Source organism: Mus caroli, unplaced genomic scaffold (genome assembly GCF_978045245.1).
Source record: "Mus caroli unplaced genomic scaffold, Mus_caroli_1 scaffold_19, whole genome shotgun sequence".
Lineage (NCBI taxonomy): Eukaryota > Metazoa > Chordata > Mammalia > Rodentia > Muridae > Mus > Mus caroli.
The window spans coordinates 17,622,160-17,694,248 of record NW_028227274.1 but is presented as its reverse complement, the minus strand read 5'-3'; the positions used below and the strand labels follow the sequence as shown (position 1 = coordinate 17,694,248).

At 40.2% G+C, this 72,089-nt stretch overlaps 1 protein-coding gene across 1 annotated transcript; it reads right to left on the bottom strand.

Moving 5' to 3' along the window:
- Positions 1 to 11,957: 11,957 nt before the first annotated feature.
- Positions 11,958 to 65,382, bottom strand: Dsg4 (desmoglein 4). The gene is made up of 17 exons (XM_085833725.1): positions 65,185 to 65,382; positions 43,659 to 43,721; positions 37,245 to 37,280; positions 36,578 to 36,709; positions 34,246 to 34,401; positions 33,785 to 33,929; positions 31,772 to 31,938; positions 30,628 to 30,762; positions 28,681 to 28,866; positions 26,476 to 26,747; positions 24,936 to 25,075; positions 22,095 to 22,313; positions 20,876 to 21,181; positions 18,575 to 18,714; positions 18,357 to 18,420; positions 16,847 to 17,055; positions 11,958 to 12,728 (listed from the first exon to the last, which is right to left on the bottom strand). The coding sequence occupies exons 1-17, from the start codon at positions 65,380 to 65,382 to the stop codon at positions 11,958 to 11,960; spliced, it is 3,339 nt and encodes a 1,112-aa protein (XP_085689851.1).
- Positions 65,383 to 72,089: the final 6,707 nt, after the last annotated feature.

Genomic DNA, 72,089 nt, shown 5'->3' with positions numbered 1-72,089 from the left:
CAGTGGAGGATGTGGGTAGGGGTAGGGATATGTGCTGGCATTGACTGAGAAAGCTGTCTTAAGCATTTAGACATTTCTAGACGCTGGGATATGATGTACACTTTATCCTTAAGTGTCTTAGCTTTCTATAATAAGCACACATTGTACAAGTAGAATGATTAACCAGAGAGAAAAATAGACCAAAGTCTCATCAATGTTTTCTCTTAACTTCTGTGGTGGTTTGAATGAAAATGGCCTCCTAGGCTCATATATTTGGATACTTCGTCCCCCAAACTATCAGCTTCAAAAGAAAGTCTGCACAAATAGCTAACTGTGGTGCCTATTAGCATACCAAAGCACATGCTAGTCTCCAGGCTCCCTCAGCATCATATATACCTGTTATAGAGCCCTTGCTGGGGTCCTGGCTCTTCTCACCCTGTCCTCTTCCCTAAACTTCTTCAGCTCATGGGATTCCCTTCCCCCCAGCTTTTCATTCCAATATACCCTGTCACTCTGGCCATGTGCTCTCTTGCCTCCCACCCCACCCCCTCTTGGTCCTCTCTTTTGTCTTCCTTCCTTCCTTTCTCCCTGCCCCCCATGCTCTCATGGCCATATTCAATCTAGTACTTTCTCTTCCTGCTCTGGACTCTTCCAGATTCCTCTGACTGTTCTTTCCCTTATATCTATAATTAAGATCTTCTCCTCAACCTCACCTTGGAGCTTCACAATCTCACTTTACAGAGGGAGGTGTGGCCTGGAACGGTTGCCCTTGTTATCTTTCTCTGCCTGCTGTTAAAAGGTGTGAGCTCTTAGCAGTTCCTTGCTTCTGCATCATGGATTCGTGGACTCTTAAGGCTTTGAAAACAAGTTCAACTGAACACTTTTCTTTAATAAGTTGCCACTGTCATGGTGTTTTGTCACAGCTGTGGAAAAGTAACTAATAGGAAAGTTAGTACCAGGAAATGGGATATTGCTGTGACAGATTTGATCATGCTGTTTTTGTTTTTTTTCTTTTTTTGGATTGTAGTTTTTGGGACTTTGGACAAGAAAATGGTCGAACACTGTAAGCAGAACTTAATGGGCCATCCAAGTCGGTCCAGCCTTCGAGAGATTTCATAGGGAAGCAATGATGGCAATTGAGCTGGACTCAGTTCTTGTGATGTTTGGCCTTTTCCCTTGCCCTGACAATTTTGCCCATGGCTGAATTAAAAAATACTAGACTAATTTCTTCAGCAGAGGTGATTTAAAGACAGCCTAATACTGACTGGGTCACATGGTTGTTAATAATCATTTCTCTGCAAGTTGACAATGGAAAAGAGCAAGCCAAGCAAATAGAAATATAGAATGTATACTTTAGAGAAGAAAAGAGAACCAGGAAATTTAGTGTTGGAGTCCAGACTTGTGCTGAAATTGATATGGAGATGAAGGAGAGGTCTGATTCATATTGAAATTGCACCATCAGGGCAAGACTCATCTAGCTAATCTTGCAACCTGTAGGAAAAAAGCCCAAGGAATTTTCTACTCCCCCAAATCAAAGAAAAAAAGGCCTAAGGAAGTTTTTACTCCCCCAAATCAACAACAAACAAAGCCTGCTGCAAATGTGATTTAAAGGGTGTAGGATCTACCACAAGTTGGTAGCCAAACTTGGCAGTGTAATTTAAGTGAATCTGGTTTTAAAGTTATTATGAAGAAGATAAGAATAGAAGTGTTGCAGGACCTCCTTCCTGGTTAAGGGAAGCCACTGAGGTCAGGGGTGTGGCAGGGGAGCCCATTATGTAAAAGCATAAAAGTGAAGACTGGATTGTGTTGGAGACCCTGAGATATAAGAGGTGCCAGAGTTGTGGGTATCTGCCAAGGAGAGCTGTACAAAAGGACTGGAACCAGACCAAGGATGAGGAGTCTATTGCATGGGCAAAGCCAGAAGTGTAGAGATGTCTAATCTCACTGATATCAGACATGGGGCTATAGGAACTGGAGTTTTCCCTGGTATGTTTCAGTCATGCTTTGGTTTGGTCCACTAGCCCAGGCTCTTAACTTTTGTAATGTGAAGGTACATTCTGTACCATTCTATGTTGGAAGTATGTAATTTGCATTTTATTTTACAGGTGGTTGTCAAAGCAATTAGCAGATTGCCTTGAGGGTGTACTCCTCCACTGCTGGTGGCAGTACAAACTTGCATAGCCACTTTAGAAGTCAATATGACAATTTCTTAGAAAATTGGGAAGCAATTTATCTTAATATCTTTATATCACTCCTGGGCATATGCTCAAAGGACAACTCTATCCTATCACAGGGACACTTGCTCAACTATGCTCGTAGCAGCTTTATTTGTAATAGCCAGAAACTGGGAACAACCTAGATATCCCACACCCTAAGAATGGATAAAGAAAATGTGGTTCATTTACACTGCGGAGTCAGTCATTAAAAACAATGAAATTTCAGGCAAATGGATTGTATTAGTCAGGGTTTTACTGCTGTGAACAGACACCATGACCAAGGCAAGTCTTATAAAAAGCAACATTTAATTAGGGCTGGCTTATAGGTTCAGAGGTTCAGTTCATTATCATCAAGGTGGGAGTATGGCAGCATCCAGCCAGAGCTGAGAGTTCTACATCTTCATCCAAAGGCTGCTAGTGGAAGACTGACTTCCAGGCAACTAGGGTGAGGGTCTTAAACCCGCACCCACAGTGACATAGCTATTCCATCAAGGCCACACCTCCAAATGGTGCCACTCCCTGGTCCAAGAATATACAAACCACCACATGGATGGAACTAAAAAAATCATCCTGAGTGAGGTAAACCAGATCCAGAAAGATATGCATGTTTGTCCTGTTTGCAGAGTGTTTTGAGACTAGCAGGATCATCATTGAAGAGACCAGAGAGACTTCATCTAGCAACTGATGGGAGTAGATGCAAAGTACCATAGCCAAACATTGTATAGCTCTCCATGTAGTCTTGCTGAGTAGGGTGAGGAAGGATCAGAGAAACCAGAGGTGTCAGGGACAATATGAGAACATGAGAATAAGGCCCATAGAATCAAATGACCAGGAGCCTCATGGGGGCTCTCAGAGATTAGGGAAGCATATGGTGATCTGACCTAGGACCTCTGCATATATGTTATAGCTGAGTAGCTTGGTGTTCTTGTAAGAATCCTAACAGTGGGAGTGGGGACTTTCCTTGACTCTTTTGTCTACTTGTGAGACCTTTTCTTCCTACAGGCTAGAATTCACCAGCTTTGGTGTGCTGGTATGTGACTGGTCTTATTGGAGCTTGTTATTTGGTATTTGGTTGCTGTCTCCAGAAGCTCTGCTCTTTTCTGAGGGGAGGTGGAAGTAGAGGAAATATGGGGGAAACGGAAGGTGGAAGGAAGAGACTGGGGAGAGAGATGGGAGGGGAAACTGGAGTTGGAATGTAATATATGAGAGAATAATAATAATAGTAATAATAATAAATAGTAAAAGGTTGTAGATTAAGCTAGGGCTATTTGGATTTTCAGCTCATAGCCTTGCCTATTTTTAAATCTTGGTTGTCCAGGAATACAAATTTTGTATAGTCATTAACAAAAAAGGGAAGAGATTGTCTTGTGTCTCAGAAGAGATGTTAGACTTTTAAATGGTATTGAGAATGAAAGACAATGGGGACTTCTGACGTTGGAGTAAAAACATTTTGCATTATGGTAAGACCACAAGACTGTGAGCACCAGGAGTGGAAAACAGGGAGTGGAATGTGATCGTTCAAATGAGATCAACCTGCATAGGCTCACCTGTCTGAATACTTGTCTTCAATTGGTTAAATGGCTTTGGAAGGATTATGAGGAAGCCTTGTTAGAGGAAGTGTGTTATTGATGGTGGGCTTTGAGATATCAAAAGATCTGTACCATTTACCTCCTACTGATGGATCAATATGTGAGTTCTCAGCTGTCCCTGGTGCCATGCCTTTGCTTCACCGTCAAGGACTCTAACTAACCCTCTGCAAGTGTAGTCCCAATTACATCCTTTCTTTAGAGGTTCCTTCAATTACAGTGTGTTCTCACAGCAGTGTAAAAGACAACTTCTATTCGTTCTTGCAGAATTCATCATTATAATTCATTCATTATCATTCTTTCATCACATTATTCTTAGGATAAAATTCTGGGCCTTGGTTTCTCTTTTCTTCTCATTCAGCTCACAGACCTGAAGGGAGAGTCCTACAGTGTGAGTGATTCCCTGGGCTCTGGAATTTTAGGCTGCAGTGCCATCTTTGGGACACAGGCATCTTAACTTGATGCACAATTGTAATCTGGTGCTATGAATGGCAGTCGGTTAGCCAGCGAGTGATCCTGAGGACTGAGATGCAGATGGAGTCCCAATAATTCTCTTGCTGCTTTGTTTATTCAACCATCCTTGATGGCCTCACCTGCCTTGTATTTGTGATGTAGCAGACATTAGAAGTGATTTCAAATTTACTGTTCTCCATCAAGTATTTCAGCAACTATTTTCAAATTTTTATTAGCATGTATTAATTGTATAAAATAATACATTATGAAAACATTTTTTAAAAAATATTAATATATTTTGATTGCATTCATTTCCCCAATTACCCTTCCTCGTTCCCCTTTTCTTCTACTGGTCACCTGTTTCTTGCCATGTAGTCACCTTAATAGGTCACTTATATGGTAGAAAATATGCAAATTACTTTGAGTTTAGCTGACTTTCCTTAATTTGATGAAACCAAACTGTATCCATTTTTTTTCTGAATATGACATTACTTTGTTTTTCAAAGCTAAATAATACCCCATTGCGTCTAAATAATAGCTTTTTATAAAATCTACTCATTTGTTGCTGGACACATAAGTTCATTCCACACTGTAACTGTTGTAGATACTGCTGTAATAAACATGTGTGTGCAGGTATACTGTTTTATGTTGGTTTTGACCCCTTTAGGTAAGTACCAAGAGTAGTATAGCTGGATCACATGGTTGGTCTATCCTTACCTTTTTGGTCAATCACTACCCAGATGTTCATAGTGGTGACACTAAGACAGAGATTTACCAAGGGTGTGAAAGGATTCTTTTCCAGAATTTGTTTTTTTCAGCAGCTATCCTTCAATTTCAGGTTAATATAGATTTATTCTGATATTTTTGTCTATTTTATTTTTTAAGACAATGTTTCATGTAGTCCAGCCTGGCCTCAAATTTGCTCTTCAGTCAAGGGTGACCTTGAATTTCTGACCATCTTGCTTCTACCTTTTGAACAATGGGGTTAGAGATATGCACTAGGGCAATTGGTTTTATGCAGTGCTGGATATTGAACATGGGACTTCTTTTGAATGCTAGGCAAGTGCTCTACCAACTTAGCTGCAACCCAAGCCTTCCTTGTGGTCTGACTGCATCATGTACTCATCAGTCTTACCAACCACGTTCACTTCAGAGAATCTGTCTCATCTATATTTGAACTTTTCCTGTTTCTCCATCTTTCTCCTCTTTTGTTTTATTGACTTGAAATGTCTTTTCTATTTTTCCTTTGGCTGTTTGTTGCTCATTCACTATTATGACTTGATTCTAAAAGTGCCTTGAAAACTCATGCATTAAAGACTTAGTTTCTACTATGGGCCTTTGAAAATTGGTCACTGAGGTTCTAATGTATCAGTACTTACCCTTGATGGATGTGTAGCTGAATGGACATTAGTGGAGCCCGCTGGAGTAAGCTTTTCTCTAGGATATGCCCCTAGGACATGTCCTATGTATAGTCTCTTCTCTGTCTGCTTCCTGACTACTGTGAGCTGAGCATCTCTGGTGTGCTTCAACACGATGTTCTGTTTTACCATGAAGCCATGTGACTACGAGTCAAAGTCACTCTTTCCTTCTTTTAAATTGCTTGTGACAGGTGTTATGTGGCTATGCTGAAAAACCGACTAACACACTTTCAACTGGGGTCAGAGGTCTTTCTGTCTTTCTCAAGTGCACTGGGCTGCGTATGAGTGGATTCAAATCCTTTATTTCCTCCTGAATCTGACAGTGAGGGTGTGCCAGATGTCTACCCTGATTTATTTTTTCTATCTTTAGCAATTTGTTCACACACAAATAAAGAAAATAATAAAAGTTATTCCAACCAAACCACACAGAAACCACGATTATGGGGGTTCCTTATGGTTATAGTACTTCATATACCATTTTTATTTTTCTTAATCTAAAATAGAAATTTTATTTTTGTAATCTATAAAAAGAAAATTATGAGATTTAATGAGGAAAAACTCTGAGAATCAGTCAGCATAGTATAAGATAGCAAATTCTTGGTTTTGTTACTCTTTGCTTTTTTATAATTTCACTTCCACCTAGTTTCGTGTTTCTCACGCCTGGTGGCTCACACCTTACTGATACCAAAGTCCCCACCCAGGTAGTACCTCCCTCTTAAACTCATAATGAAGTTGTCCTAGTCAATATGTATTTGATGATCACATGCCTTCCCTGTGGCCTTTGCCCTAGCACTCACCATGACTCACCACAGACACATACTGCTTCCCAGTCAAACACACACTCAGCATCTCTCACCTAGAAATCAGTCTCCTGGGCACTCACAGGGAAGCCCAGTCTATGGATTTCAAGCCAAAGTCTAATTTTAATTTTTAAAACCCTTTTATTTTAAAAATATCTAGTTTTAAAATTAAGTATATTCTTGTGTGTCTGTGTGTGGGCATATGCACATGAGTTCAGTGTCTATGAAGACTAGAAGGGAGCATCAGATCCCTTAGAGCTGAGGTTACAGGTAGTTGTTAGCTGTTGGAGACAGGTCCTAGCAACTGAAATTGCCTTCTCTATGAGGGCAACAGACATTCTTAACCATTTGTCCAGCCCACAGCAACTGTTTTTCAATTCCTTGGTTGACGTTTTATGGCAATAGCAACATATACAGATAGTCTTCAAGTTTCATTTAGCTAGCCTTAGTCATGTAACTTGTTGGCATTTCCATGTTACCTGCTATAATTTGGATATAAAATGTTCCCTATGTGTTTGATGTGTTTCAGATTCAGGAGGAAAAAAATGGCCTCATATGTTTGAATAACTGGTTCCTAGCTGGAAGTACTCTTTTGGGATGTTGTGGAATTTTTAGGAGGTACAATTTAGCTGGAACTGGTTTTCTGGAATGTGGGGCAGAGAAGCTTGAGATATATAGCTTGGCACCACTGTTTAAAATGATATATTCTACAGTAACTTCATGTACAAATACAATGAATGTAGATCATGCTTACTTTCCAACATTCTGACTGCTCCTTCCAGTTACCTTCTGACCTCCTCCTCCAAATTTCATGTCTCCTCCTCTTTCTTCTTTCATAACTCATGAAGCACAATTAGTGGTACCCATATATGCGTGGGTATAGGGGCCATGCACTGGGTAACCTACTAGGGCCCACACCATTGAGGAAAACTGGCTCCTCCGACCCCCTATAGCCATTAACTGCCAGAAGTTCATCAATCAGGGCAGGGTCTGGTCTACCTTATTCATGCTGCCCTGTTGAGTGGCTTGGTCTTGAACAGATCATTGAATTTTAATGTGTTGGAGGAGTTCTGCATCTCTGACTCGCATTCTCTGTCATATTTTATTCAAATATACCCTAAACTCCTTTAAAAGTAATTAGAAGTTATCTTTCATAACTTTATCCCAGTATCTTTTGGCAAAAGGTCAATTTCTCCTGAAGTATAGTCAACTTTATGAGCTAGGTATGGATCTGCATCTTCTTGCTAAGGGTGATTCTGATAGAGTCTTTGGGAAGATCATTCCATAGGGTGCTCTCTAGAGGCAGCACCTATGAACTGCACATACTTGCTTTTAGGGAGAATTAGACTATGTTCTAAGGTTAAGGACTGCATGCTGTATACTAGACATACCACACTGGAGATCCAGAAAAGAAGAGGAGCACTGTCTTTGTTTTCTATGAAGACACAGGCTAAAATACACAAGAAAGGCACTGTGTTCAGGAGAGCCAGCTAAGCAAAAGGCAGTGGAACAATGTCATAATTACAGTTAAAATGGCTGCGTATGTGATACGTTTTTTGATTCTGACTTTAATTTTGTTTTCGTCTTTGGGCATATTCTGTAGTTCTGGCTCATATATGTTCTTGATCCTTGTCATGCAGAATTCTACAAGCCATCACCATATTTTAACATGTTTATGGAGCCTTTCTCAATAGACAAAATGAAATTATTCTTTCCTAGTCTACTACAGAAATAATAGTGGTAATTTTGTTTCATTTTCAAAAGAGGATGTGAAGAGATGTACTTAACTGTAATCTCAATGTCGACAGTGATTTCTGATGTTTATTCAGTTGGTTGGTAATCTTGTACTGGGCATTCACAAACAAACAGTGATTCTATTGATGTTAATTATTCAGAATTTAAGTTTACAAATGAATCCATGTCCTGAATGGAACATGTAAGAATAAAGAGAAGCACTGCTTACTGACAAAATAATAACGATTTTTCAGGGTGAGCGTGTCTGCAGTCATGCATGAAATGCTACCTCCACCAAGAGGCAAATGAAGAACCTTCATTCTCAGCGCATGCACTTTTATTGAAGAAACATATATAACATGATCACATTTAGTACTATGCTGCAATGAAAATATTCAATCCCAAAGAGAAAAAAACTGAAACAGCAGTTTTTGAATAAATTTACAAATACTGTCATATCCTAAATGCTTTCCTTTCTCTACACCCAAGGCTTTTCCAAAACAGTCTGTTTATTCGTTAATAATTGTCTTCTCAAGAAATTTCACATGTCAGTCAAATATATGCTATTATGCTTACTTATCACAATGTATTGCCTAGGTTTTAAGGTTTCTTTATGAAGCCTTTAATGCAAATGGCATTTCAAGTTTACTTCCTAACCTAATAGTACAACTTTTGATTTTCCCTTTATTTGTTTGAGAAGATCTTCAAAATCAAGTCAATTTTGGAAACTCGAGTTGTGTATGATAAGACTTGACCACCCAGCATATTAAAAGGCTTTCTGCTGACTCTAGTGTAGAAAGAGAAAGTGAAGTGCTGTTGATCTGGAATCCACAGACAGTGTGCAGCGGAGGAAGGGCCCGGCATGGCACGAATGGCCTCTTTTGGAAGCACAGTGATAATGGGAAAGAAGAAAACATTCACAGAGATGTTTCCTTCTCTTCTCACGATTGGGTCTATTTTATTCTTTATTTCTTAAATCTCATAGTTCAGTGAAAAAGGAATTAAAAAAGAAGAGCATCATTGCTTCTAGGTATGGTGGAGGAGAACGTTTACTGTAGATAAAAGGGAGAGCATAGCCAGAAATAGGGACATCAGAGAGAGAGAGAGAGAGAGAGAGAGAGAGAGTTCAGAACAGACATGACCAGCAGACCAAGGTAGAGCATGTGAGGGGGTCGGGGAGCAGGAGACCAAGAGGCCAAAAGTGCAAAAAGAGTAAGGAGCATAATAAAAATGGTTGGATTATATTGGGAAGAACAGCTAGGGAAAGGACAGCCCAGCCCTGGGCTGCAGTGTTCAGGGAAGGGGATAGAGTTTGGCAGCCATACCCTGTAACAGCTAAGGACAGAGGGATGCTGGGAGAACTTGGTATCTGCTGTGATATGTTAAAAAGACAGGTACCTCAGCGATTTGTCCTGGGTTTGAGACCTAACAATAGTGTTTTGAGTTTTGACTGACTGGTGTTTTAGTGATTCACCAGCTGTTTCCTGATTTCTAGAATGACTGGCCCAGTGGCTCATAAAACTTAAGAGAGAAATGTCCATGTCCATATGCCTCAAAGCTGAGTGCCTAGGAGCCCCTCTGTGGTCAACTAATGCCTGGGCATTGTCCGTAAGATGACTTCAGAAGCAAAGCTGTGGGATTCTTCCATGAATCTCACCAAATTATAAAGTAGAGAAATGTAGCTGAATCGTTGATAGGAATAGCTCAAGATGTCTATCCCAGTATGTGAGATTTGAAAACTATTACTAAGTAGTTTGGGTACATAATTACCTGGTGATGGGGAAAGAGTCTTCAGCTGTCAGTGTCTTAGCTATTCTGCACTTCCACTTCATGAAGTCAGCTTTTTAAGAGACTTCTTTTCTGTTCTAATTCACAAACAGCACAGTTCACACAATAGGCAAAACTGGTTTTTCTCCATTCTTTTCAGGGTAACACTCAGGAGCTGGGACCACGTGGGTTCTGGAGATCAGACTCAGGTTATCAGGTTTGGTGGCAAGTATTTTCACCTCCTGAGCCAGCTCGCCAGCCCCTAGCTCCTCTCCATTCTGATACAGTTATAGTATCAGAACACTGGCCAGAGGGTTTGAACAAGGGTTCAAGGTTTGGTACCAAAACTAACATGCTATGGTTACTCTATCTTTCTATTTCTTTTCTTTACAAAATCAAATGAAAGCTCATGTCAGAGGCCTCCAATGCAAAAGCTTTTAAATAAGTGAACAGCAAAAAACGAAAACAAACAAACAAACAAACAACAACAACAACAACAAAAACCCAACCAACCAACCAAATAAAAAACTTCTCACACTATTTCCTTCTAAAAGGAATCAGCCCTGAAAAGATATTTATTTCATTTACATTGTCTTTCCAGTCATATTACAGTTTGTACTGAATAGTTTACATATTTTACAGAATTAAATAGTTTCTGTTTCTTGAGCCAGGCGTATGCCTACTGAAAACAGGGAATTCGTGTTACTGTTTGCATTCCACTCACCCAGGATCACACTCAGTTTCCAAGTAAATATTGTTTAAAAATATAATAACTATATATGTGTATCTGGGAAACTTCTGATGGCCAAGTGAAACCTTCATGACTCAGGCCAAGGAAACCGATTAAACAATATGTCATATTTTTGACATAATTAGCAAAAGTAAGGAAAACATTCCTTGCAATAGGGAAAATACTAATACATCTCCCAAGATCTGTTTCTTTTTTGTGATTTTAAATTAATATAAATCAATAAAGTACAATTATATATATTTATGTATATATCCTCTCAAGTAAGTTATTTCTAGCTAACAAACTTCTCTTTCTCTCTCTCTTCCTCTCTCTCTCTCTCTCTCTCCCCCCCCCCTCCTCTCTCTCTCTTGTAAATTTATTTTATGTGCCGAGTGTTTGGACTGCATGTATGTATATATACCATGTTCATGCTTAGTGCCCAACAGGACTAGAAGAGGGCATCAGATCCCCTAGAGTTGGAGTTACATATGGTTGAGAGCCACAGTGTGGATGGCAGGAAATGAACCTGAGTCCCCTGCAAGAGCAGTAAGTACTCTTGACACTCAGCTATCTCTCTAGCCTGCCCACCCCCAACTCTTTTCTCATATAAGGCATGCTTAGTGTTATAATAATGCTTAATGTTGCATGTCTTGAAAAGTTCTTGGAAAATACAATTCATATGAACTGACAAATGTGCCACCTTCCTTTCAGAAATTTGCATTTCACTTGTTTCAGTTATTTTTTTCTGGTGCTGGGGATTTAGCATAGGGCTTCAGGCATGCTGGCCAAACACTACCATTGGGCTACACATGCAGTCCTGAAGTAATTGATTTTATTTTCTTGAGACAGGGTTTCACTATGTAGCATTAGCCCAAATTAAAAAAAAAAACATCAAAATATTTCTTTAAAGAAAAATATGGGTAGAAGATGCAGATAAAAGTTCATTTGCAACTTTGGTGTGCTCCATCTTTCCCAGGTTGTTGATTCAGCCTGGGAACTTTCAGGATTGGCACCATGACTGGTGTGCTACTTGGTAGACAACACCTTTAACTCTATGGTGTATTTTTGGCCCATTATTGAGAAACAGAAAGAACTAAAAAGAGGTTTATCTAAAGTGCGTAGTCGTATTTATCCTCCCAAAGCTGTCATCAAAGAGCCCTGTTGAACTTAGAATGTGTGAATGTTTGCTGAGTGTTAAAACGTGGACTACAGCACATTATATGTCTTTGATGGGATGTTGGTGGGCATTAGAATACAGAGTTTCCATGGAGAACTTACTGTCGGGAGTAGTGTATATTGCTGTATCTGGTTACTCGGTGTTGAGAAGTCATTGGGGAGGTGGAGCCCGTGGTTTGACTTATGTGAATGTCTGGGCTCATCATTTGAGTCACTTGAATTTCTGGCCCTACCAAAATACCACCACTCATCACTGGTCCTATACATGCATCACTCATGTTACTGTTGCCCATGTCAGGTATACCAGGGCTAGCCACCACTCTCTCAGCATAGTATACATTGTGTGTGTTGGCTATCTCAGCAGGCACACAAATGTTCCCTTGAACATCATACACAGGTGCCATTACGGTTTCGGTCACGACTACGTTTGGTGGAATCTGAGAGTCAAAAACAATCGTTGTGGGTTGGACACATGGGTCAGAAGTAGTGTAGGTCTCAGTCACTATGATGTCCCCATGAATCATTGGTTCAGAGGCTGCTGCCATTTCTGCTTGGAATTCAGCCTCTGAGAGAGTCATTCCTGAAGACTCATTGACAAAGTAATTAGGCCCCAGCAGAGGGAGGTCAGTGCTGATGGGTATACAGGCCTGGTGTGAAGGGAAGGGTTCAATCTCTGTGTCCAAGCAGATTTCAGCTAGAGTCCTGAACTTTGGATCCAAAGTCTCTATGTAGCTTTCATCTAAGTCATCCACAATCCAACTGCAGCAGCCAATGGAGCCCACGGGTGACCCAGTTCCTTCGTGATCATAAATGAGCAGGCAGTCATTGGCTGGTCGGCCTTCATCTTCATCTGCATATGCATACGCTTTCTAAGATGGGAGGAAAGGCAGGAAATTAAGTTTCTTTTTCTTTACATCAACCAGTGAGAAGTAATAATTGTGCTTCAGTGACTTCTGACCTAAAGATTTTGTGGATTAAATTAAGAAATAAAACAATACTTGGATGTATTACTAAATTATTGTGTTTTAAAATAGAGATCATTGTGTGAGTTAATGGGGTATAGAACTTGAGGAATATGTGTTAGTTCCCCTAATTTGAAAAGTAATAAATGATAATGTATTTCCTTGTATTTTGAATCAGATAATATCCAATTCTTTTGGGTTTATGATTTTTTGTTTCTGAGATCACTTAGAAATAAAATGTGGCCGGGCAGTGGTGGGGCATGCCTTTAATCCCAGCACTTGGGAGGCAGAGGCAGGCGGATTTCTGAGTTCGAGGCCAGCCTGGTCTACAAAGTGAGTTCCAGGACAGCCAGGGCTACGTAGAGAAACCCTGTCTGGAAAAAAACCAAAAAAAAAATGTGTTTAGTTATGTTCAAAATATTTATTTAAAAAAGTTTCTTACACTTATGCATTTATTTATTTGTTTGCATGTGTGCAGATATGTGTGCACTATAGACCACATATGGAGGTCAGGTGATAACTTTCAGGTTGGGTCTTTCCTACTGACAGGTAGATCCTAAACATGCTGGGTCATCTTGCTAGTCTCCAAATATTTCTGTAATGAGATACATTAGACCCATTTGGAACAAACACATACGTAAAACTGAAAATTCTCTGACAGTCAGAGACTTTCCTTCGAATTTCCTTGAAGACCTCTGTGGCTTTAGCTATTCAAAGATGATGCCAGGGATAAGTTTAAATATGGAAAGGTCTGAAAGATGAGTCCTTATGATCTTTTACAAATTACTATTATGGAGACAGTCTCACTTTTGAGCTCAGACAGGCTTCAAACACACAATCCTCCTGCCTAAAGCTTCCAAAGGTGGGATTAAAGGCGTGTATCATCATGCCTTGCTTCAAATTATTTTTCAAAATTGACTTTTAAGACTAAACTCTTAGGAGGAGCCCAGGGCTGGAAGCAGGAACCAGTCAGATCCGCCTTCCTGTTCTGGCCCATAAAGGGTTCCACACATTTTATTTCAATCTCAGTCCCAACATATTTCTTCTTTTTAAATTTATTTTTATTGTTAGATACGTCATATATGCATGTAATGTGTTTTGATCAACTTCCCCTCCTTCCCTCCTCCCCAACACCCCCTCCTTCCTCCTCTACCACTTTTCTCTCTCAGCCCCCCCCCAACCGCCGTGTGTCCTCAGTGCTGCCTGCATATTCATGGCTGTAGGACCATCTACTGGACCAAGAGTAGTCTCTCAGGGGCTACATCATCCCTGGAGCAAACTGACTCCCTCCTCTAGTGGCCATCAATTGCCAATAGCTTTTCAGCTAATGATGAGATTTCACAACCCTCTGTCCATGATTTTGTGTTTTGGCTTGATGTTATTTTTGAGGGAGGGTTTTGTTATGTAATCTGGGCTGGCTTCAAATTTTCTTACATGTGTGGGATTACAGATGTGTGCCACCATGCATGTCATTCCACAGAATCCTAGAGGTCTGCAGGATGTCACTGACATTTTATGTTATAAGATAACTAAAGAAAGGGAGTAAGGGAGAGAGGGAGGAAGGAAGAAGGGAGGAAGGGAGGGACAGAGAGACAGAGAGAAAGAGAAACAGAGAGATAGAGAGAGAGAATGTGATGATTTGTATATGCTCAGCCCAGGGAATGGCACTATTAGAAGGCGTGGTCATGTTGGAGTAGGTGTGGCCTTGTTGGAGTAGATATGTCACTGTGGGTGTGGGCTATATGACTCTCATCCTAACTGCCTGGAAATGAGTACTCTGCTTGTAGCCTTCAGATGAATATGTAGAACTCTCAGCTCCTGCACCATGCTTGCCTGGATGCTGCCATGTTCCCACCTTGATGATACTGGACTGAAACTCTGAACCTGTAAGCGTCAGAGTTACCAATTAAATGTTGTCCTGTATAAGACTTGCCTTGGTCATGGTGTCTGCTCACAGCAGTAAAACCCTAACTAAGACAGAGTGGTTGTATGCTCAAGTCCCAAACAGTTGAAGAATAAAGTCTCAAAGTGAATCCTATCTTTCGTCCTGAACCCTGTTGCTTTTCATTTGCTCTGCATTCCACATTTGCCCACCAGAAATGAGTGAGTGCATATTATGATGTCAAAACCAAATCACGGTGACATTTCATAGTCTGAATGACCTCTTAGATACTCCCTCAGATTCTTGCATGGAACACCAGGTAGTGGATGGAGTGGAATGTCTTTAGTGTATAAAGTGTATAATTAATATATACATATATAATATTTATATAGTTATAATTCTTGGAATGATTTAATAATATTTCTTGGGTACATATAATTTGAGTCTACTTGTTGACTAAACTAGTAGTATTGATCCAATATTAAATAATTGATGTTATTCATATGTTTTGCAATAATTTTTAACTGCTATTTTTGCTTATTTTTGATAATTTCATACATGTACCTAATATTGTGATTATGTTTGCCTTCCTTCATTACTCTCTCTAATCTTCTACACTGCCTCTGAACCCCCTTTTCTTCCTCTCTAGTTTTCTTGCTGCTTTCATGACTTTAATCTTTTTTTTTTTTTTAATGTACTGAGTTGGGGTTGCTTGCTTAAGCACAGGTAAGGGGGGAAATCACTGGAGCCTGAGCTACTCATTAGTGAGTACATAACTGAAGAAAATGTCCATTCCCACCTCTGATAGCAACCATTAACTGCCAATAGCTTGTCACAGAGGGCGGGGCCTCATGGGGACCTCCCTATCCATGATGGAATGTTGAACAGACTGGTCTTGTGTGGTTACAGCATGCTCAGACTTTTTCTTTTTTCCAAAGAGCAATGGTGAAATTTATGTACTACTAGCATTTGAGGAATAAGTCTAATGGAGACAGAGAAAAATATATTGCTGATTAAACAAAATAAAGGTTTTCAATATGAGGAATTATTTACTCTTTTAAAAAATTATCTTATTTTTATGTCTATGGGTATTTTGCCTGTATGCATATTTGTGTACCATGTGTATGCATGGTGTTAGAAGATGGTGTTGGATCCCCTGGAACTGGAGTTACTAATGGTTATGAGTCACCGTGTGAGTGCTGGGAATTGAACCTAGGTCCTCTGAAGAGCATCCAGTGGTCTTAATTGCTAATATATCCTTATAGTCTACGCTTATTTACTGTTTATGATACTATTAAACAAACACAGTATATTGGAACATTTCTTTGGCATGCTAACAGAACCTTGACACTTTTTCCTTGGGATACAAAAGTTTGGGCACTAAACTGAGAAAAGTGAACCTAGATCCTAGGTTCTTGCCTGTCAGCAAGTTGTGCTAATGCATGGTCCAGCTTTAAATCCTGTGTTCCCAGCCCTGTCATACTAATAATACTAATAATGATAACCATAACTATCACATCATCATCATCATCATCATCGTTATCCTGAGACAGATTCTCATGTATCCATCCCATCCATCTCTCACAGTTCTAAGCAATCACAGGATGGCTATGTAGCTGGGAATGACCTCAAACTTCTGATCCTCCTGTCTCCATCTCCCAAATGTAGGGATTATAGGTGTGTGCCACCAAGTATGGTTTGTGATGGGGACTGAACCCAGGGTCTTGTATATACTTGGACAGTACTTTACCAACTGAGCCACATCATTGTCCTGTCCTGTCTTTTATGTTTTCTCTTCATTGGTTCTACCTGGAGAACAAGAGTGGTGTCCTAGAGGATATGAATGAAGTTTTGATTATTTATCAACATCCATTTGCTCTGTTGTTACTATGGGAACTAAAGGGGAAAACCAGAAGAAAAGATGTTAAAAAAAGGGAAGCAGGGGATGATGGGAGATGTTGGTCTTGTCATAGTAGTGAAATGTGAAACACTGCTATATATTGGCTTTATGTCTTTTAAGAGCTGAAAAAACATTAAAAAATGTTTTATATGAGATTGGGATAGGGTTAAAAGCAACCAAATATATTTCCACCCCTCCAGCTATTCTTTCCAAGTCTGTGTGTGTAAGCTGTTAGAGGCTTACCTCGGAGAAGTAGCTGTCCAGGAAGGCCATGTTCATGCCAGTGTCTTGGTATTCCCGAAGAGTCCCTATAGTTGAACTCCTCTTCCTTAGGGTCCCTGTCGCTCCTGCAGCCACCATGCCTGTGGCTGTCCCAACACCTGTATTGAGCTCCACTCCTGACACGCCACCTTCCACTGTTCCTCCACCAGCGTAAGTATTGGTGTAGATTTCTGGAAAGACAGGGTTTTTCCATGACAATGCTCAAATTACCTGGCTTATGCACACAGAATACTGTCAGCCCTTGCTCCATCACCAACACAACACAGGAGTGATTTAAGAAAGCTGGGCAGTGAGCCACTGGGATCATAAATAGTTTTCTAACTTGACAAAAGTTAGGTGTTACAGAGGGAGACGGCTACCGGACAGGGCTCATTCTCATGCATACAACATTTGCCTGGGTATTTAAAGATACAGAATGTAGAGGTAGGCACTAGGTCTGTTCAGGCCCATCAATTGCTATGACCTAGGCCCCTTAATGGGGTTCAACCTATTCCCTTCCCCCCCAAGCAAGGACCAGCCTGCTTCCAGCAGCCAATTCTCCAGTCCTCATTTGCACGTGCACTGGAGATCTGGCTTACTTGGGAATCATACACACTCTTTATATGGAAAGTGTCAAGCTTTAGGTACTAAGAAATCAACACTGGAATATTTCATGTCTGCTCTAGAACTGGACAATCTCTGCTTGGATCAGTCATTCCCAATTGCGTGGTACTTTTAAGTTTTTTTGTGCTATGTGGGACTGGTTAAGTTTAGCAGAGTGTATGACACTGGTTCAGGAAAAGTACATGTGAGTTTAAAGAATGTTCAAAAAACACATCTGATTCCCTTTTCTGTCAATAACTTAACTTTTGTTATAGATACTCATTACAATAAATAGGTACTACTCTAATTATGTACATTGTAGCACACAGGAAAACCCACCCATCCATCCATCCATCCATCCATCCATCCATCATCTACCCACTCACCCATCCATCAGCCATCCATCCATTCACCCATCAATCCATCCATCATACCTAATACCTGCTGCATGGTTATACATTCTATATAACATATATGTCATTAAAAAATCTTTACATCAATGCTGTGTAAAGAATTTTTTAAACATCACATTATATAGAATTACAACACTGATTACATAAGTGCCATGTAGCCTTCCTTTCAAGGAGAAGGGCTACAACCAGGGAGGCTGGGTCTTCTAGGAACTTCTTACTAATAAGTGGCAGAGGTAGAAACAAAACCCCAGTTATGGCTTCAGAATGTGCCTGTTAAATCATTGCATTATATTTTGCTTGACTGTAACTTCAGATAGAAAAATTGGTGGCCACCTCAAGCAGAGTGTAACTCTGTATGCACTCTCAAGCAATGACATACACACATATGCTAATTTATAAACTATTTAACTTGAGATTGTTTGATAGAATACTTTCATAAACCTTAGAAAAGGAAACAGAACTGAATGGCAACTGACCAGATGAATCAATGCGATCTTGGGTATTAGATGCTGTCATGGGTACACAAATATTTGATACATCCTGGAAGAAAAAGAAATATTTCAAAGTAAATGTTTCACATTCTCCCCTTAAAAGCTAAGACCTATTTACTTTGCCTGCATGGAATTGTCAAGGCCGGCTGAGTTTCCACCGAAACCACGCATTTCTGTGGAAAGCGGCGGTCCACTCCACTCACCCTGTCTTCCGGATGAGCCCCCTCTATTCTCCAGGGCTGCATCACTCCTTCGCCTCCCTCAGGCACAGGGGCAAACCTTGTTCCCAGGCCTTCTGGCTGTCTTCGCTTGCAGCAACACATGAGCAGTAAAAGGGGTGACACTGGCCAAGAAAGTGAAGAGAGTTAATCTCAACTGCCCACCATAATTGGAACCAAAGGGATAAATACACAGGTAATGTCTGCTCTAGATGTATCAGATCTAGAGAGCTCTCCTCCCCAGAGAATGAAGTATCAAAATGTGACCATCCATCTTTAGAAACACAAACACCAAATCACATGGGACCTGAGAGCTGGAAGCAGAGAGGTGTGAGGCTCTGTAATCCAGACTCTCTACTAACTGATTTGAAAGGAGGACCCCTGTACTGGCTGTTTTGTGTGTCAACTTGACACACGCTAGGGGCATCAGAGAGAAAAGGAGTCTCAGTTGAGAAAAATGCCTCCATGAGATCCAGCTGCAAGGCATTTTCTCAATTAGTGATCAATGGGGGAAGGCCCAGACTATTTTGGCTGATGACTGGTTGGTCTCATTTCTGTAAGAAGGTAGGCTGAGCAAGCTAGGGGAAGCAAGCCAGTAAGCAGCACCCTCTCCATGGCTTTTGCATCAGCTACTGCCCTGTTTGAGTTTCCTGACCAGACTTGTGATGAGCAGCAATGTAGAAGTGTAAGCAAATAAACCTTTTCCATCCCAACTTGCGTTTGCTCATGGTGTTTCCTTGCAGCAACAGAAACTCTAATCAAGATAGCCCCATTCCCCCCGAATTTCAGGACTTCTAAGGCAACTGATGACATATTCAGGAATCTAACTCAGTTCTCTGACTCCAAGTCCTTTATTTCCATGCTTAAAAACTTGTATATGTCTATTGAAATATGCAACTCCTGACCTACCAGTCAGTCGATCCTCCACTCTGGATGGTTTTCCATGTGACACCCCAACTTTAGAAGACTGAAGGAAAGGTGTATAGACAATAGAAACTGCATTTCGAAATTTGAGCTTTGACCTTTCCCCAAGATACCTAGTCTGATGAAAATGGTATTGACCCTGCGTTTTAAAGCCTAGGTCAGGAGGACTTAAGGTGCTAATGCTTAGGTTCCGTCAGGTATGAATCATTGTAAAGACATCTCAAAAATTTTTATGCGTGTCTAGGGTTGAGAACTACTGACTTAAAGTTGTTTATCATGACTGCTAACATGCCATAGGACAGGTTCTGGGAAATTTCCAAAGACATTTCCAGAATCATTCATGATTTTTTTTATAACCTTGCAAAAACATAGGTCATTTTAAGGAAGTCTGTTAAACAACAGATAACTATTTTCTTATCTCTCAAAACAACAACGTTTTAATTTTTGCTCATTCACAAACATATATCAACAGTACAGTTTAATTGTTTTGATTAAGAACCCAGTATTGGACTCCCCATGAAGTCTAAATATTTTAGGGGCAATCTAAAGTACGTAATTGAACTCTCTTTTGAAGATCCATATGCTTGAAAATAAAGCACAGGGAAGGCAGGCCTCCTTCTGAGAGTTTTGCTCAGGGCTTTGACATTCCTAGGACCAGGGTCTTAGAGTAGAGTCTGGGGCTTCTCGAAACCACTTTCCCTGGATCCTGCTCTATCAGAGGGAGCAGCTCACCCAAGAGCCCAGTAATCATTGATCCCTCATTGCCTGGAATCAAAGCCCAGATCACTTATTGCTCCAGGCATGTTACCTAAGAGCCTCCATGCAGGGTTTACTGCTTCTACTTTTTGACTTCTACTTCCTCCATGTGCTCAGCCCTTCAATCTCTCTCTCCAGCCTGTCTGTTATTTTGTTGGTGCTCAAGACTTAGCCCAGGGGCCTCACTGACTAGTGGTTTGCAGTATCCCACCTGGCTATAGCTCCAGGCTGCTCTTTGCCCTAGATTGCCTTTTAGATCACCACTATGAGAAAATCCTCAAGTTTTAGGGCCTCTTTTAAATCCAGGTCTGTAAACAATTCTACAACTTACCTCCTTTGGGTCTTTTGTTCTTGCCTTTCTACTTTGAATCATTTTTATAAAGCTTCTATTATAGGATCTATTTTATATGCACCTATGTTACTCTTAATGATTTGCACATGTTTCCCATCTTTAGGAAGATCACAAACTCTTGATCTTTGTAGTTATCAGTATAAAAAGGCATGATCCCTTGTCAGCCCCAAGATGGCTATAGATACCAGAAAGAAATGGTCAAATGTATTTAGCAATCCTGATGCATCTAAGAAGAGACTCTATGTAGTACTTACAGAGCAGTAGCAAGAGCCCCAAAATAATCATGCCAATCCCTGCTGGGCCAAGTCCGACGTTTGACTGCCTAACTCCATCATCAGTGACAGTCCCATACATGTCATCGGTCACCCAGGTGGTGTCCCCAGTGTAGATGCCTGTGGTACTGGAGTGCAAGCACACATGGTGGTCATCACAAAAGCAGGCATCTAACAGCACGGTCTGTGGCAATTCACATGCTCGGTTGTGACTGTCCTTCACGAGGATGGGGATTTGGTAGGGTCCTGGAGACAAAGTCTGCTCAGTCATAAGGATTGCAGAGGTTCCTGGAGAACAAGGAAGATAGAGGGAAGAGGTTAAAGTTCCCTGGCAGTAACCCTTCCTGATGCTCTAGGCAGACTCAGCTCCTCTCTCCAAGTTCTGTGTCTTTAAGACCAGAGTTGAAGGATCTGTATATGGAGAGGGCCATACCCCATACTTGTCTCCCTTTCTATTAGGTACCCTTGTCATTGGCTCTAGCATGTACTGCCACATTCAAGAGTACCACATCTAAGTGACATATTCCATGGTTTGTTCAACTATTTCTGTAATATTTGACAATTTGGATTTAAATTTTTACCCTTATTGATAAGAATGAACAAATAGCTCATTATAGAAACAGTTTCATTGGTGAGAAGAAAGTGAATGAATATCTTCAGGATAGGAGGATTTAAGAGACATTTGTGTATTTGACTGGAATTATTTAAAGTGGGGAAATGTGACCTTTAGTGTTAGTCAAATTATCTGTATATTTCAAGGAATTAAACATTGGATTACTGCCCACATGTATAAAATAATGAATTAGCTGGTATTTACATACTATAGTTTTCAACTGTAGTATTGAAATATTTTGACTTTTTTTCCAGACTGATTTTTCCCCCACCCCGAAAAAATGTCTAGTATAGTATACCTGAGATGTGTGTGTATAAATTTTTTTTGAGACAAGATTTCTCTTTGTAGCCCTGGCTGTCCTGGAACTCAAGTCCAGCAACTAGGATGGTTTTGAACTCACAGATATCTACCTGCCTCTGCCTCCCAAGCAGTGGGATCAAAGGTGTGTGTCACTGCTGCCTGGCTAATTTTTATTTAATGTAGCTATGTCATAGAAAAAGGCATAAGATTATGTTTGAGTATTGGACTATATTTGGTCATTGCTTTGCTTTGGACCTTCAAGTGTGAGCACCTTTCCAGTCTACTTACCATTGATGGACCTGATATCCCATATATTAGCTATGTCTGGTGACTCATCAACTACACAAAAGGTAAAGGGGGACCCGAAAGAATGATCGTTGACATAGATCCTGACAGACGAAGCATGGGTGCAGACACTTCTGCTTTCAGCATAAATGACGGGACAGTAATCGTTGGCATCAGGAATCTCAATGCATATGGTTCCTGTAGCTGTTCTCCCAGAGCCATCTGAAAAGGAAAGCATCATGGGAGTTCGGGTAAGCAAGGTCAGGGAGAAGATTCCAATTTCTATCCCACATCGATGCCATAGGAAGTGTGAGTAGTGTGAGTGATGTGGGAGGTGTGATGGTTTCTGGCTGGCTGGGTTGCATCAGTTACTGCGGCTTCCCTAGCATTCTCTCAGCCTTTCTTCTCTTGTGAATGCTGCTCACTTTTCTGCAGATGCATTTTCTCTTCCTCTCATTCTCTTGATCTCAATGAACATGGAGATGGAAGATGGATGCACTTCAAAGAATGTTCATCCTTTGCTCTTCTCATCCTGTCCTAATGGGGTGGACCCCGCAGCAGCTGTCAACCACCCCATTCAGGGTCAGACAGGCTCTGTGAGTGGTGCAGTATTCATAACTCTGGTGTGTGTGTGGGTTGTTACAATTGCTTGCATATTTTATTGTTCTTTTTGTTGATAAGAAATTTTGTTTATTTCTCTCTCTAATGGCTTTTCTAGGAAAAATATCAAGTTTCCCCTAATCTACTTGAAAGAAAGTATTGGTCAGTATAGTTTATTAGAAAAGGCAGAAGATAAAAATGAATAAAATGATAAAAATGAGAGAAGTCCACTTCCTACTTTATGCTGTGTTATAATGAATAAAGTATTGTTGTTATTACCCTGCAAGGAGCCTTGATTTTCTCATTTGGAAACTCACTATTTTAAGGGTAATATATTTTGTATTTTTAATTTATTTGTGTGTGGATTTGTGTGTCTGTGTGTGCTTGTATATGTGTGTTTGTGTGTGTCTGTGTGTATGTGTTTGTATGTTCACACCTGTGTATTTGTGTGTGTGTGTCTGTGTGTGCACACCACAGCAAGTACGTGAAGGTCAAAGGACACCTTGCAGTAGTTGATTCTCTGCTTCCATCATGTGAGTCCTAGAAACAGAACTCAGTTCATCAGGCTTGGCAGCAAGGACCTTTACTCACTGAACCATCTTGTTTACCCAAAGATGCTTTTGGATACCGAAGTGATAATAAGCCAAGAGCCTGTCTTTATTACATGTGATTCTGTTCCCATAGTTTATCATCACGAGACTTTCTAAAGTGTCTGTTTGCTTACTCTTTTATTAGAGACACAGCACATTGTTCCATTGTTGGTTCTATTTCTCATTTTTGGCTCCCTGTAGCTGACTTGTGGCCTTGTGATTTGATTTGTTAACCAAAGCAGAAGTTGTTGTTATAAAGCTTGCTTTCCAGGGCTCCTCCTTGCTTGCTTGCTGTGTACACATTCTGGTTCAAAGAGAACCACCCAGATGATGATGCTCTCTGCCCACATAGATCCTGTGCTTAGGTAAGCAACACCCTTTTTAATCTTTTAGTGCATTTTGGTAACACTTTTTCTTTTCTCTCTTGAGCCATAATTATGTTTTTGTTCTACTTATTGCAGATTTTCACATATGATCAAGGTATGTTAGACTCTGTTTTGAAAAAAAAAAACAAACCTTCCAGAATGCTGACAATAAGAAAGAAAATGTTAGATATATATAACTGACCTGAACATTGAAAGAGGCACTCTGTATGAAGACAAAAACACATGGCTCAGTTCTTGGACTTTATTGTGCTTTTAGTTTCTTTTTTTCTTTTTCTTTTTGAGCCTTGCATTTAGTAATTCACCTTTAAAGTGTCCAGATAGAGCCTCACCTTTCTCTCCGAACCCTTTAAAGGCCAGCTAGAGCCGTTCATTAACTAGTACCTCTGACTTCCCTTAGGCATAAATTGAGTCATTTGCCTTTGTCCCCGTATATGGTAAAGGCCAGATAGAGCTGTTCACTTCCCAACCTCCTCAGACTTCCTTTAGGGATACAGTTGAGACATTTATCTCTTTTCTTTCTTTCTGACTTCACTTCATTTGCTCTGTAGCAGCTGGCTTCCTAGGTACTGATCTGGAGAATCATTGATTATCTGCAAATAAACTAATTCCTATTGCTATTCTCCAGAAGGAATATGACATCAATTTTTTTTCCATGAAGGAAGTTGATCAATCTTTGCTTAAAGATGGTAGAATTTGAATCATCTGAAACTTTCTGGACCAAGAGCATCTTACAACAGACAGTGTTGTTTACTTAAGCAACAGGCAGGTTTCTCATCATATCTAAGTTTTGGTGGCTAAAGTAAGCGTGCTCTCAGGCTCACTGCCTCCCACCAAGGTGACCCTGTAATAAACTTTGGGCACAGTTTGTAATCCTGACGGTGAGGAAGCATTCCTCACATACTCTACAAGTGAGATTAGCCATACTCAAGCAATGCGGCCATAAATAGAAACAAACTTTTATTTACACAATATCTAACTTTTCAGTTCCATCCTATAGACCACTGATTTGAAACTAAGTGAGATAAGTTTTGGCTTGAGTATAATTTATGGTTATGCATATAGTTAAATTCTTTCTATTTTTTAAGTTCGATAAGTTTAGTTCTTAATCTAACATACTAAAAACTTTCAGTTTTATGTTTCATTTATACCACTAAGTAATACATTTTCAGTGATACAACTATCGACAGTAGAATAGTTGAATTAATAGTAGTTCATGTAATTATATTCATATATTAATCATGTTAGAATATTAAAAAGAAGTTTCTTACCATCTATAGCCAGGATCTGTGCTGCATACATCCCATCCGTAATATATTTTGACTTCATGTCAAATTCCCTAGAAAACTGTATCTCACCAGTCCTTGAATCAACTTTTAACCAGCTGCCTGCATCATGCCCTATGACATACCTGTTTTTAAATAAACAAGTTCATTATTATGCTTTTCGTGCAAGTTAGACTTTTAAATCACATCAGAACTATAATACAATGAACCCATACTTGTGTTCATTGATTCATCATAACAATTGTCTTAGTTTACAAAATGTACGTGTGTGTGTCCCAGTGAGAATCCAGGATTAAATGTATTGTGTTAGGTTGACAACAATACCTCATCATTCCTCTTTTCAATTTTAATTATATAGTAAAATGTGTGGATATATCTCAGGTCTATTAATTAATATTAAGCAATAACAAATATTCTTCATGTAGTTTGATTTTGTTTTTTGTTTTTGTTTTTTCGAGACAGGGTTTCTCTCTGTAGCCCTGGCTGTCCTGGAACTCATTCTGTAGACCAGGCTGGTCTCGAACTCAGAAATCTGCCTGCCTCTGCCTCCCAAGTGCTGGGATTAAAGGTGTGCGCCACCACCGCCCTGCCCTTTATGTAGTTTGAAAACCAAATATTTATTTTTATGCATGGCAGGTTCTGCTAGCTGGTTGTGGGTGTGAGGCAGGCTGGTTTTAGAGTGCCAGACTGCTGGCTTGCTTAGGGGTTGGTGGTAGCCCTTAGCCACCTTTCTGTCTGGGTCTTGTTATGGATAAGGATCTAAAGGATAAGCTGATTGGAAAAATCTGGGGTTCTCCAGCAGGTGAGGTCAAGCACCCGCGCTTCCTGTCTGATCCTCTCTGTCATTTCCTCATGGGAGTTACCTTCAGAAGTTGTCCTCAAAGCCAATTAGATTATTACACTTATAGACTTTGTTCACTCCACAAGTACTGAGAAGAAAGAGGAGGAGACAGATGGAAAGGGTAAAGAGAAGACCATTTTAGAGATTTCTAGCACCTTTTGTGTATAGCCTCTATGCCCCGTGCCCCAAATGTGTACTGTTCTCTTTTTCTGTTTTGGCTCTTTATGTTCACATATTTCTGAAGCACTGATGTCTCAGCCTCTTTCACTCTTTCTTTTTTTTTCCCTTTTAGGTCAAGCAGAGAGTTGAAAGTCATCTCAGATAGCCACAGCTTTTATGAAAACAGGTAGTGAGTCATTCTTTATGGTGTGCCACTGGCTACAATATAACCTATTCAGGCTAAGTTCAGGGTAGTACAGCTGAGCTCAGAGGATCAAAAAGACTCTCATGGAAACAGTACTTTAATGTTGCAATCATTTCAGGTGCGCTGACTCCATAACCAGAGCTCCCAGTAGCATGTTACTAAATTCCAAGAAAATGCCAAATACTGTCATAGTCTCCTAAAACAAGCAACAAGAGAAAGACGTCCCTTTCCCCAAACACTACACAAATTTTGTAGCATGTACCACATAAATGAACAGTGGCTAGAACTACCACACAAGTATGAACAAGTGCTCACCATACCTGACATTGGTTGCAGGGTTTCCTGTGTCCATATCTATGGCTGTGTATGTGCCAAGCACATAGTTCATTAAGGAGTCTCCCCTCATTCCTCCTCGTAGAGTGAACGTCATGGAACTTGGGCTAAAGGTCGGTCCTTCCTGCACGTTAACAACCTGGATTCTCACAGGGGTAGAGTGCATTTGGAATTGAGATGCTACTGAATGGTGAAACTCGGCTTGGTTTCTAACTCCAATGCTGAGGTAAATGTTAGGTTCCTGTTCATAATCCAGCATCTGAAACGACAGACAGACGCAAACAGGCTTGCACTAGTAAACGGTTCTTTCTTTGGGAGGAGGATGAGGGTGTGACGTATATAGATGTGTTTAAGTATGTTTTCATGAGTGTCATAGATGTGTGTGTGTGTGTGTGTATATGTGTGTGTGCACGTGCGCATGTGTATGGAGGCCTGAGGCTGATGCTGGGTGTCTTTCTCAGTGGTGCTCCACCTTATATATTGAGGTAGAGTCTCCCTCTGAAATTGAAATGTTTGGCTGGTCTAGCTAGTGAGCTTGCCTTGAGGGCTCCCCCCCCCCCCCCCCCGCCTGCCCCGGGCCTCTGTTTCCTGTGCTCTTGCTTGTGCTCTTCCTCAGGCCCAAATGACTTTTTACTGGGTTCCGAGGATTTGAATGAACTTTGGTCCTCATGTTTTATGGCAAGTGCATTATCAACTGTGCCATCTCCCCAGACCAGTGCTCCTTTTAGATAGAAGAAGAAACATGATGAGGAGGCTATATACTAGAGCAAAATTGTGCAATTCTGATTCTTAAATTGAGGTAATTTTAGTTTCACAAGGTTTCCTTATGCACGTGATCACTTATGATCACTTATGAAACATTTTGTGCATGTGTCGATGAGTTAACTTTATAGTTTCATTTGTTATTTTTTTATCTTTGTTTGTTATGATGGTGTGAATAGAACCTAGGACCTTGAACATGCTAGATGGGCCCTGGGCTAAAATTGAGACTATTTTAGAATTTTCATCTGTTTATATAAAAAAACTTTAAAATAAAAAAAGGACTTCTTTCTATAAAAAATAAAAAGTAAATCTAGAATTGATCAAAAATCACTATAATTATTGACTGAGTAATTAGAGCTCAGACCTCCTTTTGTAGAATTTACATTTGAGACTCTCTTTAAAGGAGTAATGACAGAATAAATAGACAATATCTAGGATGTTGGCAAACATATAATCATTATTGAGATGATGCAAACAATTCTAAGAAATCATGCTCTTACCATCTGCCCAATACTGTAACTTAGTTGCAATGGGTCTGGTTGACAAGATGGCTCCTTTTTTAGGCACACTCAAGTAAACGCCACACCCTGAGAAACAGTCACCTTTGAACTGAGTTTCCCAGATGAAAGGTGAATTCAGTCTTTTGATCTAGAGTGACTTATGTGGGGACATGAAAGGTCACAGGTGGAAAGGCTGTGGTGGAAACAAGGTGTGCTGGGCACTGCCTGTGAGACACTGCTCTGGAAGCTAACGTAAGCAACACTGGCTCTTTGTTGAATCCTGGTTTACCATCTCCAGACTGGGATCTCACAGACCTGGTGGATCCCATCTTTAACATTTGCCACTCAGGAGAACTGAAGCAATTCATTTTTTGATTTTGTCTCATTTTCTATAAAAAGGAATCACAGCTTTTCTTCCCAGAGTGGTGTGAGTTAGAGGAGGGTCTGTGTGCAGAACCTTCCTACAGATGGACTTTATTGCATGATAGCTAGTGTAGAATATTGCAATTGCTTAGTAAAGACTAGTGTTTTCTCCTTTTGGTATTACATCAATAACCCCAATGAGTGGGTCTCCAGTTACTCTGCTTGCTGCATGAAGCCTTTTCTGGTTCAGAAAGATCTCACCTTCTCCTATCCCACCAATATTTCACTCCTTGATGGGTTTTACGTCATACGCTGGCATCACTATTTGCTGTAACAGACATACTACTTACTTTGAGGGTATTTTCCTAGTGAAATGTTGACCACTACAAGAACAATATAGCTTTAGCTTTCTTGCTAATAAAGACTGTGCTGCTGGTCAGGAAGACTTCTTCATCCCAGTCCAGGAAACTCATGAATATGGAGGGGATTCAGGCTCTGAAGTACTTTCTGAAGGCACACTCTCAACCTAAGAATCACTTGGATCTTCTTTATGGATCCCATGCTTACCTTGACCAATTTCAAAATGCCTTCATTGGTTTTTGGATCTGTTTGGATTTCAAACCAGTTCCCATCATTGCCAGAGAGGATGGAGTATTGTGCCAACCAGTTATCAGTGCCTTCTTCATCCAGATCGATTGCTTGTAGTCGTATCAGTTCTGAGCTCAAACAATTTTCTTCAATACTTGCTGAGTACTGAAATAAACAGGTCAAGCCCATGTCATGGATTTGCAAAGGAAGAAAGACATTTACTATCATATGATTATCTCTAAAATACAACCAACTATGCCAGCAATTTTTGTATCATTTTAAAATGGCATCTAGACAGTCACAAATATAATAATAAGATTGTAAGATAATAAGATTGTTTTCATATGCTACATGTGAAATCGATATTCCATTGCTGCTTCATTTTTTCATATTCATTTTTGATTTATTTTTATCTTTTTTTTTTTTTTTTTGGTTTTTCGAGACAGGGTTTCTCTGTATAGCCCTGGCTGTTCTGGAACTCACTTTGTAGACCAGGCTGGCCTCGAACTCAGAAATCCGCCTGCCTCTGCCTCCCAAGTGCTGGGATTAAAGGCGTGCGCCACCACCGCCCGGCCTATTTTTATCTTTTAAATAAATAATGACATATTTTTAAATAATCTGTTAATGGCCAAGTAGTAAACATTGGACTTTGTGGGCCACAAACTCTTCACAGGCACTGCTTATCATGTCACTGTTCCAGCACAAGGTAGTGAGAGACAACATGGGAGAAGAATGAAGAAGAAAGAAGAGGAAGAGGAAGGGGGAGGAGCAAGGGGAGGAGGAGGAAGAGAAGGAGGAGGAGAAGGAGAAGGAGAAGAGGAGGAGGAGGAGAAGGAAATATTTTTATTAAAACAGGTGACAAGCCATTCTTGGCTCTGTTATTTGGATTTTGTAATTTTTTTCTAACTTAAGGCTAGTCTTGACTTTGTTATGTAGCTGAGAATGACCTTGAACTTGTGCTCCTTTTGCTTTTACCTCCCAAGAGCATTGACTACAGGTATGCCCGGCAGCACTGTTTCTGGAGATCAAACTCAGGGCTCCAATCATGCTAGGCAACCATTCTGCCAACTATACTACATCCCTAGTCACAGATTTATGATACTTTGTGATGAAGGTGAGAATGGGAGTTGAGGATGTCTGGGACTCTAGTATAATTAACTCAGCAATGCTTATACAAAAGCGCTACTATTGTTTCATTGGATCAGAAAACTACCCACATTTCTGTGTGTAGAGTATGTGGAAGGGACTGGTTTTACAGAGGAGGTTTGCTTGGAACGATGAGTCAAAGATAAATATATAGGGGCAGGAAAGATGGCTCAGTGGGTTAAGACACCTCCTGCCAAGACTTATAACCAGAGTTTGAACCTTGGGACCTACATGGCCTAAGGAGAGAACCAACTCCTGCAAGTTGTCCTCTGACTTCTATATGTGTACCATGGCACATGTGTGCTGACACATCACACACATCTCTCTCTCTCTCACACACACATACAGTAAATAAATGTAAATAAAAATAAAAAGATATGGGTAGAGAAGTGGCTCAGCAGTTAAGAGCACTGGCTGCTCTTCTGGAGGACCCAGTTTCAATTCCCAGCATCCACATGGCAGCTCACAATTGTCTGTAACTTCAGTTCCTGGGAATCTGACACCCCAACACAGACATACATGTAGGCAAAACACCAATACAGACAGAAATAAAAATAAAAATTAAAAGTTGTTAAAAATAAAACAAAATATTCTAAAGTAAAATATCAAATGTTAAAAAATAAAAAGACAAACATATAGATGTGTTACCATTCATAAGAAATGCTAAAGTTTATATAATAAAGCTGAGTTCTCCCACGCTATAACAGCCAGGCTTCTGAATAAACATAAAGACAAACTGATCATTAACAGGGGAGAAAAATAATTAGAATAATGACTTACTGAGGTCTTCTCCAAGATGGGGAAATTATCATTGACATCCAAAATCTTGATTCTGCAGTCACATTCAGAGGACAGCCCATCTGTGGCTCCATCCCGATCTGAGCCTCTCACCAGTAGATTGTACATACTGTGTTGCTTAATTAGAATGAAAAAGAATTAGAAGGCTTAGCAATTTTTTAGTGGCTATTCCTGGTTGTCAACTTGACTATATCTGGAACTCAAGCAAGCCAGTAAGTAACATCCCTCCATGACCTTTATATCAGCTCCTACTTCCTGACCTGATTGAATTCCTGTCTTGACTTCCTTTGGTAATGAACAGCAATGTAGAAATGTAAGCTGAGGACCATCTAGAGACTGCCATACCTGGGGATCCATCTCATAATCAGCCTCCAAACCCTGACACCATTGCATACACTAGCAAGTTTTTGCTGAAAGGACCCTGATATAGATGTCTCTTGTGAGACTATGCCGGGGCCTAGCAAACACAGAAGTGGATGCTCACAGTCAGCTATTGGATGGATCACAGGGCCCCCAATGGAGGAGCTAGAGAAAGTACCCAATGAGCTGGGGGGATCTACAGTCCTATAGGTGGAACAACAATATGAACTAACCAGTAACCCCCCAGAGCTCATATCTCTAGCTGCATATGTATCAGAAGATGGCCTAGTCGGCCATCAGTGGAAAGAGAGGCCCATTGGTCGTGCAAACTTTATATGCCTCAGTACAGGGGAACGCCAGGGCCAAGCAGTGGGAGTGGGTGGGTGGGGGAGTGTGTGTGAGAGGGTATGGGGGACTTTTGGGATAGCATTGGAAATGTAAATGAAATAAATACCTAATAAAAGCAAACAAACAAACAAAAAAGAAGTGTAAGCTGAATAAATCCTTTCCTCCCCAACTTGCTTTTTGGTCATGATGTTTGTGAAGGAATAGAAACCCTGACTAAGACAATGACCCAGTGCCATTATTTGTTTTTTAATAGGTGCATAAAACAAAATCTATCACTGACCATTTAATTTTCATTAAAAATGACTAGAGTATTTTTTCTTTCCTCCTGAGCACTGGACTAAGGTCACACACAAATTATCTCATCTTTGTCTTTACAAAACCAAATTCATTGTTACCATTCATTCATAGAAGGCTTTACCTCTCTGTCAAGGAAATTGGACATCGTGCGGACTTCTCCAGTGTACCTGTTCACCATGAACATGGGTGCACCAGCAGGCTCCTGGGAGATGATCTTGTATGCAATTTTAGAATTCAAGTGATTGTCTTCATCTGCATCTGTGGCACTTAACTTTACCACCAGTGCATCTATAAGTAAGGATGGAGGTAGAAAATGGTTGAAATTCTATTAGATTCAATCCCTCCAGGCATTAGGTATAAAAAGAGTGGCTGGTCTTTCCTTGGATTTTCCTTACTTCCTTGAGAGTATGCCACTGTAGCTTACAGCAGGGAGTTGCATCACCCACATCAGTAGTTACAAAAATGAAAGTAGCTAACATGTGAAATTCTTGGCAGTTTATTCTTTCATTCTGTTAATGATAAGTTAGGAGCAAACTGGTATCCTTTAATAAGTGAAAAAGTTCAGTAGAGTGTCATAAAGCCAACAGAAGTGATTTGATCAGATTTGTTTTTACCATGGACTTGTGAAATTATTTTCTGTTGTTTAATTAAGAAGCTGATAACTTAGTTGAATTTAACATTGCAATCATTTATTGCTTATCTTTTTTGAGACAGGGTATCTCTGTAGAGCAGGTGTGCCCATGCTACCACAACTGGTAAATATGTATATTGCTAATTGTTACTTATAGCAGAATTATTACTGTTTGCAGTAGAAGATAATTTGTCAAAGTAAAAGTTATATAGTTATCAAAATGAGTAATTTATTAGAGAAATATAAAAAGTTCTAATTTTTTTATGCAGAGAAAGGCAGGCCCTGTGGACCATGCCTACTGGCAACATCCATCTACAGGGTTAATTTTCCAGAATTGGCCAATATTCCATCTCACAGACCTCAAAGTGAAGACCCTACTGCAGAGAATCTTAGTGCCATTAAACAGAAAAAGCATGGGCACCAGGAGTTTGGAGTTTATGAAGGTGTGTCCTGGTCCTGAAGGTGATTGTGTTCAAGCTGTGCTCACAGGAGGAGGAGGAGGAAGAGGAGGAGGAGGAGGAGGAGAAAATAGCACTGAAATAGCACTGGTGTGTTTTTCTCCTTTTCCCTCACCAGGGCTGCTCTGAGGAATGTCAGCAAGAAGCTAAGGCCAGAGTCATCCCCTGCTCCCAACCACCTCTCTTGTGTCCCTTACACAAAACCTTTCTGCCTTTCCATGCTTTCTTACTCTGTATGTTCAAAATGTATGTGTTTTTCTGTCTTTCTATTCAATTTTGCTATTATTGCCTCTGGAATGTCTTTCAAGGTATAATGTGAGATGCAGAACTGAAAGGTAAAGAAGTATCTGAGGATCAGAAAGAGATGGAAGTAGGTAGAGAGGGAGGAGAGCGAGGGGAAGTTAGTAGCAGCAGCAAAGAAGCATAAAAGTAAGAAGGGAAAAAAGTAAGACAAAGAGAACACAGGGAGGCACTAGGCTTGGGTTTGGAATGAAGCAGGATGGAGAGAAATGGGAGAAAAGGCAGAGAGAGAGAGAGAGAGAGAGAGAGAGAGAGAGAGAGAGAGAGAGAGAGAGAGAGAGAGAGAGAGAGAGAGAGAGAGAGAGAGAGACCCAGAAAGAATAGAGAGAGGGAGAGAGAGAAGAAAATGTCTCTTGCTGTCTGAAGACGTGATGGCTCTCAGTGGTGGCTCTGATGGAGAGACTGCCTTCTGCACCTTTTCTCTCTCTTATGGTTTAGCTATGACTTTTCAAGCCATAGATCGGAATGGAATCTGTTGTGGTTTTCTGTTTTCTCAGTTTACTTTTTCAGAGTAAGTCAACTCACCCATTTCCGAGAATGATGCTGAACACTGGCTCAACTGCATGTATAAGAGTCATCTAGCATTTTAACTGTATATTTTCTATTTCTAAACACTAGAATGTTTGTTTTATTCCATAGGGAGCTTGGCTTTTGCTGATAGTTGAGTAAGCTGGCATGCCAGTCTTCCCAGGCTTCTGAGGAGGAGGTGAGCAGACAGTGCCATAAAGGGGTGGTGCATACTTACTGGCGTCACTGTTCTCTTCAATATTGGCTGTGTACACATTCTGAGTGAAGACTGGGGGGTTGTCGTTCACATCCATGACTTTCACTCTGAGCTCCAGTGGTCTCTCCAAGTCTTCTCCTCGGGAGTTGAGAGCACGGCAATGGATCTGGGCAAAGTAGAGCAAAGCTGTCTTTCTCCACTAAATTAGCAATACTCTTGAAATAATATTTCTCAGAATATGAAAATACAATTCAGATTATACTGGAACCTAGCTATTGAAATGTTATTGGAACTTGTTCATAAACAGGTGTATTATATGGGACACCAACTTGGCTCCTTCAGACTTTTCTTACTCTTTCAAATCTTTTAATTGTTTCAATCTACTATATTATTTTTACTCTACCGACTTTTTAATTTTCTTTTTTCAAAAGGAGGGAAACATTTTTTAAAAATATTAATAAAAATCCATGGCCAGGACTTACCAGGAACAGTGGGGTTATCTCTCTGTCCACCACTGAGGTAATGTTGATTTCTCCAGTCCGAGGGTTGATGGTGAACACTCCGTAAGGTGGCCGATCAATGCCCGCTCCAGAGATTCGATAGGTTATCCTCTGGCTTACTTCACAGTCTGATCTAATCTACAAGAGAGATGGCTGGGGTTGGGACCTAACACAACTGAGCCTCTCCAAGCTTCAAACTATGATGGGAAAAATGACATTAGCTCATAAGCTTATTGTAGGATTATACAACAGTGTGTGTGTGTGTGTATGCGTGCACATGTGCATGCATGTGCAATTTCTGTCTGATGGATATGTGCATGAAGTACACATATAGTTGATATTTACTGTTAATTCTCTGATTTTGTTTGCATAGAAAGCCTGAAAAAAGAAACCAAATCTCTAGTGGTTTTATTTTACTTCATTTAGTTTTTAAATAAAAGTGTGTGTGTGGGTGGGTGTGCATGTGTGTGTTTATATGAATACAGGTGCCCTTGGAGGCCATAGGCATCGGTCTCTCCTGGAGCTGGAATTCTGACCCTTTTTCCTCCACTCCCTCCAGAGCTGGAAGCACAGGCATGAGACAGCATGCCTGGTTTCATGTAGGTCTAGGGACAGAACCCAAAAATGTATGCATGGTAGGCAAGCACTCTACCAACTTGTCTACATCCCTAGTGTCTTTTAGATTTTTAGATTTTTTAAAAGAATTTGTTTTATATTAGTATTATTCTGTTTAGAAGCTTATAATGATATAACATGATATAAAATTATATATATATATATATATATATATATATATATATATATATATATATATATATACCATGAGGGTTTTGCTTTAATAGTTGCTTTAATAGTTTTATTTCCATTGATCACAAATTTAAACCATTAACATTTTGGAATCTTACTTTACCTATATATTTCAGAAGAGACTATGTGTTAAATTCCTAAGATTTGCTACCTAAACATCACAATTCAAAGAAGCTGGGAATACATCATAGGTTATCTCAGTTCTAAAGATCTTTTCTACATAGGAGAAAACCTAGCAAATCCCCCAAGGAAAATACAACCGGGGCAACAGCTCTATAACTTGTGAAGAGTTAAGTGGAAACAATATCTTAAAGTTTTCTTCAAATCTGGATGTTGATGAGGATGCATCTCATTCTTGAACACAGTGCAACACCCTTGAGGACACTTGCTCTGTTTTCAGTCTAAAGCTGTAAAGAAGGAATTTGGTGGACAACCTTCCTTGATTTCATTGAGGGTCCAGGGTCAAGATGCTCAGAATTAAGTGGCCTCCAATTTTTCATGGATGGAATAAGTGCATGTTCTTCTTATAGTATTTCTTTCTCATTGCTAGCTTTTGCTTGTAGCTTTCATGACCAGTGAGATTGCTCCCTGGGTAAATGTATTTACTGGCAAGCCTGACGGGCTGAATTTTTGCCTCAAAACCCACCTGATGGAAGGAGAGAGTCCTACAAGTTGTTTTTTGTTATATTCCCCCTCCCCCTCCCCCTCCCCCTCTCCCTCCCCCTCCCCCTCCCCCTCCCCCTCCCCTCCCCCTCCCCCTCCCCCTCTCCCAAAGACACACATTCTTTCTATCATACTGTCTTTCCTATCCCTGCCTCTCATACAAATGTAATTGAAATTTTCTTTATAAAAACACTCTTAGTTTCAGGGCTTAGAGATTTGGTTTTCATTTGCAGCATCATCTGTACTTTATACACTTGTTTTGGAGTCGGTCTCCCACTGTCATAAACTTGTGACATGTGCAGGGAACCAAGAGCAGAGTGCAGGAGACAGGTCCATCCACTCATGCTGGAGATCCAAGTCTGTCTTTCAGAATAACTTATTGATAAGGTTGGGATATTTAATAGTGTCCAAGGCTTGGGAATATGTCTCGGTCAGTCAAGTGCTTGCCCCATAAACATGAGGACCAGTGTTTGATCCCCAGAACCCACATTAAAGAAGCCTGGGCATGGTGGTGTGTGTTGTCCAGGTACGTGGCAAGTTGAGACAGGCATATCCAGGCCTAATTGGTGAGCTCCAGGTCAGTGAGAACAAGGTGAGAATACAGCTCTGAGGGACTCAGCTGAGGTCATTGACTGTCCTCCACAGATACTTTCTCACAGATGCATGTGTGCACACACATTGAAAAAATAACATCTGATCAGCACTGGCCAATGACAGCAAGCCTTCCTTTTAAAAATCTCTGTGGGCTGCTGAAGGTTGCAAGTCCTTGAGATATTCTAGAGCTTTCCAAATGCAAATGTGTCTGCTATGAGCTCAGGCTACCCCTGCTTCCTCCATCACTCACTCTGGCAATTGGGTTCCTCTTGGAGTTGTCCTCGCCCTCCCGACAGGCTGCCGCAAACTTGATCCACTCCCGCTTTTGTCTTCTGACAGTCTGCCAGGTTGTTGTGCCATTTTCAATGTCTAATTCTTTTACCTAAAGCAAAAATGAATCATGTTTCTCATAGTGTTAGGGGACCGTGTTCTTAGACAATTGCTTAACATTGTAAGATGTGTCCAGAGGAAATGATAAAATTGAGGAATAAAGGAATTGATTTTTCTAATTTATAATTCTGGACAGACTTAACCTCTCCACCCCTAACTGTGTTGGGATGGTCTCATGTCTCTAGAAGATCCCATTCATGCATTTTTAACTTTGCATTTTTTGTTCATTTACAGAGTATCAGTGGTATCTTTCATATGCTCTGCTGTAGGTTGAGAAACTGGTAAATAGGCTACTACCATGTTTGAAGAGAAGAAGTTGCTAAGACAAGCTCTGGAAACCATGCCTGACAGGTATAGAAAGCTGGACGTACAGCCTTCCTCTTGCTCTTTCAGTTAGGCCCAGGTTCTGTCTTATACTTTTGTCAGGATAACTACAGCTTCTAATATTTCAATTTGTAATACACAATGAGCTTTACCATCTAATTTTCTTCTCATTTTCAATAGAGATGATAGTTGTTATACATTACCTCAACGATAAATTCACTGTTTACTCCCAGTACCACCTGTAAGAGAAGATAAAACATTAGCATACATTTGCGTAATCCAATAGAAGCAGAATTATAGAATTATGATATTCCTTTATTATTTAAGTATATATACAACTAATAATGTAAAATACAATTGGTAGTAGAAAATAAGCAATACAAATCTGTTTATTTTTTGTCCTTAAAAGCCTTTTGAACTTTAAAATAATACAAAAAGACAACTCTTGGGTTGAGGCTATGGCTCAGTGGGTAAAATGCTTTCCATGCAAGGATGAAGCCCTGCCCACACTTCCTGTAAAAGCTAAGCACCGTGGTATGTACCTGTAACACTTGACCTAGGGTGGTAGATCCAGATTCCTGGGCCTGTTGGCCAACCAACTTAGACAAAAAGAAAGCTCCAGGTTCAGTGAAAGATTCTAACTTGAAAAAAAAATAGGAATTTTAACCTCTGATCTCCATACATGCATGCATACACACACACACACACACACACACACACACACACACACACACACACAGATAGAGATAGAGATAGAGATAGAGAGAGAGAGAGAGAGAGAGAGAGAGAGAGAGAGAATGAATCAGAAATAAAACCACTATTCCATAGCTGATGAAGAGTCTATAGACATGTTGGGATGGGAAAACCAGAATGAGCAGTTCTTTTGTGTTTTGTCCAGAAGAACTTGGCAAGCTGAGGGTGCTGGGAAGACTTGGGGCTATGGTAAGATGCTATCATGAACTTCAGCTAGAAGAGGATTTCAAGAACTGGGAGAATGTTACCTGATATGGACACAGAGTGGATTCTGATGGTTGAGAGTGAGTGCAGGGGGAAATAGGGCAAAATGGGGCTCGAAATGGCAGATGAATCAGGAATGGCAACAGAGAATTAGAAATCCACCAGTGGGCATTGAGTCTCCTCCTCTTTCCCTGTCTCCTGCACATGGAATCTCATTAGACATTAATAAAGTGTCTAAGTCTGTGAAGGAAGATCAGTATTTAGTGGAAGACACTATGTTTTGGTTGCACAGAATGTTCTGTTTTATAATATGGTCTTGATTCAAGGTTAGAGTTTTATTAGAAAAGCAAACAGAATCTTACTATTCAGAGAACAAAATTTCTCTTTAATTTTTTTTGCAAACACTTAAGTGTATAATTGTAGTTGTTTTTGTTGGAAGAAACTACACATATAATTTTACAACTTGCTGTTTGTACTCGGTGATTGTTGTTGTAAAGTTCTGTGTCAGTGAATACTGTAGACATCCGTTTTGGTGGCTGCCTTACAGATCACATTAGTAGCTATTTGTTCGTTGTGGTTAGTGGGAAATTAGAGTAAGTAAGAACCACACAGACCCCAGAATGAAGACTACAGACTAAATCTAACATCCAGTTCCCACCTCAGCAATATTGGGTCAATGAGCATGTGAAATCACTACCCAGAAAAATTTGGAAAGATGACTCTGTGGCTAAGTCTTTTGCCTCCCAAGTATGAGAACCCGTGCTCAATTCCATGTCAAAACCTATGTTACAAGCCAGCTATCGTGGTTTAGGCTTGTAATTCCATGGGTGGTGATGTGGATAGTAGAGGCAGGTGGAAACTGACACACTGACACACTTTTTTGGTGAATTCCAGGCCAACAAGAGAGCTTGTCTCTTAAAAAGTTGCAGGAATCAAAGAAACAATACCTAGAGTTGTCCTCTGACTTTCATGTTTGCTTGCACACACACACACACACACACAAAACGTTGAATACAAACACACATATGTGAGCATACACATGTAGCCTGCTTCATGAGCTCAGACATATGTGGATCTCCTCACCCCATTAGAAAACTCCTATTCTTACCCTCAGCATCACACTCTTTTCTCTGTTCTCTTATTCCCCCTTTGCTCTGTTCTCAGAAGTTGCCCTGCTTTGTTTCTGACACCATCTCAGACAGAACCACAGAAGCATCATTGCCTTGCATCCCCACCCACCTTTGGTGAAGACAAGCGGAGCTGGGAGCTTCAGAGCTATAATCAACCAATAGTCTAATTTAACTTGAAAGCAGAGAGAGTGAGTCTTAGCTGGGTCCTGCTTATAAATCAAGTAGAGATTTGCCAGGTAATTTTCACTTCGCAGTTAGAACGATCTCACCTGGTTTCTGCCTGCCTCCAAACCTGCTAGGCTGACATGGCATATATTCAGTGTTAGGACAGCAAGTGAATGTGGCCCTGTTCTGCTGATTATGATTTTTTATTGAACACCTTAAGATGTTTTCAGTCATCTGTATCATTTTTATCAAGTTGCTTTAAATTTGTCTGAATTTTGGTAACATATTTGTGCGCCATGCTCTCAGTGTATGTGATGACTGTTTGCATTAACTTACAGCTGCCCTTCACAGTTTTTATACATGATCCTTGGCAATAGTTGAAATGAAGGATGTGCTCCCTGGGTTCTTACTATAATGACTAAGAGCTAAAGTTGTTCATTGTAAGGTCAGGGTTGGGAAAGAAAAATTCTAAATGCCTCAGTCACTTGACATATGTTGCCCTCCATTAGAGAAACAACAGATAACTAAGTGCTTTTGAGTTGGAATTTGTTTAGTTTCTATTTTCTCCTGAACTCCAGTAACCTGTTTCTACTGGTGAACCAACTGATTGGACTAGCTTTACAATTATAAAAAGCAGTGTGACTGATAGACAATATGTGAATATGGAGATGTTGATTTGAAAGAACTAAATGTAGAAAGTAAAAGTTGATCAGAAACGTCTTGCTTCAGATGGATCGAGTTTTCCAGAACTCGCTTTGGATAAGCCTGTTATTAGAATTAAACGAGCATCACACCAGCCCTTCCTTGGCTTTATCCTTTGCTTGTATGTGCAGTCTCAAGGGTACTTGTTAGTATTACTATGCAGACAGCATCACTAGGACTTTCTCTTGGCTGTGTCAGATTCTCTCCTCATCATTGAAGACTGACACTAAGCAAGTGTTCAGCCCTGTCTCTGGATCTGTTGTACTTTTGAGACAGCATTTCACTAAGTGGCTTAGGTGGACCTTCTACTTATGCTTCTTCTGCCTCAGTTTCCTGGTTAGCTGGGAGTACAGGCCCATGCCACCAGACCCAGATCATTCTTTAAACTTATTCTGAATTATACAACCTAAATCTACAAAGTAATCCATCCTTGAAACCATTTTAAAGTGATTTCTTACCAGTCTTACAGGCTGCCTAGGTTTGTTGGACTGTTCAAAAGCACTTTACTTGTACAGGGTTCTCCAAGAACTTTCTGAGTCTTTTGAGTCAGTGCCACCACCATGTCTGAGACTATCTCTTAGTCTGTTTTCTCAGATAATTTCACAATGCCCTGTTGTGCATCCTTCTGTTTGCTAAGGGTGAATGGTGTGACTTTTTTTAAAAAGAGGGGTATGTTGACTTGAGGAAAAGGTGTGTATGCATATATGTTTTCCTAATGTATATGTGTATGTACATGTGCACAAAAGCTGAGGATCTAGAAGACATTATCTTAAAGTATTTTTGCACTTAGACCATTTGACATGACTGCGTACTTCATCAAAATACCTTGCTGAATATTCTTATGATTGCAACCAAGCCACTGTCCAGTCTCTTAAATCAATATAGATTTAAAGGTAAAGAACTGATAGCCCATAGTGGCAGTCATACCTTAAATTGTGATCCAACCTGGCACAAAGCACTGTAGTCAAAGACAAATTTCTATGAGTTAGAGACAGATGAGCAGAATTTTTTCCTGTGCTGGTAGGTGACCTTAGGCAGTCCCCTAGCTCTTCTTGTTTCAGATCAAAATAGATCTTCATCTAGATAGAGTCCAGGTGTGGAAAGCACAGGTATAGCAGATGCTAGGCACATCTGTGAGGAGGAAGGGAAAAGGAAAGAGGCTCTTTGCATTGGAGAGTGCGCGTGTGGTGTTCCTATATACACAAAAGTACTGGGTAATCAAAAGAACTGAAATTTGCCACACTAGCCAGATGTGGAATTTATTTCAAAGAGATAAGTACCTCTTGTCCTCTTCACAGAGCCCAGCTCAACTGCTGAATGATCAGCCTTCAGGGCAGCCTCAATGATCCTTAAATATAACCTTAACAACCCTCCTCTCCCACTGACCTTTATAAAGCCAGGGCACCTACAGTGCCAGATCTCTGGGTAGATGTCTTATCTGGCAACAATTCATGTTGTGTCTGATGGAGGTCTGTGTGGTACCCTTGGGATCTATGTTCAGTTAGCTTTATTGATGAATAAAGTGGCCAACCTCTCTCCCTCTGAATCCTAATCCCTTGAGGCTCAGGCCTCCTTGAAAGAGCCCAGCATGTGGGACTATGGACCTAGCAGGAAAACATCTGGGAATGGATGCCTTAGAAGAAACAGTAGAGGAGAGTGCTCACTAAGCTGTGCCAAGTAGCAGAGCTGCATGGAGGGCAAGCTGTGAGCTATAGCTATGGGCTCCTGGACAGCTGGAGAAACCCCTTGCCTGGGAAAGTCACCCTTTTAGAACACATGTGGGCCAGGCATTCTCCTCTGATGTGGCTTGACTGGAAAGCCTGCCTAAGGACTCCCACGTACAAGGGAACTGGTTTAACCAGTTCTCGGGGTGGTAGACTAGAGAAGGGAATTAGAGGCACCTGCTGTCGAAGGAGCAAAATAACTTGGAGAGATGTGGGCTTCCTAACTGGGTTTGTTTCTGTAGGTCTCAGGCTGAGGCTGCTTGTCATCTTCTACCCTTCTTCTCTGGGTGCCCTTGTTTTATAGCTCACTGTACTTTTGGAAGGAGACTTAGTTTAGATAATGAGATGCTGTCTGCCATATATCTGTGCTATTTTGTGAGAACACAGTGAAAAGGAAGGCCAAAGGGGGCAACAAAGAACAAGAACAGATACTGGAATGTATCAGACACCATAACAGAAGCATGTCCAGGGTTGGAATTATCTCCCAAGTGTGGCGGGAGTAGATTTTAGTGCAACCAAAAGAATTTTGGTCTTAAAGAATTGAATTCAGTCTTAGATAGTCTAAATGATAAGCTCCTCTCTCTCTGTCTCTGTCTCTCCATCTCTGTCTCTCTCTCATTGCAATGCATTTACTTTTCAGACTATCATGAAATAACACTGTTAGCAGTAAGTTTGTTGCTGTAAGGTAACAGAATATCAAGGTGATCAATGTAAGGTGACCACGGCAGACCACACTCTGCTGACCCTACTCCTCCTCATCTCGGTTTAAGGCATCCAAGCTCATGTGAAATCCAGTGTCTGTATAAAAGCTGCCTATCAGTGGGGTTGTGAGAAATGTGCTAATGGAATGGACTAGGATCCATGTTAGAAACTGAATCTAGTCATTCACTAAACGTGTTTCATTGACAAAATAAACAACAGGCAATGTCCTTTGCCTGCAGAGCAAATTCTGATGTTAACTTTCAAAGGAAGAGTAAGATATACAATATTCCATTCCTATCTACTTTTACCAAATATCAGAAATTTTTCTGGGTCTTACATTTTCTTTCAATATTTTCCCCAGACTAACTTGGTAATTTTACATCAGCAGTATATTCTGCACTCATTGCAATGTTAAAATACATTAGTCCCTTATATTCTGTATCTTATATTTATATTTAAAGTAAGAGCTACTGAATAAGGCTCTTCCCATCCTCTTAATGACTTGTCTTTTTGAAGTCAATTTTGAAGTCGTCCAGGACCAGCTTATTAATGAGCAGTTCTTCCTCAAATAATGCTCATAAAAATTATTGAGTAAAGCAGTTACCATATTCCTAGGCTTATGGTAGAGATGCCAAGTTCAAGCCTAATTATACTACTTTTGTTTGTAATTGAAGGTATACCAAGCACTGGCCTTTTTGTTTGTAAGCCATGTAATTTTCTATGTAGAAAGGAAGGGCAAACATTTCTCATGCAAGTAATGTTCCAGGGCTTTATGCTGGTCACTCCTGTCTCACAGCCTATCATCAGAGCTGGTCTACGTCAGTGGGGAATTCCAGCTGCAGCAGCATTAGGAGCAGTGAGGAAACGTGTCCACAGCCTAGTCAATGGTCCAACTGCATCTCAAAGAACTTTTCCCTGGGTCTTAGGCTTTAGCAAGAAACCCTAAAACTACGTATTTAGGATGCAGGATGTTCTTAAAGGAAGACAAGTGTCTTGTAAAAATAAAAAAGCAGGCAATTTTGGTGCAAGGCTTTAATCCCTGCATTCAGGAGGGTAGAGGCAGGTGGAGCTCGGTGAGTTTGAGGCCAGTGTGATCTACAGAGCTAGTTCCAGGATAGCCAAGGCTACACAAATAAACCATATCTCGAAAAAAAAAAAAAAAAACCAAGCCAACCAACCAACCAACCAACCAACCACCACCACCACCACCAACAACAAAGAACAAAAAACTTACCACTACCAAAACCACAAACAAACAAACAAAAAACCCAAAAGAAGCAAAAAAATACCATAATTTAGTCTAAAAAGCTATTTAATATTGTGAGTGTGTCTGTGTGTTTGTATCTTTGTCTATCTGGGTTTTGTATTTATCTCTGTCTATCTGTGTTGTGTGTTCATGTGTATGTGTGTGTGCACACATAGTGTATTCATGTGTTTGGAGGCTGGAGGTCAGAGGTCTGGAATTTGTTTCTCACATGTGCTCCTTCTGGCACTGAGTTTGTTGTTTTATGAATATTTCGAGGGGCATGGAATTCACTGATTCAGATGGGCTGGCTAGCCACTGTGTCCAAAGGATTAGGACAGAATTTTTATTCTGCAACTCTCTCTCTAGGTAAAGATTATTGAAAAAAGATGTGCTAAAGTTAGTGATTATAGTATGGTTGCAATACTAGTTATTTGTTAGGATAGAAAATTTATTCTTATGTAAGATTCCTGCCATAAAATATGCAACAATTTGAAGGTGAAGATACAAAATTGCCCAGTTGTCTTATAAAATATTGTACTACAATAAGTCTTTAGCCCCTTATACCATCACTACCACCACCACTACCAAAATAAGGCAGACTTAGTTTCAACAGTCTACCATGTGATGAGGACACCATAGCTTCTGTAACAGTCAGCCAAAAGCCAATCATTTAACGCTTTCTCTACTTTAGCACAAAGGGAACATCAGACAATGTGTTTTTCACCCGTCATTAAATTTCTGATAATTTGTTTGCCAATTTTTAAAAGACCAATTGCATTCTATGTGTCAAAGTAATGTTGTTTACTGTGAGGACTAAGTTAATGAGGCTAGGTTAGTTCTAAGCATGCTCTTAAATTTTAATGCCTATTTTCAGCTTAGGGTGAGATAATATCATTTTCTTCATCATCTACATATTTTACTTTCCAAGAACCAGGGTGTTTGATTGGAATGTTTACATACCATTTGTAGAATGCTTGGTCAACATGTGTCGGTAAAAATTCTTATCTGATCAATGACTGCTTTTTATATTCGTATTAACTCTATAAAATATAGGTCTCATTTGTCTAATAACTGTTCAGCCTCTGGTGATTCCTGCCTAATAAAATTTATACAGCCTACAACGTTGCCCACCTCTTTCGATTCTCCAGGCAAATTTTGTGAAAACCAAATTCCACAGCCAAGCATGAACTTCTATTGGATAAGTTGTTAGTGGTAGTAATTAGAGGAGTCCAGAGTTTCTATTGTGGAAGCAACTTAGTGACATCATGTCTAAGTGCACAGTTTCCACAAGGCACAATAAAGCCCTGGAAGAACAGCTTGCTTTCCCAAAGCTACACAGCCTCTTTGAAGGGAACCATGACTCAAACTTGGGACAGCTGAGTCTCGGTGACTGCCAATTGTTCCTCATTGGCTTATGTCAGAAGAACATGATGAGTATCCATAGGTGAGAGATAGTAAGGCACTTTGTGATGGAAGGAAACGCCCCACTGAAACTTTCAAGTTTGGGTACTTTTAATTGGCTGACTCTCAAAACCTTGTCCTAAGTACTTCTTGTGGTTGAGAACTAGCTGACATAAAATCAGTAACCCTGAGAAGTTGCCACGCCCCATTAGAGTAAGCTGAAATCATGTCCTAGACAGGCTTTGATTTAGTTAATGGGAAAAAGGACGGAGTTCAATGACAGCAGACTAAAGTAGGAAGAACATGCATTTTCACACAGTATTATATAGATTCTCCTCATTTTGGTCTTGATATATGCTAGACATCTTTACTCCCCATTTGCAGACATTAACAACTGGTATCTTAAGGAAAGCTGTTGCAAATGTTGATGAGTGTACATCTTAAACAGTTACCATGAAGGGCTAAAACAAAAACTTCAGTTTCAGTGAGAACTGAAAAACAATTAAGCATCAGTAACCATTAACATTAAGATGGGAAAATACATTAGCACTACCCAAGGGAGATCCTGAGAGCCTAAATTATGATTCCAGATCATTCCAGATCAAAGAAATGAACTCTTCAATTAAACAATGTTATTGTTAAACCTTCCTGTGCAGAAAGCCATCAGTCAGACTGAGTGTGTCTAAAATCTTGAGAGGTATAGTTTTCTGTGCCTACCCCCAAAGGCATACCACAGTGAAAACATGAAAATAGCCCACAAAAGCCCAGCAAGTGGAGCATACTGACAGTTGACACTAGCTATGGAGTACCCAGTAGCTTCTAGAATTTTCTTTCAGCTCCCCCTTTTTAAATGATTCTTTTGTTTAAACTGGCCATTGTAATAGGGCACTGCACTGGTACTTGGCATTTTCTATTTTTTTTTTTAAAGAAATGTTTTAGTAATCTGTCTCTTAAATGGAGAATGGACTGTTCTTCCACTGTTCCCATGTTCCATTTCAAGCTTAGACTGTGTGCTCTTGGGCAGTGTTAGTACCTGTACCACATTTGTAGCCCCTTACAATGTAAGTTCCGGAATGAACTTACTGTGCCAACTGGCCAGCGCTGTGTTCCCATCCTCCCAGCCCTGCCTGACTACCATGCCTGGCTGCATCTCTTGGTCTGGCTGATAGAACTATTAAGAATAATGTTCTGATGAACCAGGATAATGTACCTTGCCTGAGTTGGCAAGGGTGTCATTTTTCAAGTTTTTGTTGGCACACACGTGCATTTCTCAGATATGGATAGACAACCAGTTATTTGATTTTCTTTGAAAAAAGAAATGCCTTCCTCTCCTTATCTTTATCTTATTTGTAAGATGCACTTTGACTTATTTGCTCTGTCATTTGATCATCAGTTGACTTAAATTTGATCCCGTCTAAACTGTTTTAATTGTTTCTTCAAACAAAATTTTCTAATTGGAAATGGTTTGACTCCTTGTTCATCCTGAGCTTGGCTTTCCCCACAGACATAGGATTAGAAGTAGCTGTCTTCTTTCAAGAATACAAGATGCTGGCTGTGTTTATGTGGTGGGAAGCGATCCACACCTGGGCCTCTGCAGAGTGGGACAGAAGTAATTCTATATCCAAGACACAAGTGCTTACTTTAAATAAACAGACCATTTAAATGCTTCCTTCCTGGCCTATAGGGATGCTTTTTTAATGTGACTTAAATATTTCATAAGCAGTTGCAACATAATTTTGACACAGTTGACAGTCCTCTTCTTAGTAAGAAACTCACAGGGAAGTAACTGTTTATCAGAATTGGGCTTGATCAACTTTTGCTCCTTTCAGATTTCAAGCCCTTGGAATTTGCATAACAACCTGTCTAATTTAAGTATAAATAAAAAAGAAGTGGATTTTTTTTTTTTGGTCTATCATGGAGTTTAGAAATTCCTTAGTGTTAACTGGTTTGATGTCATGCTGAGGTCAACCTAATTTAGTCTCTCTCTCTCTCTCTCTCTCTCTCTCTCTCTCTCTCTCTCTCTCTCTCTCTCTCTCTCTCTCTCTCTCTCTCTCTCTCTCTTGTTCTTCATCCCAGTTAGTCCCTCATGCAACAGAGAGGTCTTGGGAACCTACAGAGATGGAGATCTTTGCTAGATCTTTGTAAAAAGCAGATTAAAAATAAGAAAGTCCATGTAGAAAGCTGAAGGTAGACAGAAAAGACAAGAGCTGGACCTTTTCTTCCCAGACCTCAATTTTCCACTTACCATAAATAAGATCAGAAGGCAAATATTTCTGAAAAGAAGCCAGTCCATTGCTTTGAGTCTCTCTTGGCCTTGAACCCCAGTAAGAATCAGTTCTAGTCCCAGTCTTCCAGATCCCAGATTAGTCCTTGAAGCAGGATGTACTAGGAGATGTTCTGTCGGGAGGGCATGGATGATAACTGTGGGGCTCCCTGGGCACAGGGATGAAGATATTCTATAATGACTCTGTTTCTCCACCCCAAACTCCTGGGCTGGCCTGGAAGGCTGGCATTGTTGGGCTCTGGGTAAGAACTTAGCCACACCTTGATTCTTATTGCAATGAAACCCTTTGTTGGACACCAAAGAAAAATCTTACAGAGTGAGGGCAAGATTTATAGGGAAGATACCCAATGAATAGTAAATTACTCACGACATGAAAAATAATTAAAACACTAGGGCCTATCATCATGGCGAATAAAATTAGAAGGCTCCTTCTGACTGCCAACATTGTAAAAGCAAAATTACATAGACCAACAACACACACACACACAGCCTCTCTCTCACAAGAAACACACATACATTCTCACTCACACACACAAAAAACATTCAGACACACACACACACACACACACACACACACACACACACACACACACTCATGTCCACTATACAAGTACCTTCAAGCAGTGGAACCTTTAGCAAAGGACATTTTGAGAAGGCACCAGGCCTGACACTGAGAGGAAAAATGAGTGCTAAAAAGTCTCTTCATTTTGGTGAGTTTCGCTTTCCACTTAAGAAGTCCTGTGGTTGAAAAGCAATTTCAATTTTAAAGATGTCCTGGAATAGGCATTTACGGTGAAGAGAGTCTGATTTAACCAGTACTGGCGTGTTCCGTTCAGAAACAAACCTCTATGATACAATGGGACTGTGTTTTCTTATTGCTCATGGAATTTGAATGAGAAATTGGTGACAATTTCAAGCCAAGTAATTAAGTAGAGTAAATAACAGAAATGAGGGGTGTGTTTTAAATCTTCATACATATTTATTAAGAAGCTGAATGTAGAAACTAGATTATTTAGGAGTAAACAAAAACCAAAATATTATCCAGATAATTTTGATGGTTGTTTTTGTCTTCTAACTTCTTTTTCTTTGTGAAGGCACACCTTGAATGGAGTGTAGAGTCTCCACTCTACAGTGGAAAAATGAAGTTTGACAGCCACACCAACAAGTGTAGAAAGAAAATGTAACTAAATCTTCTCTAATTGCTAATCCACCCTGACTGGAAAATTTCAAAGGGAAATTACACCTTTTGTCCCTTGTCACTGTAATGCAGAGACTAGGCAGACTACACTAATGGAGTATTTCCAAAAGTGCTTGGTCCTTGAGAAACTTGGCTTAGCATCTTCAGAGGCATAAGGTAGAGCATAGGCAGTTAGAAGACTCGTGTGGTATGCCCAAATGAAGAGAAATTAATTATACGTTTGGAATGCTCTTAAGAAAGACAGAAGGGAGTTTTGTTCACATAGTGGAAAAAATAAATCATTATAAAGATTTGAAGACACCTATCAGAGTGAAGCTTTAATTTTAGACTATCTGCCTAATTTAAAGTTATGTAAAGTGAACAAATAAAGCATGTTTAGTATCAGTTTTAAAATGCTTCTTGAGATAGTCCCAAGTTATTTGAAGGTAGGTGCTATGGTGAATAAACCCTTAAAAATGGATTTCTAACCTAAGCACTAACTGTACTGTCTCAACACACAATTGGGAGGACAAAAGTCAGCTTGAGATCAGCTCCAGTTTATTCAGGGGGTTTAATGGCAGAACAGGCATTTGAGTTGGTGTGGTATTTGGCATAGATTGTCTAGACCAGCAGTACAAATAGCATTTGCCTGTGATTCACAAAGTTACCTTAGAATAAGCAAGATAGTGAGAATTTGTGTTAGTGTGCTGCATGTGGAATGTCCCTTGGTTATTGATCCAGTGTGTGTTTCTAACCTTACAGACATTTTGTCAACATGTGTGCAGATGGTTTGTATCTCAGAAACTTAACATGTAAAGCTGCTTAAAATTTGAATCCTAGAAGCCCAGGAGAATTAGACTGTCTCAATTTAATGGACTTGTAGGCTTAATATATACAACCTTTTTTGGTTTTTTCATAAAGGGAATATCAGAGGTTGTTGGAACATATTTAGAAATTTCAGTATTCAACTATTGTGCTCTGTGGGCAGCAAATAAAAATAAACAAGGAGACTTATGTCTTTAAATTATTTTTTTATATTAATTGTATGCGTGTGCCATGGAACAAACGTGGAGCTCAGAAGACAGCCTGAGGGAATCAGGTCGGCCGTTCTACCATGTCAGTCCTAGGATTCTAGTTTTCAAACCCCGGAGATCAGGCTTGGTGGCAAGCACTTTACCTGCTGAACAATCTTGTCAGGCTGTGAAAGACTTGATTGCCATAAGAAATCACAGCGCTTCTGATGCATTTTGATGCTACTACAGAATGTGAGGTGTCAAGAAGAATTTTGAGGTGAACTCTTGGCTATGTCCCATGGGTCAGCCAGAGCATCAAGCAAACATACAAACAACCCCACTCCAATCCCCACCCCCCAAAACCAAAACAAGCAAACAAACCTTCGGGAACAGAGAGAAACCAGCAGCCAGGGGCTACAGTGATGATTTTCTATTTGTGATTTCTTCAAAAAGAGCCCAAGGTGTGCTAAGCTGCTGTGTCTTGCTAATGTGTGTTGTCCGAATTTCCATGGTGTAGCCAGCTAATGTAGTAGTTTTATCTTTTTATTCAGGCAATCTTGAATTTGGGTAATTCGATTGTTCTGAAAGAATTAAAGTAGCCAGCATTTTTGTGTCACAATGATACATTATTTAATTTTTTGTTATTGTTTACATGTCTGATAGATGGACATATCCGACATGTTTTCTTTTTCTAAAAGATAGGTGAGGTTTTCTTTCTTCACAAATGCAATTCATTGAATAGATTTAAAAAAACAAGCAACAGAAAGTAAGTACAAGATTATTTTATTGTGTTTCTACATTTGTAACTCTTGAGTGTAGCATTTTCTAAAATCTAGCATATTAGTCTTTTGTTATTGTTGTTGCTAGGACAAAATACCAAAGATGAAGTACTGTAAAAAGAAGAGAGATTATTATTATTATTATTATTATTATTATTATTATTATTATTATTATTATTAAGTTTGGAATCTGAAAGTAGACGAATGGATGAATCCACTGGTGTAGTTTCTGATGAGGGACTCTGGCTAATGCCATCATGGGTGGGGGTTGTCATCTAGAAAAATACAAACCAAATACGAGTCAGAGTTCAGATTTGCTCATTTTATAGCACACTCTCTTTGGGAAACTAATCAGATCCCTTAGGAACCACAGGAACACTTTCCGAGGTCAGATTCCCAATGGCAGGCAGTCTTGAAAGATGTGTGGCCGTGGCTCTCACCCCAGGTGGAGAACGATCAGCTAATCTTTTTCTCCTGAGGACTTCAGGCACTGTAGGAGCAGAGCATGAAATATTAGTGCTTGAGGTTAAGCAGAGGTCTTAGAATCCAATCTCTCTTCTCTTCCTTCCCTGTGACCTTTGTTTCAGTGATAGCTCAGACCTGCCAAAGATAGGTAATAATTCCACCCCCACGTCAGAGCCAGTACTGATTTGTAAATACCAGCCGTTTTTCAGCATTTCTGCATGTGTGAGGGTAAAAATAATTGGTGGCTGATGATACCACTTAAAAATGACCTCTCCATACATCAGAACTTACGAAACTGTTGAGTTTAGAAGTTCTTATGAGCAGAATGTTATTTTAGTGAGTCCTCTACTATATGTATATCTGCTATGGAGCTAGCAGTGTTTTCTCAGAAAAGAAATGCCCCTTGGATTGTGAGGATATGCTAGATCAGTGTCCTTGCATTGTCCTCATGTTGTCTACAACAGCAGGACACTTGTCTGTCAAGTCATGATACACCTTCTATTGTGATTTTCCCCAGAATAAGTTCCCTTTGGGGGAAAAAGGGACAGGATAACATATGTAGGCCAAGAGACTATGGCAAGAATGTTAAGAGAATATTTTTTTCCTCATTTTATGATAGTATAAGATTCCCAGAAAGCGGTATTTAGCCATCTACAGACAACTTTTCTTTTGAAAGCTGATGTTAGAGGAAAAGAAATTTAGAAATATTTATGGTCATGGACTAGTTTGTCAAATATATTACAGTAGTGTTAGAACTAAAGCCCGAAAAGAGATGGTTGTTAGCCTGAGTCTGGGAGATGGGCAAGTGTAAATATGCTTTTCTTTGTGCTGACCCAGTATAGCTGTTGTGACAACATGTCTGACGGGTCACCTACAGCACTGAAGATAAACATCCTGTGCCCTCATTAAAGCTAATTTAGGTATGGCAACCAGGGGCCAGCCACCAGGTTATTTAGTAAGTGTTAGAAATCATGGAGGGTAAATGTTAGTTTCCTGAAGAGTCATTAATACCATAAGGATGATGCTAGTTTGTACCCTAAAATCGCGCATGTCCTCTAACTGAGGTGCACTGCTGATATTCTTTGTGGGTAAGATGTGTTCCAAACATATGGACAGGATAGCTTGGCTTCTGGTTCTGTGTTGATTGAAGTCTGCCGCTTACATAGCCACTACACATTTACCTTGCAAGTGCCTCTGAGTTCCTGATATTGACAGAGGCACATGTGTTATATTCACTTAGATGTTACTCTGGCTTGCTCAAGGCTGCTGCTTGTGCCCTTCCTTTGGCAAAGCTTTACTGGATATATTGTTTAACTTTGGTACATTATCTCTGTAGCTGGACAGCTCAAATATAGGATTTCAACAACTCAGTTTGGGGAAGAAATCCAGGAATAAGAAAAAAGTAGGTATGGCAATTTAGTTGTATTTTTTGAGTAATATGGAAAACTTGCAAATTTCTCAGCCTCTGGTCTACTGAGTTAGAATCTGGGATGAGACAAAGAATTACTTTGTCCCATGTTTCCCAGATAATTCTGGGTTTGCTGGCTGGAGTTAAGACCCGTTGACTCATGGGTCAGTGACACAGCTTCATGGGTATATGTGCCTGCCACCAAGCTTGACAAGTTGAGTTTCATCTTGTGGCGCATTGAATGAGAATGTCCCCCCCCTCCCCCATGGGATCAGGTATCTGAACATTTGCCCTCAGATGAGGACACTGGTTGGGGAGGTGATACAGCTTTGCTGGATGAATGATGCCACTAGGGTGGCCTTTGAGAGTTCATAGCCTTAGTCTACTTCCAGTTTGCTCTGTGTGCTTCACCCCTGGGCTTAAGGATGTGATTGTTCTCATCCTTGCTCTGGTTGTCTACTGACATGCCTGTCTCCAGAGGGAGGTGTCCCTCTGTAACTGCAAGCCTAAGTAAAATCGCTCTTCCACACGTTTCTCTTGGTCGTGGCATTTGTCAGAGCAACTAAAGCACATCTTCAGGATCTGCATGGTACAAGATGAGAACTCATTCTTGAAGTTGCCTTCTGCCCTCCTCAAATACACCATGCATATGTGTGCCTCCCCTGTACGCCTACACACAAAGTAAATGACATATGATAAAATCATTTTAAAACAACCATTGATTCAGAGTCATTATCTTATTCTATGGATGACCAACATAAAGAGGATGCTATGTAAATAAGAACCACATTTTTTATTTAAAATACTGATTGTTTATTTACTGTATGTGTGTGTTACAGTGTACATGTGGGACACAGGAAAACCTGTGGGAGTAGATTCAGTTTTTCTGTCTCTATTGTATGGTCCTTGCTGTGTTGAACTTAGGTCCCCAGGCTTGGCTAATTAGTATCTTTACACACTGATTCATCTTGCTAGTATGAGGACATTTTTCTAATGTAATTTAATGTCTTTTCATCGAGGTGAGGAGTATTAGCCATTAACATTTACCTTTATATGAAAGAATTGCTTCCTTTCCCCTTTATTCAATCTTGTTGATGACATCATTACTGCTAATTTATAAACATGCACAACTTAGAAAAAAGCACAAATGACATCCCTAAAGAGCTTGACTTTCTCCCTTCCCTCCCATGCTAATCAATGATGTGGAACCAGGTTTCCATTATCAGGTAGTTTTATAGTTCCTCATGTATTACGGAGGATTAATGTCAGTTTCGGGGAACACTATATTCTTGTCTCAGTTCATTCACATTGCTAAAAACAAACTATCAAACTCTGGTTAGCTTATGCACTGCAGGGATTTGCTGCTTATATCTCTGACAGCTTAGAGGTCCAAGACCACAACACTGGCAGATTCTGTGTGTTGAAGCTTGTTTCCTGTCCCATAGGTGACTCCTTCTTGCTGTTTGGTTTCACTGTGGAAGAGGCAATGAACTTCTTTGACCTTGTCTTTATTGAAGTAATAATTCCATTCATGGAAGTTCTGGACTATGTCTTAGTCATTTCTTGAAGGTCCCACTCCTGACATTGTCACCTTGAGGTTAGGAGTTTGTAAGTTATTTTCTTATTGCTGTGACAAAATGTGTGGCAAGAAGCAGCTGAGGAGATGAAAGGTTTAATTCAGCTTACAGTTGAGGGGACACTGTCTATTACAGGGAGGAAGTCACGACAGCAGGTACTTGATGTGGCTCATTACATCTCATCCACAATCCAGAAGCAGAGAGATGAATACTTGTTTTCACCTGTCTTTCTCTTTTATATCCAGTCCTGGACTCTAGCCTGTGGAATGGAGAACCCCATAGATATGGTGGCTCTTGCAATCTCAATTAATTTGCCATAGGTAATCTTTTCTCAAGTACGTGCCTAGAGACTTTTCTCTTGGGCGATTTAAAAACCTATCAAGTTGGCAATCAGCATGAAGCCTCACGAAGGTTTTAGTGTACTGGTTTGGAGGCATATCGGCAATCACATGGAATCAGTTCTGAAATACAACTGCACACTTAATATCTCTACCAGGTGTATTCATTGGTTGCATATGGCTGAGTTTGGTAGATCTACCAAGTATACTCACTGGTTACATATGACTGAGGATGGCTACAAATGTAGCCCAACTTATAATACTTACTTAAAACATGAGATTTCTGTGCATGTTTTTTTTTTTTTTTTTTTTTTTTTTTTTTTTTTTTTTTTTTTTTTTTTTTAGAATTCAGGGTCCTTGAGCTTGTACTTTGTTTTTGTTTTGAGGTGAGATCTTACCATGTAGCTTTGGATGGCGAAAGACTTGATAAATACCCCAGGGTAGCCTTGAACTTGTAGAAAATGCCTGCTTTTTACTTCCTACTGCTGAGATTGTAGGTGTGAGCCATCACACCTGGCTTCAAGGAGTTCTAGATGACATTATCAAAAGACTGGAATAGGCTGGAAAGGTGGTTGAGCAGTTAAGAATGCTTGCTCAGAAACCAGGGGGACTGGAGTTTGGATGTGTGCATCTACATAGCATACCTGGAGATCCACATATTCCTGTAACTGTATTTACGCCCTCTACTGGCCTCTATAAGCAATGACGTAAGGATCTACTGTTCATACACTCCCATGCAGACTCACAAACATATAAATAAAAATGTAAACGACAAGAATTTGACTTAAAATAAAAAGAGTCGGGCATACTCATTCTTAGTTTGAATGTAGGCTTAATTAGATTTGTGAGAGAGTCTTTGTGTTGTATGTGCATTTGCTCAGAGAACTTAGTTACCCGTTTTACATTCCTTGAGAAGAGGGATTTTTTTTTTTTTCCATTCTTACTCTCCATGCTACTTTTATTTGTTGTCCTGGAACATGGTAAGATGAAATGCACTGGCTCTGCCATCTTTTACTGAAAATCCCCAATGCTTTCCCCGATCATTATTATCAGGTTTTGCTGTCTAGCAGTCACAGTGTATTCATATTTTCAAAGCCTATTCCAAATTGTGCATTCCAGTCTGTTGACAGTTGTTAGATTAGATCCTTGTCTGAAGTTAAGTATGCTATGCCAGGGTGACAGCAGGGTTAAGTGACATTCACATCTGGTTCCACCAGTCGGACTCATTTGCTCTCTTTTTTTTTTTTCCTAGTGAGTTAATTAATTACTCTTAATTATACATTTCTTCTTCTATTTTCTGGGAGATTAAATTAGATATTTTTATGTAACAAAATGAGGAGATATTGAATCCTCCCCTGAGCAGTAATTCTTTTCAACTTTCTAGTATGTCCAACCTTAATATATTTTATATTTGTTAAGATCTGTGGCACTGGGCATAGATATGTTGATTTTCTACACATTGATATATTTTGAATGATAGTAGTAAATGTAGGTTTTCTTTCTTATTTTTTTTATCTCATTCATAGCATCTTCTTCCTGATAGTTTTCACCTGAGATTTTATTCGGTTTTAACCTGTTCTTGACTGTACTGACAGATAAAGCACATCATGTGTCTTCTGAGAATCTTGTCCCTTGTTCCTTGTCCTTGTTTCAGAGAGAGAAGCTTGCAGGCTTCACAGGACAGTCTTCCCAGGGAAGCAGACTCCAGGCCTCCCTTGAATTGAATTCTTCCAGGCTCATCTTTGTCCTTTTATTTGTATTGGAAGCAGCTCATTTTGAGGACAATGAAGTCTCAGCTCCAGCTTGCAGAAGACGTTGCACACAGGAATTAATGTGTTTATTGTCAAGGTGGAATAACGCTATGTGTGGATGAGAACCATAAAATTCATTTCTACTTTGTAAAGGATAACCTCTGCTTGCTCCAAGAATAAGGGGCAGTTCAAAAATTCAGATACATCCTGAGTACAACAAAGATGGAGGAATAGTTTGACATGCATCATTGCAGATGTTAGCCCCCATTTTGAAATAAATCGGTTAAAAAGTCTTCTACTGAATTCTGCTCTATTCTGGCACACCAAACTTTTTTGCTGAAGCAAAACCAAGACTTGTGCTTTTTCTGGGTGGAGATCTCAGAAAAGTGCTGCTAGGCACTGCCAGAGTTAGCTTAGGGGAGTGTTTCTGCTTCTGCCAGTGCTGACGACATTGCGGGTTTGCCCACCATCTATATGAGGCATTGTATAGCATCTATATGAGGCATTGTCCAGCATCTATATGAGGCATTGTCCAGCATCTATATGAGGCATTGTCCAGAATCTATATGAAGCATTGTCCACCATCTATATGAAGCATTGTGCAGCATCTATAAGAAGCATTATTGGTGAGTTTCCTCAGTGGCTGCTCAGCTGCACTGCTCTTTCCTGGAAAGTCTTTGCTTTTTTCCCACAGAGTCCTGTAATGTTTAATGAGTGCCACTGTCCCAGAGAAAGAAATCCCCTTAGGGCTATCTGTACCCTACTTCTGAGCTAAATGGAACATTACACAGTTTGTCCTGAAGGGCATCCTTATGAAGGTTTTTAGATATTCCAAGATACTTCTTCAACTCTACTTGAGACCCCTTTGAAGTAAACTGAGTTGGAGCGATACCTAGAACACCCAATTTTATTAGACAGCACATTCTGGATCCCATAAACATTTTTTTTCTCTCAAAAGAATTCCTTTAGCTGCTGGCAGAAGCATGGAACAGTAGCATCATCCCCACGCCCCACTGAAAGGATGGCTGTAGATGAAAGCTGCAGGCACAGAATGGAAATGCTTCTAAACAGATGCTAACTGCTATAGGAAGCAGAGCTGAAGGGCAGGTACTACTCACACCCTTTGGAGCCCCAGTTTTGTCATCGTGAGCCTCAGATATTCAAGTAGATACTGGATCAGTAGATAAAAGACTTGGTATTTTCTATTCTGTGTTTCATTCCTGCTTTGGTCCCGTCTCTTCTTGCTGTGTCTCTCCTCCTCTCTTTGAAACTAGAATATTTACTTCATGCTATTGCATATTGGTAGCATGTAGCTTGTGTTTTGGTTTTACAGTGGCACACACTCAAGAGGCTGTCTTGAGTCAGAGTGTAGTTGGTAGATTGCTTGCCTAGCATGTGTGACGCCCTGGGTTCAATCCTCAGCCCATAGAAACTTAGCATGATGGACACACCTGTAAACCCAGCATGCTGGATGTGGGAGAAAGAAGATCAGGAGCTCAACATCATCCTTGGCTGCACAGAAAATAGGAGAGCCCTGCAGTAGATGGGAGAGAAGAAAGAGACTGTCCTAGACTTCTGAGCAGTGCCAGGACCGTCACAGACTGTGTGGACTTTTGTGGCACAGTAAATCCAATGAAAAGCCCGTTGCCAGGAAGTCACAGGACCCTAGTGCAAAATCTGTTATTGTTATATGAAATAGACAAAATCTGCTGTGTATCTATGTTCCCATCTGAAGATTAGTGCTGTGTTCCTTTTTGGTCAGAGAAGTAGTGTTCAGTGGTGACTGCAGAGATTCATAACTGGTCCAAGGACGGGGAATAGAACTGGTGGATTCTTAGCCATAAGCAGAGTACCTGTTTCAAGGCTCAGGGAACACCACACCATGGAAGAGATGGAAAGATGGAGGAGTTGGGGGGGAGGGGCTAGGGTGTGACATAAAACAATGACTTCCAGACATAACAGCTATTGCACTCATGAACTCACAACAGCTGTAATTACATCGACAAGATCTAGACTAGACTGAGCCTGTCAACAGTTTGTTATGGAAAGGGGGATTGTTGAGTCAAGTCCCTCTGTCCCCATAACCAGAGGATTTTTATATGTTCAGTAGTTGATGGGAGAGGGGGACATATTTTCTTCAGTGGCTCAGTTAGTAAAGTGCTCATAGAGCCAATCCTAGTGAAAAACACTGGGACACACACACACACACACACACACACACACACACACACACACTCTTGCCTCGACCTGCAGGGATAATCAGCAGGGACCCAGGGCAGGAGAGAGAGAGTGTGAGAGGGACAAGAAATACGAAGAATGAGAGCAAGTCAAATTATACTGATCAAGTTTTGAAAAAATTTATCAGGAGTGGCAATATAAGCATAAGCAAGAGGAGGCTGCAAGGGAGAAGGGAAGAGTCTGGAGGTTCTCTGAAAGTCAGGTGGCAATCTTCAGATCCTGGAACCAATGGTCAGAGTCCTCTCTACGCATAAACATTCTTACTGTTATGACCACGAATGTTCTCTCAGGATTGTTTATGTAAGGTAGAAAATTTCCACAATGCCATGGCTCCCAGCATCTCCTCCCATTTAATTATTTTCACTAAGGCCCTATGGAACTGGGGTGATCAATAATCATCTCATCCTTGGATGAGTGGGCGTTAACCAGCGGGGGGGGGGGGGGGTTGACCTGATTCCTCCTGTGGGCACCTTCGAGACCCAAAGTCATGGCTTTTGGTATCTTCTGAGGAGGGGAGGCAGAGCCTTACTAAAATCCTTAGGATAAGGTTGAAAACCAGATACCAACCTCCTTGCAAACCAGATTTGTCTCACAGGGAATTCAGAGGGGTGTGTGTGAGACCTTCCTCTGCGGTGCTTAGCCTCGCAGCCCATGCTGGATTCATTTTTTCAAGAACCAGTATGCACAGGTCTGAATCCTATGCATCTCCTGAAGGAGAATTATTAACCTCAGGTTCGGCAAGGCCTCTGTCAGCCAAATCAAGCCTATGATAATAAATTTGCAAAGGTCTCGATGCCATGGAATCAATCTGCTGTTTTATAAAACCAGTAATTTTGTTAAAAATGAAAGGCCCCAAATTTACTAATAATAAAATGCTTATTAAAGGTTCAAGGAGGGGCATTAAGAGGGTGTACATAGAGGACTTCCACCAATTATCAGCAGCGACTGAAAAAACTGTTTTCTCTGGAGCTCCAAATTAAGTTTATCTAACTGTTGGATTTGAGTTTCCACTATACCTGATTCATTTACATAGAAGCAACATTCTTTCAGAAAGGGGGCGACGGTTCTCAGTGGTCAGCAAATCAGCTCATCGATTCTCTAAGGCAACTTGAGCAAGGGAAGTTCATTGACTCTGTAAAGAAGCTAAAGACTCAACAGAGGCTTCCACTGCCAATGCAAATCATTGAGATAAGTTAGCAGTGGAAGAGAATGGCTCAAAGTTCCTCCAGCCAAACTGGCAGTCACAACAGAGGTTACCAAGGAGATGCAGGCCACTACAGGGAGGAAAACAGCTCCCTTTATTTTAATATGGGGTGGGGTTGGGGGGAGCGTATTCCAGCTCAAATACTCAGCTAGAGTTAGCAAGGTCAACTGAGGAACTAGGGTCATGGGAAGTCACAGCAATTATTTATGTTTTTGGAAAGAATTTTAGTAAGGGTACTAATACAACAAAACAAAACGAACAAAACAAAACAAAACAAAACAAAACAAAACTCTTCAGAGGCAATCAGATCCTGACTAGGTGAGCTAGTTTGATCGCACAAATTAACATTGGGACTAGTATAGCAGAATTTAAATTGCTATTGTTCAGGGATCAAGAATAAGGATAGTTCAAAAATTTGGGAAAGTCTTAGGACTGGCACCAGACATATTAAAAAGAATGGGATAAGGGACAGCTGTCAATGGAGAGTGTCCTAATGCAGCACAAAGGAAGCAGGCTGAGACATTTCCTAATCCAGTAATATTGTCAAGTATCAGGTCCTCTCTTAAGAGAGACATCCAGAAAAAAAAAGGGTGATGTGTATACAATGTGGAGAGCTGTGTACTTAGCTCCTTTTCTTTATTCTGTATCTATTGCTGTTCTAATAAGCTCAATAATTTTTTTCCTTTGCAAAACTAGGGCAGAAGCACCTGTAGCTGAGCCTCCCACAAAAGCATATGGAGACATTAGTTCTAAATCTTTAGTAATTAATTTTTCTATTGATAGTGAATTTTCCTCCAGCAGGCATATCCATCAACTTACTGTTGTTTACCATAATACAACTACTAGCCCTTCCTATAATGTTGGATGTTAAAAAAAAAGTTGGATCAGGGATGTAGACCCAATATAGCTTCTCTATTATCACTGTCAGGACACTCTACAAACTCACAATCAACATCATTCTTCGTCCCAGCATCAGTATGTCTCATTCAACACTATGGCAGCTAGCATGCGCCTTCCTGCATCTTGCAGAAAAAACCACAAACATGCCCTCTTCCCATACTCAGAGAGTTCCTTGACATCGAAATTTTAAAATTTTTGTGGTGTATGAGGATATGATTCCCCATTTTATGTATCCTTTTTTTTTTTTTTTTTTTTTTTTTTTTTTTTTTTTTTTTTTGCCTCCAGGTTGGGCTTTCCTCAACAATGGAATGTGTTTTCCTTCCCAAGTTACATTTGGTTCTGGTGTTTATCACAGAAATGGAAAGCAAACCAAGGCACCCCTTTTCATTTATTTTTTACTACAGAGTAATATGATCTAGAGTGGGGAGGCCAGTTTTTGAAAATTAAGATGTCCCTGTTTCCTGTTTTTTTATTATTATTTTTTTATTATGTATTTTCCTCAATTAAATTTCCAATGCTATCCCATAAGTCCTCCATACCCTCCCCCCCACTCCCCTACCCACCCATTCCCAATTTTTGGCCCTGGTTTTCCCCTGTACTGGGGCATATAAAGTTTGCGTGTCCAATGGGCCTCTCTTTCCAGTGATGGCCTACCAGGCCATCTTTTGATACATATGCAGCTAGAGTCAAGAGCTCCGCGGTACTGGTTAGTTCATAATGTTGTTGCACCTACAGGGTTGCAGATCTCTTTAGCTCCTTGGATACTTTCTCTAGCTCCTCCATTGGGGGCCCTGTGATCCATCCAATAGCTGACTGTGAGCATCCACTTATGTGTTTGCTAGGCCCCGGCCTAGTCTCACAGGAGACAGCTATATCAGGGTCCTTTCAGCAAACACTTGCTAGTGTATGCAATAGTGTCATCGTTTGGAGGCTAATTATGGGATGGATCCCTGGATATGGCAGTCTCTAGATGGTCCATCCTTTTGTCTCAACTCCAAACTGTCTCTGTAACTCCTTCCATGGGTGATTGTTTCCAATTCTAAGAAGGGGCAAACTGTTCACACTTTGGTCTTCGTTCTTCTTCAGCTTCATGTGTTTTACAAATTGTCTCTTACATCTCAGGTATACTAAGTTTCTGGGTTAATATCCACTTATCAGTGAGTACATATCATTTGAGTTCTTTTATGATTGTGTTACCTCACTCAGGATGATGCCCTCCAGGCCCAACCATTTGCCTAGGAATTTCATAAATTCATTCTTTTTAATAGCTGAGTAGTACTCCATTGTGTAAATGTACCACATTTTTTGTATCCATTCCTCTGTTGAGGGGCATCTGGGTTCTTTCCAGCTTCTGGCTATTATAAATAAGGCTGCTATGAACATAGTAGAGCATGTGTCCTTCTTACCGGTTGGGACATCTTCTGGATATATGCCCAGGAGAGGTATTGTTGGATCCTCCGGTAGTACTATGTCCAATTTTCTGAGGAACCGCCAGACTGATTTCCAGAGTGGTTGTACAAGCTTGCAATCCCACCAACAATGGAGGAGTGTTCCTCTTTCTCCACATCCTCACCAGCATCTGCTGTCACCTGAATTTTTGATCTTAGACATTCTGACTGGTGTGAGATGGAATCTCAGGGTTGTTTTGATTTGCATTTCTCTGATGACTAAGGATGCTGAACATTTTTTCAGGTGTTTCTCAGCCATTCGGTATTCCTCAAGTGAATTCTATGTTTAGCTCTGAGCCCCATTTTTAATGGGGTTATTTGATTTTCTGGAGTCCACCTTCTTGAGTTCTTTATATATATTGGATATTAGTCCCCTAACTGATTTAGGATAGATAAAGATCCTTTCCCAATCTGTTGGTGGCCTTTTTGTCTTATTGACGGTGTCTTTTGCCTTGCAGAAGCTTTGCAGTTTCATGAGGTTCCATTTGTCAATTCTTGATCTTACAGCACAAGCCATTGCTGTTCTATTCTGGAATTTTTCCCCTGTGCCCATATCTTCGAGGCTTTTCCTCACTTTCTCCTCTATAAGTTTCAGTGTCTCTGGTTTTATGTGAAGTTCCTTGATCTACTTAGATTTGACCTTAGTACAAGGAGATAGGAATGGATTGATTCGCATTATTCTACATGATAACCACCAGTTGTGCCAGCACCATTTGTTGAAAATGCTGTCTTTCTTCCAGTGGATGGTTTTAGCTCCCTTGTCAAAGATCAAGTGACCATAGGTGTGTGGGTTCATCTCTGGGTCTTCAATTTTGTTCCATTGGTCTACTTGTCCGTCACTATACCAGTACCATGCAGTTTTTATCACAATTGCTCTGTAGTAAAGCTTTAGGTCAGGCATGATGATTCCACCAGAGAAGAGTTTTTGCTCTCCTAGGTTTTTTGTTATTCCAGATGAATTTACAGATTGCTCTTTCTAGTTCGTTGAAGAATTGAGTTGGAATTTTGATCAGGATTGTATTGAATCTGTAGATTGCTTTTGGCAAGATAGCCATTTTTACAATGTTGATCCTGCCAATCCATGAGCATGGGAGATCTTTCCATCTTCTGAGATCTTCTTTAATTTCTTTCTTCAGAGACTTGAAGTTCTTATCATACAGATCTTCCACTTCCTTAGTTAGAGTGACACCAAGATATTTTATATTATTTGTGACTATTGAGAAGGGTGTTGTTCCCTAATTTCTTTCTCAGTCTGTTTATTCTTTGTGTAGAGAAAGGCCATTGACTTGTTTGAGTTAATTTTATATCTGGCTACTTCACTGAAGCTGTTTATCAGGTTTAGGAGTTCTCTGGTGGAATTTTTAGGGTCACTTATATATACTATCATATTATCTGCAAAAAGTGATATTTTGACTTCATCTTTTCCAATTTGTATCCCCTTGATCTCCTTTTGTTGTCGAGTTGCTAGCATAGGACTTCAAGTACTACGTTGAAGAGGTAGGGAGAAAGTGGGCAGCCTTGTCTAGTCCCTGATTTTAGTGGGATTTCTTCCAGCTTCTCACCATTTACTTTGATGTTGGCTACTGGTTTGCTGTAGATTGCTTTTATCATGTTTAGGTATGGGGCTTGAATTCCTGATCTTTCCAAGACTTTTATCATGAATGGGTGTTGGATCTTGTCAAATGTTTTCTCTGCATCTAACGAGATGATCATGTGGTTTTTGTCTCTGAGTTTGTTTATATAATGGATTACATTGATGGGTTTCCGTATATTAAACCATCCCTGCATCCCTGGAATAAAACCTACTTGGTCAGGATGGATGATTGCTTTAATGTATTCTTGGATTCAGTTAGTGAGAATTTTATTGAGGATTTTTGCATCTATATTCATAAGGGAAATTGGTCTGAAGTTCTCTATCTTCGTTGAATCTTTCTGTGGTTTAGTTATCAGGGTAACTGTGGCTTCATAGAATGAGTTGGGTAGAGCACCTTCTAATTCTATTTTGTGGAGTAGTTTGTGCAGAACTGTAACTAGATCTTCTTTGAAGGTCTGATAGAACTCTGCACTAAACCCATCTGGTCCTGGGCTTTTTTTGGCTGGGAGACTATTAATGACTGCTTCTATTTCTTTAGGGGATATGGAACTGTTTAGATCGTTAACTTGATCCTGATTTAACTTTGGTACCTGGTATCTGTCTAGAAATTTGTCCATTTCGTCCAAGTTTTCCAGTTTTGTTGAGTATAGCCTTTTGTAGAAGAATCTAATGGTGTTTTGGATTTCTTCAGGATCTGTTGTTATGTCTCCCTTTTCATTTCTGAATTTGTTAATTAGGATGCTGTTCCTGTGCCCTCTAGTGAGTCTAGCTAAGGGTTTATCTATCTTGTTGATTTTCTCAAAGAACCAACTCCTTGTTTGGTTAATTCTTTGAATAGTTCTTCTTGTTTCCACTTGGTTGATTTCACCCTTGAGTTTGATTATTTCCTGCCGTCTACTCCTCTTGAGTGAATTTTCTTCCTTTTTTTCTAGAGCATTTAGATGTGTTGTCAAGCTGCTAGTGTGTGCTCTCTCTAGTTTCTTTTTGGAGGCACTCAGAGCTATGAGTTTCCCTCTTAGAAATGCTTTCATTGTGTCCCATAGGTTTGGGAATGTTGTGGCTTCATTTTCATTAAACTGTAAAAAGTCTTTAATTTCTTTCTTTATTCCTTCCTTGACCAAGGTATCATTGAGAAGAATGTTGTTCAGTTTCCACGTGAATGTTGGCTTTCCATTCTTTATGTTGTTATTGAAGATCAGCCTTAGTCCATGGTAGTCTGATAGGATGCATGGGACAATTTCAATAATTTTGTATCTATTGAGGCCTGTTTTGTGACCAATTATATGGTCAGTTTTGGAGAAGGTCCCATGAGGTGCTGAGAAGAAGGTATATCCTTTTGTTTTAGGATAAAATGTTCTGTAGATATCTGTTAAGCCCATTTGTTTCATAACTTCTGTTAGTTCCACTTCGTCCCTGTTTAGTTTCTGTTTCCACGATCTGTCCATTGATGAAAGTGGTGTATTGAAGTCTCCCACTATTATTGTGTGAGGTTCAATCTGTGCTTTGAGCTTTACTAAAGTTTCTTTAATGAATGTGGCTGCCCTTGCATTTGGAGCATAGAAATTCAGAATTGAGAGTTCCTCTTGGAGGATTTTACCTTTGATGAGCATGAAGTGTCCCTCCTTGTCTTTTTTGATAACTTTGGGTTAGAAGTTGATTTTATTCAATATTAGAATGGCTACTCCAGCTTGTTTCTTCAGACCATTTGCTTGGAAAATTGTTTTCTAGCCTTTCACTCTGAGGTAGTGTCTGTCTTTTTCCCTGAGATGGGTTTCCTGTAAGCAGCAGAATGTTGGGTCCTGTTTGTGTAGCCAGTCTGTTAGTCTATGTCTTTTTATTGTGGAATTGATTCCATTGATATTAAGAGATATTAAGGAAAAGTAATTGTTGCTTCCTTTTCCAGTTCCATTGTGATGTCTGCAGTACACTGTGTACCTCACAGGAGTATTCTTGTCCATCCCATGGAAAAGGTTGCTGAGCAACTGTAGTCTCAGAGATGGGTGTTCGCCTTCCCGAAACTTGACCAGCTTTTCACACAGACTTTCAATCAATGCTTCTTGCTTGTCTGGTTCCAGGAACAACAGGAGGGACACCACCCTGTTCATCACACTTTCAACATCTTTATCATCTTCCTTCATCACAGGGTTCAATAATCTGAGCTAAATCTACATGAAGACCACCTTCTGAGTTCTATTCTGAGAGCTCAGCTCCCTTTGATTTCAGATAAGCTCGAAGTTCAGTGGCCTGGTCTTCCACGCTGATATCAGCCGGGACGCTCATGGTGAAGGCCGGGCTGCGGAAGACGCTCTGATCCAGAAGCACGCAGACTGGAAAAGCCCATTTTATGTATTCAAAAGCCAATTTTTCTTTCCTTTGTTTTAAATGTTAATTTTTAAGATATTTTCTTCATTTACATTTCTTTTTAATTTTTTATTATTTCTTTTTTATTAAATATTTTCTTTATTTACATTTTAAATGTTATCCCCTTTCCTTGTTTCTGCTCCAAAACCCCCTATCCCAATCTCCCCTCCCCCCTGCTCACCAACCCACCCACTCATGTTTTCCTGTCCTGGCATTCCCCTATACTGGGGCATCGAGCCTTCACAGGACCAAGGGCCTCTCCTCCCATTGATGACCAATCAGGGCATCCTCTCCTACATATGTTGTTGAATCCATTGGTCCTTTAATGTGTACTCTTTGGTTGATGGTTTAGTCCCTGGGAGCTCTGGCAGTACAGGTTGGTTCATACTGTTATTCCTCCTATGGGGCTGCAAATCCCTTCAGCTCCTTGGGTTTGTTCTCCAGATCCTCCATTGGGGACCCTGTGCTCAGTTCAATGGATGGCTGAGAGCATCCATTTCTGAAATTGTCAGGCACTGGCTGTGGCTTTCAGGAGGCAGCTATATCAGGCTCCTGTCAGTAAGCACTTTTTGGCATCCACAATAGTGTCTGGGTTTCGTGGTTGTTTATGGGATGGATTCCCAGGTGGGACAGTCTCTGGATGGCCTTTCCTTCAGTCTCTGCTCCACACTTTGTCTCTGTATATTCTCCCATGGGAAATTCTTACGCAAATGGATGTATCTGTAGGATATCATCCTGAGTGAGGTAACCCAATCACAAAAAAACACACATGATATAAACTTACTGATAAGTGGATATTAGCCCAGAGGCTTAGAATACCCAAGATACAATTTGCAAAACACATGAAACTCAAGAAGAAGGAAGACCAAAAGTGTGGATACTTCATTCCTTCTTAGAATGGGGAACAAAATACCCATGGAAGAAGTTACAGAGACAAAGTTCGGAGCAGAGCCTGAAGGAACGACCATTCAGAGACTGCCCCACTTGGGGATCAATCCAACCTGTTTGGTTGTGTTTTCCTGTAATTCTTTAAGGGATTTTTGTGTTTCCTCTTTAAGGACTTCTATCTGTTTAGCAGTAGTCTCCTGTATGTCTTTGAGTTATTAATGCTCCTCTTAAAATCCTCTACTAGCATCATGAGATATGATTTTAAATCTGATTATTTTCGGGTGTGTTGGGGTATCCAGGACTTGCTATGGTGGGAGTACTAGGTTCTGATGATGCTGAGTGGTCTTGGTTTCTGTTAGCAAGAATCTTACATTTGCCTTTTGCCATCTGGTTATCTCTGGTGTTAGATGTTCTAGCTGTCTCTGGCTGGAGCTTGTTCCTGCTGTGATTCTGTTAGCCTCTGTCAGCACTCCTGAGAGTCCAACTCTTTCCTGAATTCCAGTGGTCAGAGCACTCTCTGCAGGCAAGATCTATTGCAGGGAAGTTGCACAGAGGTCAGGAGCTCAGCTTAGCCTTCTGCCTGAAGATGAAGGCCCGAAGTGCCCTGTCCAAGAATCTCTGCTGCCCTGTAGCCCATGGCTCTCCTGCATGGACTGGTCTCTGAGACACCCGGGATACAAGATGGTGCTCTCACCTGAGTCCCGGGGTCAGACTCTCCCTGGAGGTGTACTCTCCTCTGGTGGGGAAGGTGCCCAGAGGTCTGGGTTTCAGCTCTGCCTCCTAGCTGAGGATGAAGACCCAATGGGACCCTGTCCAAGAAGCTTTGTTGCTTCTGCAGCCTGCACACTCTTCTGTGTAGACTGGTTTCTCCAAAACCCATTTTTTTCAGAGTGCAATGTCCACGTTCAACAATTCCTTGTCCCATGGATTATAGGGAATTCCAGTTTTATGTTCAATTCCAAATTCCTTACAAAATTGTATAACGTTGTTTCTAGTATAAATAGGGCTATTATTTGTATTGATGACTTTAGCCAATCTCATAGTAGTAAAAGCCTGTAAGCTATATCAATTGCATTTCTGTAAGCTTCTCCTGTATGTAGAGAAGCAAAAATGAGTCCTGAACAAGTGTCAATACATACATGTATATTTTTCAATTTTCCAAATTCTGAATAATGAGTTACCTGTATTGGCCAAATATGATTTGGCATAAGGCCTCATGGATTAACCCCCAAATGAGGAACTTGAGACAGCGTAAGACAGTCAGAACACTGCTTTACAATCATTCTAGCTTGCTTCTTAGCGATCTTATGTTGCAAAACCTTAAGGTATGACTAGAAAGATGAAATTTATTATGATCACATTTAGCCAAAACAATAAGATCTGAAACTAAAGCTTCTCTTATTAAAGCTCTGTCAACACAATCATTGCCTGCAGCTAAAGGTCTAGGAAGATCAGAATGAGCTCTTATATAACCAATATAAAAAGGAATTTTTCCAAGCAAGAATGGTGTTTTGTGCCACACCACCTCCAGTAGGATCTGTGTGACAAGTTCCATAGACTGAGGTAATTAACCTCAAAAGATCTTGTAGGTGTATGAGTCGTATTAAAAATCAACAAATGTAAAGGCAAAGAATAATCTATATAAGTAACAAATTGTTTTTCAGTAAAGTAGCTCTTTCTACTTGTTGTAAGGCCAACAACCCTTCTGAAGTTAAAACTTGAGGAGAGGTAGGATCAGCACTCCCCCGAAGAGTATCAAATAAGGCTCTTAATTCTCCTGTAGTAAGCTTTAACTCAGGACAAAGTCAAGTAATATCAGCTAACAGCTTTTGAAAATCATTTAAAGTTTTAAAATTGTCCTTACGAATAATTATTTTCTGAGGAAAAGCAGCTTGATCTGTAAGCCTAAAACCTAAATAATTATAAAGATCTTGAGTTTGTACTTTTTCTGGAGTTATTTGTAATCCTTTATCAGATAATGTGTATTATAAATCTCTATAATATAGAAGCAAGTCCTGAGGATCCTTTCCTGCTAATAAGATATCATCCATGTAATGTACAATGTATATTATTGGTCATTGCTGTCTGATAGGCTTAATGGCTTGAGCCACAAAATTTTGACATAATGTAGAACTGTTAGCCATGTCTTGAGAAGGAACTCTCCATTGATACCTTTTCATTGGCTCTTTAAGATTAATAGAAGGGCTCTGAGGCGGCGCCATTTTCGGCTTCAGACAACCGGCCACCTTCCTGGTCAGAGCACAGGTGTCCGCCCGGACTGAGAGGCTTCTGCCTCAGGTTCCACGGGACCCAGCTTGGTTCCGGGACTCCGAGGAGGGCAGTCTGCACAGGTGAGAGTGTGGAATACAGAGGCCAGCAGTCTCTGGGACAGGCGAGAGCCACAGAGCCTCTGAGGTGGCGCCATTTTCGGCTCCAGACAATCGGCCACCTTCCTGGTCAGAGCACAGGTGTCCGCCTGGCCCGAGAGGCTTCTGCCTCAGGTTCTGCGGGGCGGGAGCCACCTTGGTTCTGGGACTCCTCGGAAAGTAGTCTACACAGGTGAGAGTGTGGACTACTGAAACAACGGCTTCTGTGACAGGCCAAAGCAACACAGCTTCTGGGAAAGATCCTGTTTTGGGCCTTCATCTTCGGCCAGGAGGAGGTCCAAACACCAGATAACTGTGCACCTTCCATGAAAGAGGAGACCTTGCCTGCAGAGACTGCCCTGACCACTGAAACTCAGAGGAGAGAGCTAGTCTCCCAGGTCTGCTCATAGAGGGTAACAAAATCACCAGAGGAACAATCTCTAAACAGAGACAACTATAACAACTAACTCCAGAGATTACCAGATGGCAAAAGGTAAACGTAAGAATCTTACTAACAGAAACCAGGACCACTCACCATCTTCAGAACCCAGCACTCCCACTTCGCCCAGTCCAGGGCAACCCAACACACCTGAAAAGCTAGACCTGGATTTAAAAGCATATCTCATGATGATAGTAGAGGACATCAAGAAGGACTTAAATAACTCACTTAAAGAAATACAGGAGAACACTGCTAAACAAGTAGAAGACATTAAAGAGGAAACACAAAAATCCCTTAAAGAATTGCAGGAAAACACAACGAAACAGGTGATGGAATTGAATAAAACCATCCAAGACCTAAAAAGGGAAGTAGACACAATAAAGAAAACCCAAAGTGAGGCAATGCTGGAGATAGAAACCCTAGGAAAGAAATCTGGAACCATAGATGCGAGCATCAGCAACAGAATACAAGAGATGGAAGAGAGAATCTTAGGTGCAGAAGATTCCATAGAGAACATCAGCACAACAATCAAAGAAAATGGAAAATGCAAAAAGATCCTAACTCAAAACATCCAGGAAATCCAGGACACAATGAGAAGACCTACGGATAATAGGAGTGGATGAGAATGAAGATTTTCAATTCAAAGGACCAGCAAACATCTTCAACAAAATTATTGAAGAAAACTTCCCAAATCTAAAGAAAGAGATGCCCATGAACATACAAGAAGCCTACAGAACTCCAAATAGACTGGACCAGAAAAGAAATTCCTCCTGACGCATAATAATCAGAACAACAAATGCACTAAATAAAGATAGAATACTAAAAGCAGTAAGCGAAAAAGGTCAAGTAACATATAAAGGCAAGTCTATCAGAATTACACCAGATTTTTCACCAGAGACTATGAAAGCCAGAAGAGCCTGGACAGATGTTATATAGACACTAAGAGAACACAAATTCCACCCCAGGCTACTATACCCAGCCAAACTCTCAATTAACATAGATGGAGAAACCAAAGTATTCCACGACAAAACCAAATTCACCCATTATCTCTCCATGAATCCAGCCCTTTAAAGGATAATAACAGAAAAAAACCAATACAAAGACGGGAACCATGCTTTAGAAAAAAAAAAAGAAGGTAATCCCTCAACAAACCTAAAAGAAGACAGCCACAAGAACAGAATGCCAACTTTAACAACAAAAATAACAGGAAGCAACAATTACTTTTCCTTAATATCTCTTAATATCAATGGACTCAACTCCCCAATAAAAAGACATAGACTAACAAACTGGCTACACAAACAAGACCCAACATTTTGCTGCTTACAGGAAACTCATCTCAGAGAAAAAGATAGGCACTACCTCAGAATGAAAGGCTGGAAAACAATTTTCCAAGCAAATGGTATGAAGAAACAAGCTGGAGTAGCCATTTTAATATCTAACAAAATCGACTTCCAACCCAAAATAATCAAAAAAGACAACGAGGGGCACTTCATACTCATCAAAGGTAAAATCCTCCAAGAGGAACTCTCAATTCTGAATATATATGCTCCAAATACAAGGGCAACCACATTCATTAAAGAAACTTTAGTAGAGCTCAAAGCACAGATTGAACCTCACACAATAATAGTGGGAGACTTCAACACACCACTTTCATCAATGGACAGATCGTGGAAACAGAAACTAAACAGGGACGAAGTGGAACTAACAGAAGTTATGAAACAAATGGGCTTAACAGATATCTACAGAACATTTTATCCTAAAACAAAAGGATATACCTTCTTCTCAGCACCTCATGGGACCTTCTCCAAAACTGACCATATAATTGGTCACAAAACAGGCCTCAACAGATACAAAATTATTGAAATTGTCCCATGCATCCTATCAGACTACCATGGACTAAGGCTGATCTTCAATAACAACATAAAGAATGGAAAGCCAACATTCACGTGGAAACTGAACAACATTCTTCTCAATGATACCTTGGTCAAGGAAGAAATAAAAAAAGAAATTAAAGACTTTTTACAGTTTAATGAAAATGAAGCCACAACATACCCAAACTTATGGGACACAATGAAAGCATTCCTAAGAGGAAAACTCATAGCTCTGAGTGCCTCCAAAAAGAAACTAGAGAGAGCACACATTAGCAGCTTGACAACACACCTAAAAGCTCTAGAACAAAAGGAAGCAAATTCACCCAAGAGGAGTAGAAGGCAGGAAATAATCAAACTCAGGGGTGAAATCAACCAAGTGGAAACAGGAAGAACTATTCAAAGAATCAACCAATCAAGGAACTGGTTCTTTGAGAAAATCAACAAGATAGATAAACCCTTAGCCAGACTCACTAGAGGGCACAGGGACAGCATCCTAATTAACAAAATCAGAAATGAAAAGAGAGACATAACAACAGATCCTGAAGACATTCAAAACACCATCAGATCCTTCTACAAAAGGCTATACTCAACAAAACTGGAAAACCTGGATGAAATGGACAAATTTCTAGACAGATACCAGGTACCAAAGCTAAATCAAGATCAGGTTAATTATCTAAACAGTCCTATATCCCCTAAAGAAATAGAAGCAGTCATTAATAGTCTCCCAACCAAAAAAAACCCAGGACCAGATGGATTTAGTGCAGAGTTCTATCAGACATTCAAAGAAGATCTAATTCCAGTTCTTCACAAAGTATTCCACAAAATAGAAACGGAAGGTACTCTACCCAACTCATTCTATGAAGCCACAATTACTCTGATACCTAAACCACAAAAAGACCAAACAAAGATAGAGAACTTCA

Bases quoted from the DNA above. Each gene is read 5' to 3' on its own strand.
- Dsg4 (XM_085833725.1), bottom strand. From the start codon at position 65,382: ATGAAGGAAGATGATAAAGATGTTGAAAGTGTGATGAACAGGGTGGTG. The intron at 43,722-65,184 runs GTGAGGTACACA...ATAGCTTTTTAG, and splicing joins GGATGGACAAGAATACTCCT to ACTAAATTATGGTATTTTTT. The intron at 17,056-18,356 runs GTCAGTTGCCAT...CTGTCTTTCCAG, and splicing joins AGATCGCATTGATTCATCTG to AAATCTACACCAATACTTAC.